The 72,089-nt window shown below is 43.9% G+C and overlaps 1 protein-coding gene across 1 annotated transcript; it reads left to right on the top strand.

Annotated features, from left to right (window-relative positions):
- The first annotated feature begins 32,491 nt into the window (after window positions 1-32,491).
- Msx (homeobox protein Msx) lies at window positions 32,492-61,221 on the top strand. Its single transcript, XM_011139950.2, has 3 exons — window positions 32,492-34,956; window positions 54,790-54,986; window positions 59,538-61,221. Exons 1-3 carry the CDS (start codon window positions 33,924-33,926, stop codon window positions 59,781-59,783), a joined length of 1,476 nt encoding a protein of 491 aa, XP_011138252.1. The 5' UTR covers window positions 32,492-33,923; the 3' UTR covers window positions 59,784-61,221.
- Window positions 61,222-72,089: the final 10,868 nt, after the last annotated feature.

Raw genomic sequence — 72,089 nt, 5'->3', positions numbered from 1 at the left:
CGGGGATCGCTCTCATTGCTGTGTAGCGGAGGAGCAACATTTACAAAAGATCCGGGGCGCGGCATTGTGCGTCCCGCATCAACTCCGAACGCCGTACGTTCGAAGTTGTTTAAATCCTTGTAGGCTTTGCGAGAGAAAGAGAGAGAGAGAGAGAGAGAGAGAGAGAGAGCGAGAGAGAAGATACGAGCCAAGTGTCGCGTTCCGCCGTTCTCGAGTGGGCTCGATTGTCGACTCCTCGTGAAAGGAATGAGAATTGAGTCCGACGAAGCCCGACCCGCAGCCCCAGCAGGTGTCGAAGCTTTCCTCTCTCAGGCTAGGCATCGTGTTAATCATGAAGAGGAGATCAAAACTCGATGGACGCCCCGGCCGATCAGATGCGCAGTTAGTCGATCGTGTCGCCCCCTGTCCACGAAAAAATCGCACCGTGGCGCACGAAATTCATAAGAAGCGCCGACTATGACTAACGACGCTCGTAATAAGTCCCGCTTCACACGCCACGCTTTTCCCAGTCGCAAGGCAGTCGGCGGGGGGGGATCACGGGTGGGGGTGGGGGTGGGGGCGGCCAAACGAGGTATCGAGAGATCTCGAAGAGCGGTCGTATTCATCCGCGCTCGCGAGCGACCGAGAGGTGGCCGCATTCCCGGCGGATCGGATTTCTCGATCGTGTATAAACTAATTTATCCCCATAAAAGTGGCCTTAATGAGCCAAATTAAGCCGGCGTAAAATATATGTATACGCTTGCGCGCGCTCGAGTCGATATTCAGGCCGGTGTCGTGCACACTGAGGAGTGATATACAGCATGGTAATGGTGCAAGAGGATCCGACACCTGGTCCTGGACTCCCCCCTCTCCTTCTCTCTCTCTCTCTCTCTCTCTTTCTGTCTGTCTCTTTGTCAGTCGGACTCAAAGAACGAGGCCTGGGCGCTGCGAGAGAGCGGGCCCCATAAACTGCCGGGGCATTCAGTTAAATGGTTCTAAAGTGCTTTCAAAATACGACGCTGCGCCGAAAAGCACGGCGGATGCGTGTGTTGCGGGCCACGAAACTCTCGGTTGATGCGATATGGGTGGTTTCGGGGATAAAAATGCAGATTAGGATTAATACGCCGGCGATTCCACGTTCGCCGTTGATTTAACGCCGCGCGCGCACACACACTTCGGCCCCCTCATTGTCGGCGCGTCGCTGTGGGCCGCGTCGATATTCCACCGTCGACGCTAATTTCGTGATTTAAGACGACAAAAACAGCCGAGCGCCGTATAAACTACAGCGCTGCGCGCGCTCCGTCCGTTTGGGAGCCGTCGGCAGCGAACGACGGAAAGTTAACACATGGACCTGTACACAGAGGATCCTCTCGCGTTGCTTCCCGACAGTCTCGAGGACTGTCCCGGCAGACTTGTGACCGGACAGTTTGGCCGAAGGGAAAAATTGAGAACCACTCGTGAGCGAGCCTGCTTCGGTACTTTTTCGGCTGCTATCGCCGACAGTTACTTCACTATCGGCTGTCGCGATAATGCGAGTGAGTATTGTCGGGAGAGAAATACGGGATTTCTATATTGATTAGTGGGAGATATGAGAGGAGATGGATTCTGAGCGAGGAATTTTTTTCCGATCGCAGCGCCGCCGACGACAGTCCGAACGACGCGTGCGTGGGTAGAAATATGTGTATCGCATTCACGGCGGTCCATTGATCTCCGGCTCCAAAAACGCGTCAGGTACAGCTGCTCTGAAAAGCGTACGTCGCCGATGATCGATTCGCCCCTTCCTCCCCCTCTCCCCTCCTCTCCTCCCGGGAACGTTTGATGCGTGTGATCTTCGCGGATCTCTCGAGCGTGAATTCGCTCCGACGCTGCCTGCGTTTTCAGCTCTGCATCGCCCATTATCGCGAAGCACGACTGCGATCGCGCGTTTCACTCGCCGACCAAGTGACTCCTAGTCTGCCCTAGTAGATCGCCCGGCGAGATCGTTATTCACTTCTTATCAGCTGCGTGTTTGCTTTTTATCAGCCTCACGTTCGGCGAGCGCGAATGTCTCGTGAAACTTTGGAGAGGAGGCGCCGAGGGCGCGCGATAGTTTTCGTCGTGGCTGTACCGTTTCTTCGCAAGAAGGTGCGACTATGTCTGAATACACTGTTGATTGGGCCATAAATGTGTCTGTTGGGGTACAAACATTTTTTTCCTCCTATTTCGCTTTATCATATTCTGCTGCGGAGAGCCACGAGCCGTGCGGAACCACACGCAGGATCGTGCCGGGTATTTTCTGAACTGGCCGATCGATGCCTCTCTCGGGCTAACTCACCGTAACTCGATTGAATTCCGCTTGGGAACGATTGACGCAAAGGGGGGCTTAATTTTGAACAGCTTCAACTCCTCGTCTAATTCAACAGGTTCCGAAAGCAAATAAGTGGAAGAGTGGGATAACGGAGTGCACTTGAGATCGGGGAAAGACGCGCTTAAGGGGGGAATCCTGTCTGTAGGGTCAAAAAAATTGATTCTTTTTATTACATTTTCTGAAAATATATATTGTTAAGAATCCATTCTAAAATCTGTATCGAAAAATTCAGAAAATTACGGAAATTACAACTTGTTGTCCGAAACGGCGCACAAGTCAAAATCAAAGTGCTCACTGGGTCTTTCAAAGTTTCGTCATACAATTGCTGTAGAAACAATCCTACGAAATCTAGGAATGTAAAAAAGAGTTTCATGAAGTCGAGAAGATTTCATTGTATGGACTTGGAATTGCCAATTAGGCTGAAACTTACGTGAATATTACAAATATGATTGAATACTACATGAAACTTTAAACGTGTTTTTTTCGAAATGACTTTGCTTTAACTGGCTCCCACGATTTGGGACAAACTAATGAACCGATCGACTTCAGCATGTAGTTACATATTCAAAACATGTCTCTCTATCGTGTGAACTTGGGAAATTAAAAAATATTAACTTTTTCTATTTATTTTTAACGTAAAACTGTCGATTTTTATGGCGATTTTTCAAATATAATTTTTAAATGCTTTAAAATTATTGAAAAAGTAGTTCGTTATTTATTTCCCTAGTTCAGACGATAGTGGCAAGTTCGTAGATTAATTATCTTACTTGCGTTTTTGTCCCAGTCCACCGTATCTCGAGATTTTATGAGAACCGTGAAACGGCGCGCGCCTAAATACATTATTTTTTGTGCATCTGCTACATTATTATTCATACAACACTATAAAAATTCGTTCTTATAAGTTAAATATATATTATTATCTCTACCAAGTTTGAAATCAATCGTCCGCTTGGTTTTCGAAAAGCAAATTCGTGAAAATAGCCTATTTTTTTAGCCTACAGACAGGATTCCCCTCTTTAAAAAAATCGAGTAGAAATCAGCCGTCGGTACAGTGCTTTAATTTCACTGCCGATCAAGCAATTTACAATTTCACAATGACCACTCGACAATTTCATAATCTCGCTGGCAGAGTCTCGCTGCGACGAAACGGAATCGAAGGAACGGAAGGTGGAATGGATTTTCGTTGGCGCTCAACAGGCGCGGGATAAAAGTGAGCGAGGCGAGCGGGCAGAAAGAGAATGCGGAATCCAACTGAATAATTGCATCTGGATGCAGTTCGACGAGCCGGCGCAGGCAAGTCATCTCGCTTGCGCTCGACGTCGGTCATCGAGAGAGACTCGCGGCACCGCGTGAATGCTCGTCGAATTCTCGGAACCTCCGACAATTCACGACCGATGGATGGGTGGTCTCTGCAATGCATGAGCTCCAATATGCACCTAACTTAGTGCGTAGCGTGGCACTAAGGACGTGCACGTTGGGTGCCGCCACATTCGCGCGAGAGAAAATGGCCAAAGTGTACTCGAGGGAACCGGAAGCAAGCAAATCGATGTACATTCCAGAAATATTAGGTGCTTGCAAAAGCTCGTTGGATTGCAAATAAATGGACGTTGTGAGTATTGTTTTTTACGGAGCTTCATAAATGGCGCTTACTCATAAGCTCAAAATTTATCTACGGCATCGCAAGTGACAACGTAACCTCTTCTTATTGTACGTAGGCAAAAATGAAACCCGATAAAGTGCGTCTCTACGCCACTGTGCGCTTTTCAGTTTTAACCAAAAGACATTTTCGTTAATCCCGTATCAGACTATGGATTGGGATTGAGATTGGATTGAAGTTTGACTAATTGGAAAAAAGAAAATAATCTCAAATATAATAAACTTAGCTCTGATTGGTTAAATTTCAATCCGATATTCAATCCCAATCCGTAGTCTGATATGGGCTTTAGACATCGTTCCATCTGACTTTCACTTATTCAGATCGGTACAATTCGGCTTGTTTGGTCGGTTTTTTAGGTTAGAAATGGGATTAGATCATTTCCCAAGAGGTGGCAGATATTTTTGAACAGCAGATATTGATTTTTATATTTAAAACAGCAGATATTGATTAATATAAATAGCATAAGTAAAAAATAGCAGATATTGATTAAAACAAATATGTATTGTCAAATAGATATATTTAAAAATTCGACGCGAATTTTTGCGAGCACCCGCGAGACAATCGCGTGAAACGTTCGCCGGAAGATCAAAAGCAACATAACCTCGACAGATTCGCGGTATCGCGGCGCTTCTGTTGCCGCAGAGGCCAGCCTTGTCTACTCGTGAGATTGAAACGTTTGGCCATAGAGTTATTAATGAACGGACTTTCGTCAGTTTCGTCGCGAGATTACGTCGCGAACTCTGTCGGTTACACCGGCGCGGACAATCGCGGGACGAAGCGTTGGACATTCCCCGTGATTCCGGGACGACCGCTCACGAGCGCTCGTCATGGAGCAACGTCAGACGTCCCTGCCCCGGCGAGCAATCCCGCCGGTCCCGATAATCGAAGACAGTCGGTGCATTATTTATTTTCCGAGCGCGAAGGCGCGTCGTCGATTCGACGGGCCCAATTAAGCGATACCCGCGAGCCAAGGTCATTAGCTCATTAGCCATTGATAGGTACATTCGGTGCCCAATCAAAGGGCATTCTTCGGCCGCGCGTATTCGTGCTGATGTCATGCGACTCGTGGAAAATCGACGTCCACCGGATGGACGTCTAGCGTGAATCGCGTGGAAGGAAGACAAACGCGCGCGGCCGAGGCGGTCAACGAGGGAGCGGGGAGATAATAAAAAAGCAAAAAAAAAAAGCACGAAGCGAAAAAGGAAGTAAGAGAACGAAAGGAGAAGCCGACGAGGTGCGAGAAGGACGACGAGAAAAAGAGATAGAGAGAGAGAGGAAGGACCGAAAAGGCGCAAGAGACGAAGAAAGACGAGAGGAGAGAGGGAAGGGGGAAAGTAAGAAAGAGAGAGAGAGAGAGAGGGGGGAGAAGGAGAGAGGCTCGTCTCGTCGTCCGCGAGACTAGTTAGCACCTTCTCTTAGGCTCGCGAGCTCTCGAATCAAGGCGCGCATTCTGCCTGAGCCGGGCTGGCCTGCCAGCCACAATGCGGCATTGTACTTAAATCAGATTCAATTTGGGCCCCATTGAAAATTACGCTTAATAAATTATTTGGGCAATTCATAAATCCGCCTGGCGCGCGGGCCTCGGCTGCCTCCATTCCGAGGAGCGAGTGGAGAAGCCTCTCGCTTGCTTTCGAAAGGGCGCAGTCGCTTGCGCGCCTCAACGGAAGAGACCGTCTACTAATGGACCCGCCGGAGATACCGGCGACTAAGACGAGCCAGGGACGTACGCGGCGAGCCGCCGCGAAGGCACTCGCACGGGCAAAATGTCGGGGAAGCGGAGACCCTGAGAGAGCCGGTGAGACGACCCTCCGTCCTCGGTCGCTTCGTCGAGCGTCGTCATGTAGGCACTCGCTCATGCGGAGAATTCGCATTTTGAGAACGTCTTCGTACGAATATCAGCACAGAATGGAGAACGAAGCGGACAACGGTGGAAGGATGAAACGTAGAGGGCGGAATGTGTGGGATACGAAATTGATCGAGTCCGAGGTGAAAATCAGCATGAGACTAGTCGCGTCGCCGAGGTAACTTTGAAAAGTCGGACGACGACGAAATGTTGCAGCGGCTGGATCCGACCCTGATGACGACTATGATTGGCTACGAGGACCGCCAGGTAAATACGCGCGCACGCACACATACACACATACTGGCGCGAGCGTTCATCCTTTACCTGCGCGTGTACGGCGTTTATAGTACAAATTAGTAGGCAGTTATAAATGACACAGTATCCTTATTATCGTCTTGGTCTTATTTCGTCAGCGTACACGAGCCACGTTTGACCGATTATTTGGAGAACGAGAAAAAAAGAAGCGGCAAAAAGAGGACAGCTTTGTTACGTGGTCCAATTATAAATGTTATCTATGTCGCCGAGTGATTCGCGCGGCATCCGCAAAAAAACGAGCGACCGAGAGGAGAGAGCGAGAGACGATATCTCGTTATAAATCGAAAATCTATTTCGGCGCGTTTAAGATACAAATCCGCGAGAGAGGCCGCTTTGGATTTGATCATCTGAGCGTCGGACGAGCTCGAGATCGGCGCTATCCGAGCGCCTCGAAAGAGCCACAAGAAGTATTTGCGATATTTGCGATAGCGCGAGGCGTGGAAGGCGAGAAAAGATATGGGGAGGGCAGGGGGCGCGTTTAAAAAGCCGCAAACAAGGGGCTGACACGTTCAAACAATCGTGGACGAGCCGGGGAACCTATAATTAGTGTAGGATCCTTTTCGGAATCCCCCTCGCCATTCGTTTTCTGGGAGCGGCACCGGACAGTCAGGACGTGCCGATCCTGTTCTCGTTCGGCAGATCGTCATCTGCAAATGTCAGACACGCCGCGTAAAGGACTCCCGACCGTCTCAGAAGTTACCGGCGCAAAATTGGACCCGACCGAAGGAGAGAGGCTCTTCGGTGCCTTTGCCTTTTTAATATCGATTCCAAACTCCAAATTATGAAAGAAACTTTAGGCTCTTAACCGCGGAGCGAATCCTCCGATTTCAGCCGTAATTTCCGTCCTCCAGTCATCGAAATCTCAGAGTCCTTATCGATACACTCGAAACAATCATGTCGAAACAATCATGTCATTTTGAGACGCTTAGAAACCTTGCCGACTTTTATAGTAGGAAATCGGTCAAACGGACGCCGACTCTCTCTTCCTCGAGCTACAACTGTTATATATGTTACGATAAATGTGATGAATTGCTAATTATGTATAGCTAGCAACACGCTTGGTAAATGTGCTCAATTTCGTCCAATTTATCATCTAAGTTAACCTAACCTAACCCAACTGAAAAGTAGAAATACAAGCGAGATGTAGTTTATTCATCTTACTCGTACTTCTGCTTTTGAGTTAGGTTAGGTTAAATAATAGGTTAGGTTACATACACACATAAAACTTTCCAAAGCAAATTAATATGAAGAAACAATAGATCGATCGTTGGAATTTTCTCTCAACGCTTCGCGGTTTTACTCTCAGATATTCATTATAGAAGCAAAGCGATCGGAGAGAGAAAGAGAGGAAATTTCATATCCTACAAGCCCCGAAAGAATCCAATAACAGTCCTGCGGTCTTCAGGTTAAAACACACGAGTGGTCAATCACAATCGAGTGCGTTTATCGATGGGCGTGTTTACGAGCGGTTATTTCTTCCCGATTGAGACGGAGCGTCTGGTCTAATTTTCGAAATCACGCGATTGTAAATTAATGAAAGAGTCTATGCGGAATCTCTCTCGGATGGAGTCATCGTTGGCGTTATTTCCTTAACAGCCCCTGATTAAATACTACTCCTTGCAATATCCTTGAGTGCTTCCGATCCCTCTGGGAAGTTATCGATTCGACGAACATGACAGTTGTGCATAGCGGAACGGACGACTGCAGGGACGAATAACTGAAATAAACGAACTGCAGGCATATCGACCGTCCAATTTGTTCCGCTCGGAGCTATTTAGAACTTAAATCACATTTTCCACGCGCGATTATATGTGCTTCCACTTGTGATATTTAAAAGCGAGAATATTTAATATCCAAAGAGATGAACATTTAATTTTGTTTAAGGCGGGAATCCTGTCTGCAGGCCAAAAAATAAGCTATTTTTACGAATTTCTTTTTCGGAAACCAAGCGGACGATTGATTTTAAACTTGGTAGAAATAATAATATATATTTAACTTATAAGAGTGAATTTTTATAGTGTTATATAAATATATAAATTTGTGTTATATAAATATTAATGTAGCAGATACACAAAAAATAACGTGTTTAGACGCGCGCCGTTTCACGGCTCTCATAAAATCTCGAGATACGGTGGACTGGGACAAAAACGCAAGTAAGATAATTAATCTACGAACTTGCCACTATCGTCTGAACTAGGGAAATAAATAACGAACTACTTTTTCAATAATTTTAAAGCATTTAAAAATTATATTTGAAAAATCGCCATAAAAATCGACAGTTTTACGTTAAAAATAAATAGAAAAAGTTAATATTTTTTAATTTCCCAAGTTCACACGATAGAGAGACATGTTTTGAATATGTAACTACATGCTGAAGTCGATCGGTTCATTAGTTTGTCTCAAATCGTGGGAGCCAGTTAAAGCAAAGTCATTTCGAAAAAAACACGTTTAAAGTTTCATGTAGTATTCAATCATATTTGTAATATTCACGTAAGTTTCAGCCTAATTGGCAATTCCAAGTCCATACAATGAAATCTTCTCGACTTCATGAAACTCTTTTTTGCATTCCTAGATTTCGTAGGATTGTTTCTACAGCAATTGTATGACGAAACTTTGAAAGACCCAGTGAGCACTTTGATTTTGACTTGTGCGCCGTTTCGGACAACAGGTTGTAATTTCCGTAATTTTCTGAATTTTTCGATACAGATTTTAGAATGGATTCTTAACAATATATATTTTCAGAAAATGTAATAAAAAAGATCAGTTTTTTATCCTACAGACAAGATTCCCTTCTTAATTCACGCATATAATGTAATAATTTAATATTTGGCCGAACCGAATATTGAATGAAACTAAGTCGGGCGTTTGATATTAAGAAAAAAAATATAACCATCTTTAGAAAATTGATTCCATTTTTCTAAGGCGGTCCTTCTCTGCACGATTTTTGTACAAACCGGTTCTTTTCAATCGGAGAATCCAATTTCTATCCGTTGACATACTTATTCGTCAATGGCTGAGTTCAGCAGAAATAGCCGCTTACTAATCATTTAGTGATGATCGTTCCTGATTTTTTTCTCCTGCATCCGTCAAAGATTTAAAAGAATACTTTAAACATAGATAACAATCACTAAGCGCTCTATAAGCAACATTTTCTGCTGAACGTGGCCAATGATGTTTCGCTCGATGAGGAATTCAATTCTAGGATGAACGTCTAGAAGAAAGAATTACATATATCGAGTTTTGGAGGGAAAAGCTCGATTTTTTCAAGATCGAATCGAGGTCGCCCATCACTAGCTTGTGAATGTAGCTGATAACCCGCCGACGGGGTCGGAATTATACAATAGCATAGAGGGTGTCCTTCCAATCTAATTAACGACGGTTATCGAGGATATATAGGGGATGCTCCGGTAATTTCTAAGCGTTACACTTTTAATCAGCGCTTCACGCAAGATTGGCCAAGCGTGGCGTCTCGTACAATAGACGGCGGGCCATGCGCACCATCGAGAAGGGTACGGAAGTATTGTGCCTTGATTTAAGGTCGCAACGCTGTTCACAGGCCGCCGTCTGCGACTCGGATAAAAGCGACGTCGATTTAGGCTGCATTGGCAGCGGCATTAATCTGTAAATTGACAGGCGAGTAAGTGTCCTTCCGCGATCGACAACGAGATACGTCGGCCATTTTGCCGGCGCGACCGTTTAACGTTCTCACTTTTTCTCGCGTTTGTGAATAATTCTCCACGCGACGCGAGCGGAGAACGAACTTTCGTCAAAATTTCACCGCGATCAACGAAAGACTCTTAACCGTGCTCGATCGGACACGTACACACGCAGCGATCTCAGACTCGACATGTTGATGACGAAGACGCGAAAAGCGTGCGGCGAATAAGTAATTCGGTCAGCGTGCGCTGCGCCGCGGCGCGCCGCGCGGCGCTCGGCAAAAATGCCGAGCGAGGCGGGCGTTGTGGGGGGAGCGTAATTTTAGAAGCGTGAGCGCAATAAATCTGTACGATATCGAAGCGCTATAATTAAGAAAGAGTCTCGAACTTTGACCGATCACCAACACATATCCGAGCGTTACGCATGAGCGAGCGAGATACGGCCGCAATCGCGACGATTTACCAACACTCCTCAGATTCGATACAATGAAGGCATTCAGAGATAGTTTATCGGCCAGCGGCGAGTGTACGTACAGTACACGCCTTTAAAGACCATACAAATTTATTATTATGCCGGACGAGAGACGGGGGGAGGTAATTGGGCAATCTCGTGCGTAAATACCTCCGAGCAAATTAATTCATCATTTTATCACGATCGCGTACTTGTACGTGGCTTTATCGCCGAGCGCGGCCGGGGTTATCCGCCAGCGGTTATCTTGTTCGTTGTTTAGATAAATAACTTTTTCGACGGTTAGCTTGCTCCGAAGAGGCAGCCCTCGCGCGGGTGCGCGCGTTTTATTGCGACATAACCGTTTCGCTCGGATAATAGACGCCGACGCTCGCCGCGGACGTTGAAAGCGCGCTAACGCGAGGCGCCCAACCCTAATTAGTTCCCGACGAGGAACCACCTTTTTCCCCGTTTACGCTTACCAATTACCGAGCTCTCGGCCACTCGGGATGAAACGAGACGCGTTCCGTCCACCGGCGGGAAATTTCGAGCCCCGCGAGTGCGTCGCCAGGGCGTGGCGCTCAAACGACCCGCCGAGAACGGCGGTCGGGGCGCAAATCTCCCTTTTTTCGTTTCCTTCCTTCGATTCCCGTCGCCGCCGCCGCCGCGTAGACGCGGCTCTCTTACTTCTCCCCCGTCGAATTTTCAAGCCGACACACGGCCTTCCTCCTCCTTCACGGCTCGACTTCTCGCTGCGTTTCCCTCCGTTCCCCCGCTCGGGCTAATTTGCGCGAGGCTCCGACCGCGCGACTTCGCCGCAGGGCGAGCCGTAATTAGTCATCGCGTCGTTACGGCGGATCCGTCACGGCCGATCTCCGGCAGACACTCCGGTTCTCTGATCGGAAATTCGAGCGGTTTGTTGTTCAACTCCGACGTCGGCTACGCCGATCTCTCGCGCGCGCTGGCCGCGCAATTATCTCGCTGCTTCTCGCGACTTCGATTAGCAATTAGCGAGCGAGCGCATCACGCCATACGGCGTTTGAATCTTTTGCGTGCTGTGCTTCCGAATGGACCACCTCAACCCCCTTCCTCCTCTGATTCGGATGGAACTTTTTAGGTGAACAGGGACTGTACTAAAGTTAATCATCAAGGTGTCAGGTGTGAGTCTCTTGAATAGTTTAAAAGATAATATTATAAAATTGAATATAGTTTAAAGATATTTTCACTTTTTTATTTACTTCCCGTCAGTGACTTTGATATTGACATTTATCACGAAGATCATAGTCTTTAGTACTCTCCAACAAATTTTAGCTATCGTTCATTGTTTATTAAAAAGTTATTAACAGAATAACATTCACGATATCGTTTCATGGTTAATTGTAAGTCAGGAGACTGAGAGAAATTAGTTTCTCGCGCGGTGCTGCCTGTTGCCATTGAGAAGAATCTTGGGTAGGGGTAAGTTAGGTTAGGTTAGGATAGTGTATGTCATTTTCATTAATAATTTATTGAGTTATTTTCGGTAATAGTTTATTAAACTTATTGAATTATATATCGTCCGTAATAGTTTATCGATAGTTTACGGATCGATCCGATCAGAGTTTATTGATTTTATCGAGTTTATTGATTTCGTTCCTTTTTTCTATTTTTTTGTAGGAAATACAGTTCCATATATTTTTCACGCATAGTGAGGTTTATACTTTGGATATAAGTTACTTTTCAATTTCACAAGACTCTCGTCTTGCGCGGAGGACTTTGCTAATCTTTTCACGCTCTGTTGTTTTAACATATGATAGCCTAAATATAAATTTAGTACAGCGAAAGATTTAAACTATACATATGCTATTCCCACGAAAGCATACAATCTATACAGAGTGTCAAAAAATTTATATTCTATATTCATAAAATTTTTTCTGTTAAAGTATAAAAGTTATAAGCAACAGAATTTTCAAAAATAAATCATGGTTTTCCTCGTATATTTCAAAAATAAATATTCAGCATATAATAGAACTTACTGCTCTGTTTTGATTTTAGAAATCAATACGTGATGTGTTTATGAACAAATATTTAGTAGAGAACAAAGTTTACTATTCTGTTTCAATTGCTTTGAGCATCAGTATTAGTTAGTGTTTTACGCAGTTCAAATGGTTAGATTATAAAATTTCAATATGCGTTTACACGAATTCTCAATATGATATATAATTTTAATGCATTGTGGAATTTTTTGTCTGAGAAGTCAAAGGTTAGGTTAAGGTTAGGTTAGGTTAGGTTAGGTTAAGAGGAAGTACCTTTCCTAAACAGGAGTTTTACCGAAATTTCATAGACAGGCTCTATTTTTCTATCATAATTATATTAAAAAATATTAAATAATACGTATGAGCGGAGGCGGGACGGAGCCTCTATCTCACATCCCTCTCCAAAAAGACTTAACCTAATCCAACTTATTGGGTCTTTATATATTGTTGAACATTGTTGAAAAAATCCCCTTAAAACCTATAACACATAACCATATGCAAAGATGTATTAGGTGTACAACTTAATTCTCGGCCATTTTTGCTCAACTTCAATGCTCAGTTTTAAAAAAAGGATATTTACCTAATCCCGAAAGTAATCTCCCTCACTTTTTACACATTTCTGCAGCCATCTTTCAGGCAACTTTCGAATTCCGCTTCGGAAAAACGATGGTGGTTTGGACTCAATGAAGTCATCGATGCTTTTTCTGACTTCTTCAGAAGTTCGGAAGTGCGAATCAGCTAGGTGATGCTGTAGCGATCGGAACAGGTGATAATCTGATGGGGCGAAGTCTGGAGAATACGCCGCGTGAGAAAGGATTTTCCAGCCTAAGTTGGAGATAATTTCCAGGGTCGCTTTTGTCGTGTGTGGCCATGCGTTATCATGCAGCAGTAGTACCTTTCTCGTTCCACTACCAGTAAATGGTCGTTTTTGCTCAAATGCGTCATTCACTTTGATTAGTTGTTGCTTGTAGCGTTCAGCATTGACCGTTTGACCGAGTTCAAGGCATTCGTAGTACACAACAACCTTTCCTGGCTGATCCGGTCGTTGTTTGTCTTCGAGATCGAAATTTCCTTTTCAAAACCTCTGAAACCACTTCTTGCAAGTGCTATAGGAAACAGTATTTTCGCCGAAAGCCGAACAAACCATTTCCTGCGCTTCAGCTGCATTTTTTTTTAAGTTGGAAAGCGAAAAGGAGGCAGTGCCTCAAATGCTGCTTTTCGAACGACATTGCATTCATTACTGTTTTGAGGTTATATCAGCAGGGCTGCCATCTGTTATACTGCATTTTAAAGCTGAGGCTTAGTACTTTCAGACCACTATAGGGCAGGAATCAATTTCAATTTGAATAGAAGCTGTCATTCATTAAATTTTGGGCCCGAGAATTAAGTTGTACGTCTAATAACAAATTAAGTTAGGTTAAGTTAGGCCTCTGCTCCTCCCCCGCTCATATGTACTGTTTAATACTTTTTAATGTATATTATGTTGGAAAAATAAGGCATATCTATGAAACTTCTTTTGTTAATAACTTTTTAACAAACAATCAGCGACGGCTGAACCTTTTCCATGTTACTCAAGAGGATCAACTGTAATATATGCCAACATCAAGGCCATCGGAAATGCCTCCCCTAAGCGGGAGATTTACCACGCCCACACCTGGAGACCTTGAGAGTTAACTTTAACATGACCCTTTGAATTTTCACCCAATAAGTTTCTTCCCAATCAGAAGGGTGGTCCACTTGGAAGGGCACTCCTGCGCTTTATACTTGCGCGGAGACAATAATCTGCATCTGTCACGAGTCTTGTCGATTAGAGAGCGAGCCATGGCGGCGGAGAGGCGCGCCGACTGCGTCGGATCTGCAAAAATACCGAGGCAACAAAGGAGTTAAACAAAGAGTATCGCACTGCCTCTTCGCCAGTATCACCCGAGTGCAGATAATTCGCGCGCGTCAACGAGCGATACGATCGCTCGTTAATTAATCGATGAAGGAGCGAGGGCGCGGATCGACGGCGCTCTTTTCGCGGCGTGGAGGATCCGCATTCGCGGGTTCTCGTGAGCGACAGGAGTCCTGCCGCAGGACCGCACGCGGCGGAGGCGTCGGACCGCCGCCGTGCGCGGTCGCGGGTCGTAAACGTAACCGTTCTTCACGAGCGCGAGGGCGGCGCGCAGCGCTGCCGAGCGATAACTCGCAGATAACTCGCGTCGTAATTAGTCACTGCCAATTAACAGCTGCTTAAACGGAAAACAACTGACTCCGCACTCGGCGATATATTTCATCGCGGCGGAGCTGCGCCGGAAACCGGGGCGCTTATGCGTCGCCTAATCTCTCGGAATATGAAAGAAGAAGAAAAACGAGACGGGATATAAATACCGATTGATTTCTCTCGTCCCAGGGATGAGATTTTGCTCTCTTTTCTGCGCGCCGGCGAGGCAAGCGAGCGATTTATTTTCGCGGAAGATAATCTCTTTCCACGAAAAGTCGATACGGCTGCCGAATGAGAACGCGAGTTCCGACTTGGTTATTATTTATTAATACGCACGCGGGAAAGAGTAGCCTTTGATGCGTATTACTTAAGAGACGAATAGGCCTACAATTATAAAATAAATCGGGGAGAAAGAAGAGAATGAAAATTAAATCGCAGTGTCGACTGGTGTGTACAAATGTTTAACAAAATTATACATTTTTAAGTCAATAGTGCACAAAAATATGTGAAATAATATAAAAGATAATAAAAATAATAATATGAATTATTATATCAAATAAAATGAAGAAACATAAAATAATAAATAAATTGTTGAATTATAAATTTCATAGAAGTAAAATAGACGCAGCAAATACGAAGACTGATACGTCAAAGAGAGGGGTTGAGGAAAGAGAGGAGGCGGAAAGAGAAGGTCTGGGGAGAAGCGTGGAGGAGGGCGAGGGGGTTGGCATGGAGGGGGAAGGCGCTCTTTTTCACTTTCCTTCATTTATTTCGCGGCTCGAGTCGAGGTTGCTGTAATTAGCAGATAATGCTCGCCGCGCCGCGCTGCGCCGCAACAAAATAAGTTTTTTGCAAATCATTAACGTATAATTTTAATTGAGAGCATCGACGAGGCCTGGAATTAATTATCCTGATTGGGAGCGAGAAAGGGGGATACACTGTCGTTTTCGCTGCGGCGCGCGCACTTTATCCACGCATATAAGTAGGCCTCGTTTTCCCGCCGACGTTCCTCTGTCGCTTATCTTGTTGCCAATTAATTGCCTTGCGGCATAGTTTAGATGGAGATAGCTAGAACCGTTTCTTCCCCTCCACACAACGGTATTCCGATGCCTGCTTGTTTCGCTGTCTCGAGCCGCAGCCATAATTTGTGAGCGCCTTGTTCTTCGGAAAGAGCAGCTGGCAGAATTCGAGTGCCTCTCGACTGCGGGGCGCACGGCAATATTCCCAATTAAACGCGAGATTTCATTGATCGGCAGATTTTAACGATGAAATTATACGACCGCGTTCGATGTTTCGTCGTCGTCACGGTCTGTCGAATGCCGAACTAAATATAACGGCTTGAAACATTCCTCTGATCGGTATCTTAATCTATCTAGTTTCCCAAATGTTTGGTTTATGTCACTTGAATAATAACTTTTCTTTTTATAAATGAGAGGAAAGTGACACCGTTCGCGACTGACAGATTTTACGACGAAATTATACGGTTATTACACGATGTTTATCGTCACGGTCTGTCGAGTACCGAACTAAGCTAATACTTTGGAACAATTCCTTCTCAATCGATATCTTAATTTACCTAATTTCCAAAATGTTCGATATATATATATATATATATATATATAATATGCGAAGAAATAATTTTTTTTATAAGTGAGGAAAACACCAAATGATAGATTATACGACTGTTAAACATTGCTTGCCGTCACAGTCTATCGTATAATAATTTACGAAACTTCTTTGATCAATATCTTAGTTTTCAAAAGATTTGACATACATATAATATGCTAAAAAATAATTTTTTTTTATAAATGAGATAGATTGTTACGGTCTATCGAATACTGACCTAAATATAATGACTTAAAAAGTGTCTTCGATATCTTAATTTCTAAAATGTTTAATATATATAAAATATTTTTTATAAATGAGAGAAAGAGAGACACGACATCAAACGACATAGTTTTAATGAATTTATTTGAATGTTACATATTGTTTGTTATCACAATTTGTTGAATATCGAATTGAACATGACAACTTAAGATATTTTTTCGATTTAATTTCCGAAATTTTTGACATATACATATAACATGCAAATTCTTTTTTCTAATAAATGAAAGTGAGAATCACCGTTAAAAATGACATATTTTACAACGAAATTATACGATTATTATACGATATTTGTCGCCGCGGTCTAATATCGAATTAAATATAACAACTTAAAAAATATCTTCGTTTGGCATATCAAAATTTATTTATTTTCCAAAATGTTAGATATATATAATCTCATCAATCCTTTTTTTATTTATTGAAGAGGGGGGAGAGAAAAAGAGGCCTACCGTGCAAAAATGAAGAAAGACACGAATTCCAGGCCGACGATGTGACTCATGTTGAAAATACGTTTCGCAAACGCTTATCTCGCCTGCGGTATTACCGCGTTTATAGTTACTTCCTTGTAGCCGCACGCCGGCGACATTATTGATCCTAATATATTCGCCGTCCCGAGAATCACAGTTTCCCAACACACGAGAGTTCGAATACCGAGCGCGCTGCCGAGCGATATCCACGTCGGCGATCTTTATTATCCGCCGAGATGACGTATTAGGCAGCGCTGTAATTTCAAATTAAAACATAACCTCGCACACACAAAACACTCGGTAAGAGCGCCGGTCTCGTCGGTCTCGCGACATTACAAATTACGATTCCGACGGCATTATGGCGTGCATAACGAACGAGAACATGCTTATTATGGACGTCGCTCTGGTTATACTCACCCCTGATTATCAGCCGGCGTTTTATTGCACGTTTCCACGCGAGTTACTGTGGTCGCGGGCAATTATGCGTTTCTTCTGTGCCAAGTACGTTTCTGCTTCCTCTCATCGCCCGTGATAACGAGCAATCGCGGCTTCGATCTGCAATTCGAACGCATCACGAGTTTCCTTGTCATCATCGGCCATAGATCGTATCACAGACTTCTATATTATATACTAGACTGATAACTTATCTCTTTAACACGTCCCCTAAAAGTATGTACTAAAATCTCGCGCATGCGCATTGCAAGGTCCCGAAAGGAATATAACTCTACTGTACAGGCATTTTTACTCCAGAAAATATTAATATTTATCCAATATTTAATATTTCCTCTTCCTACAATGTCACATTCAATGATATACTCAATGTTTACATAAATATTAAATATTGCATAAATATTAACATTTTCTAGAGTAAAAATGCCTGTACAGTGTAGTTATATTCCTTTCGGGACTTTGCAGTGCGCATGTGCGTACGATTCTATGTTTTACATAAGGGACGCCTTTATACCAAGTTTTCCAAAAGTAATGGATCCCCCTATCTCAGAATTTATGCATTATAGGGAAAAATGACCCGAACAAACGTTTTAGGGTTCATAAAGTTCTGTTTTTTGTGACCTCAAATTTTACCTTGACCTCGGCCTTGAAGGTTATTTGAACGTCAATTTGCGTTTTCTAAATGGGAACCTCTATTTTTTATTACACTGTTTCCTTGCACTAATTAATTTAGACAACTTTTGTCTAAAACATTTTTTTATTTACCTAATATTTTCTTAGATATTTGAGGAAAACTTGATAACTTTTTCAATATTTAACTTACGATATCTCGCTAACTATTTGTCGGAAGAAAAAGCGGTACTAGACTTTCTTGCTTTATTTAGTCTCAAGAATATATTGTTGCAATAGCGCCCTGACTTTTGTTAACTTATTGACTTTTGGAAATTTCAAAATCATCAAATTAACAAACTTTTGCTCGGGTCATTTTTTCCTATAATGCATAGATTCTGAGATAGGGGGTCCGTTACTTTTGGAAAATTTGGTAAATGAAAACCAATGAAAGTTCTGTCTAACTTATATAATATATAGAAATCTGTGCATCGGACGTTGAAGTTCGTGTCCAAAATTGTCGCTCTGCTTATCCGAGTATTTCGATTCTCTGTTCATTCAGCGGACATTCCAGGACATCTCGGCAACGAGGTAAACTTTCGGAGAAAACATAAAGAGAAGAAGAAAAATGGAAACAGGAGGAAGTCATAGTCTTCTCCAGCGCGTGTCCCGTCACCTCGTTTCCTTTGACAAGTTTTGACAGTGCGGTCGGTTATCCGATTGTTAGGATTAGGGTTCCAGGTTTAACAGAGAAATACTAGTTGTTGCAGAGATTTAATCGGCTCCGAGGCGGTCACTCGCGCTGTCAGTGCATCTTTTGTCCGGCTCGCATTCTTTCACTCTGCCGCGTCGCGCGCGTGCTGCGCGCGTTTACCTCTTGTCTCGCAGGAGTTCAAAGCTCAGGTAGAAGGAGAAGAGAACGCAGCAGCAGCGGGGGCTGTGCTGGACTCGCAGCGAGCCGGCTCAGTTCACAAATCTGTTGTTTTACACGCCCCTTTTCGTCTAATCTAATTTGTCCTGTAAAAAAAATCCCTTGCTCCTTTGTGTCGTCTTGATTCCGAGGGATTTGCGAGGACATAGGGTGCGTTCTATAGGCCGCATGCTGTGGGAAAAATATGAAAGACGGATTAGTCCAAGTTTCTGCGGCTGGACATAATGGCGCTTCTTAGCGCGAAATCGCCCAAGGTGTCACGGGCGAGAAGGAAGAGTGAGGAAGGGGAAGGGGGTTTAAATATCTTTTGAAAACACCCCTTTTCTCTTTCTCTCTCGGTCTCGAGCCGCCGGCTGAAACGCACGAACCGAACATCGCGACCGAACACGCGCGATACGTTTCGATCGCTCGGTCGGTACGCGCGTGTCACGACGACCGACACGGAGAGCCAAGTGCTAGGCACGAGTGAAACCGCACTTTTACAACAATTAGCCCCGCCAACGCGGGCCCGGGCGAGCGTTTCGGAGCTCGCGGCTAAATATTAAGGGTTCGTTCTTTCCAGCTGAACCAGCTTCCAGCTTCTGTACCAGTTCAACAAGTGTACTTTAAAGTGTTTTTTCTAGCAGAAGTGACGTCAGATGTTATTGTTCTTTCCACCAGTGCAACAGAACTCGGTGCAACAGTTCACTGTACCGCTCGCATTAGTGGTCTATTCTTGGATCTGTTCTTTGTAGCTGCACTGCTGAACTATAATGCGATAAGTTAAAATGAGACAACTATATTTTTTCTCACTCTAACTTATTGTACTAGTTCAGCAGTACAGCTATAAAGAACAGACAGAGAACCCCTTCTTAATTGCACTGCTGAACTGGTGCAATAAGTTAGTGTGAGATATATTTAATAAAGAACATAAGGAAGAGGAGCATATCGGCAAAATATGTTGGGGAGAGCGCGACGGATGCAACGCTATATTGTTATACCGAAAACGAGTGTCGATAATTGCAAGTAGAATCGACTGTCTATAGGAGAGAGAGAGAGAAAGAGAGGGGAGAAACAGTAATGGAGAAGATTGAAATAAGACTGAGGACCGGTTGTTCCAACTTCTTGCTAAGTTAACTGACAGTTAAATCATATGTTTATCTTTTATTATGAACTTAACAACATTATTAATAACTGCACAGTACGCGTATCTCGAAAACGTTTTTCTTGTATATGCTTTCTTGTATATTACACTCTCAAGTATTCGAGTTATACCGCCAATGTTTTGCTTCTGGTAACCTCATAGCTGTGTGTTATATTTATGCCCAGGTCGACTATCCCCGGACAGTATCGCAATATGCTCCTTCCTCATTCAATTCTCTATTCAATGGGTCTGTTCTTTATAGCTGCACTGCTGAACTAGTGCAATAAGTTAGAGTGAGAAAAAATATAATTGCCTCAGTTTAACTTATTGCACTAGTTCAGCTATAAAGAACAGACCCAATGTTTCCACCAGTGCAGCAGAACTTAGTGCAACAGTTCACTGTATTGCATTAGTGGTCTGTTTTTTTAACTGCACTGCTGAACTGGTGCAATAAGTTAGAATGAGATAACTATATGTTTTTTTCTCACTCTAACTTATTGCACCAGATCAGCTCAGTGCAGCTAAAATGAATAGACTATAGGTCTGAAGTTAGCACAAGTAGTTCAGCACATTGCGAGGGCAAAATTTGTACACCAATTCAGGTAGTGTACTTGAAAAAGCAAATAGACAAGTTGTTAGATACTTCTGCAGTTTTTACTTTATTAACATTAATCAATTATGCCACATGAAGGTATATTACCATCATATTCTTCATCCCAGATAGAATAAAATCTTCATCTGGAAAATCATCAACAGCTGCAATAACGTGTTGCGCTATGTTGCGCTTTCCGCACGGGGGCGTTCTTTTCCAACCTATGGACCTGGCATTTCTGCACCTATGAATTTTTGCTGTATTCGTCAGTTTTAGTTCCGAAGCAGTGTAGCTGTTCCAGTGCAGCTGAAAAGAACACCGACCCTAACAATAAGTCGCGGCGCTCTCGCGACCTCCGTGCACCCTCGAGAGCGGTAGCCGCAAGGCTCTACGGCCTCGAAGAGACGGCAGCTCCGTTCACGAGCGAACGGCACGTAAACCCGCAGAGAGGCCATCGTATCCTTATTATATCAGCCACTTATCCGCAGCGGCATTCACGTCATGCCTGCGTGTGTGTGCGCGCGCGCGCGGCCGTTTATACGCGAAGGCAGTCAAGATGGGGTTGTTCGCGGCGGGACGGAGGTGAGGGATGGTTACCACGATACCGCCATACAGCGGCGCGAGGGGGTTGTTTGGGGCGGGAGGGAGAGGGGCAGGGGGAGGGGGAGGGGGCGGCAGGCCCGTCGTACCACCCTCATATCTCTCACGCTTCGCGGGTATTTCTATGGGAGGGAGACGCCCGTCTAATTTCCTGTCCTGAATTTCGAACGAGCGAGAATTTGCACCCTTGAGTTCACATCAACGCGACGGCAGGAGGGGCGGGAGGGAGGGATGGGAGGGGGAGGCAGGCCTGGGGAGGACTCCGGGAGGGAGGGACGGGGCAGAGGGAGCGGTGGGTAGATTGAAGGAAGGAAGGGGAGGGAGGACACGCCGAAGAGCGGGAGAGCGGCGGCCATAGGTGGAGGGAAAACGCGCAAAATCGCCAGCCACCCTTCTATCATCCCGCTGCCGCCCCGCGCCGGCGGAGGGTATCGCGCCATTTTTCGATATCTCTCTCTTTCTCTCTCTCTCCCTCTCTCTCTCTCTCTCTCTCTCTCTCTCACTCCGCACCTCCGCCGCCGCATCCACCCCGGCATTTTCGCGCCGCGCGAGTAAGCGTTTTTTACGCTCATCTCTTCCGATTTTTTTGCCGTTCGCCAACGTCGAGCGCGCTTCCGTTCGCGGATACGCGCCGACGCCGGCGCGTCGCGACGCGCCGCTCGTTTGCCGATTCGAAAGTCCAGGGGATTCCCGGGGAAAGCGTTTCCCGATAGCGGATAATTGGACGTTTTGCTTAGCGCCCCCTTCTCCTCTCGAGACACCTCGCGCTCGCCGACGTCCCGACGTCCCGACGTTGCGACGGGCGAAGCCGAATCGAGCTGCGAGTCGCGTCGCGCGAGATCCGGGGGGGGGGGTGTAAAATGTTTCGTTTCTCTCCTCATGGAAATTTCTTACGCAGCCCAGAAGGAGGAAAGACGAAGGTGAGACTCGTCGAGTTCGTCGTCCGCGACGACAGATAGGCCGCGTTCCCCCCCGAGCAACCCCAGAGAATCCGTGTCGGAGAGAAGGAAAAAAAGCGTTCGCTCTCAGCGAGAAACGCGCGGAGCGTGACGACGTGCCCGGCACGGAGCAGCGGGCCCCTTATGCGCCGGGGTCCTATTATGTGATTGTTATGAATTTCCTATTAATAATAAATAAACAAACATAAAGGGAGGCCGTCGCGGTGCGTTAGCCACGACGACGCATCTGGTTGCTTCCTCCGGTCACGAGGGTAATTCAATACGAGCACCCCGCGCATCCGATGGTTAAGTATCGAGAGAGAGAGAGAGAGAGAGAGAGAGAGAGAGGGAGAGAGAGGGTGAGTCTCCTCTCTTTTCTCTTTTCCTCTCCCTTTCCCCGACCTTCGTCGTTCTCTCGCGACTGCGTCATCATTGGCGAACTTCTAGACGATGGAGCGCGCTATTGGGCGCTTCGGGAACAACGACCCGGTAACAAATCATCCCCTTATGGTCGGTGGCCGAGTCCGCGTGACGATCTTCTCCCTTTCTCCCTGCTGACACCCATCGCGGCTCCGTCCGGGATAAATTTGATCCGTGAAACGCTTTCAAGTACGCGGTCTTGTCGGCCGTTTCACGATCCTGTGTTTAGATATACACGTCGGCGTGAATGGAAATTCGGCACGAGGCAAATTGAAATTTATTGGCGACTTTTCCGACTCGCGCGCGTCTCTGCGACGACCGCCGACGACGGGTCCTCTCTCTCTCTCTCTCTCTCTCTCTCTCTTTCTTTCGGTCTTTCTCTTTCTCTCGCACGACATTCCGCCCGGAGATTGTTGAAAAAATAGAGAAATAGCAATGAGACCCTGCGACCACGACGTTCTGCGAAGAAGCCTTGTATTTGCGGGATAACATCGATTACACGACACTGCAGGTGCCCGAAGACGAGCGTTCTCCTGTGGGACTGAAACGAAGAACTGAAATTCGCAACCACGCCTACAGTTTAAGGAAATAGTGCTGCTCGTTTAAGCGTGAAAGGAGAGAATGAGAGACACAATGGAATTTTAAACTTGTCGCCCGTTCCAAATACCAGAAACCAGCAACCGGCTGTGCGTTATAGTTCTTCTTTCCAATAAATCTCTTTCTTTATTCTCACGGCTTAACATTGATGGTTTAACTGGCCATAAAACAGCGAAATTCGAGATTCATACGAAAGAATACTTGTATATTAATATTTGATATTAGTCTATATTTTTATGCATTTCTAATTTATATATTTCTAATAAAATTACTCTTGTAGTTTTTTAGAGGAAATTGTGACGTTTCGGTCAAATGGAATGTCCATAAATTGATTTAACGACAGCAAAATATTCCAATTTTATCGAAACTAAATTCACCATCTAAATTTATCGTATTTTGCCGTCTTACAACAAATTTTTCGTTAAGATTTAATGTTAGTGTACAAGTATCCTCTTTTGTATCCAAAATATATATGTGATATTTAATATTAAATAATTTACACTAATATTAAAATTTTCAAAGACAAAATTTTTGTTTCTTAATATTGCTTTTTTGAGTAGATTTTCAGATAATTATACCAATTAGTAGGATAATACAAGTACAAGGCGAACGTAAGGTCGAGGAAAGAATTTTCAGAGTTATTTTTAGAAATAATATTTATTTTCCCGTTCGGGGGAGATAAGTGCGTACAGATTTGCTTCGTACACATTTTGTCTATTATAGATATTCCGAAGCGCACAATAGAATGAGCACGTATAAGAAAAATGAAAGAAATCTGTCAACCTAGTCAAGAAGGCTTAGAAATGCACGGGGAATAGCAAAGCTCTTTGTGGGTGTAAACAATAAACTATTATCCCGAATAAGTTACGATAGAGTTCTCGCGTGGGGAGTTCGGGAAATCCTTAAATAATCAAACTGTGTCCCACTACGAGCGGGTTATCCGACAAACAGGATTAGGGCGAGATAAACGTTAGTCGCCAGGACGTTGCACATCACGACAGCTTGTGCCGCCTACCTGAGTCAAATCGCGAGCCTGACTTTACGACTTTAAACGACTCGGCGTGACGTCTCAAATTTGTTCCTATAACGTCCGACCTGTTTGTGCGGTTTCGCTCTATCTACTTTTTTATCTCGGTGCATCAAGTGTTACCTTCCCTCGAAAGTATCGATCAGCACTTGAGGCAGCACTCGTTCCGCGACGTGGCTTCTCGAATAAAAAGAAAGAAAAAAAAGAAACACGCCGCGAGAGAAGCTTATTTCTATATTTCTATATTTCCAATAAAATTGCTTTAGCTTTAGAAAAATTAGCTTTAGAAAAATTAGCTTTAGAAAAAAATCTGAAGTTTCGATCGAATAAAATGTCTACCAACTGTCGTAAATTTAATTAGAGACGGCAAAATATTCAAACTTCACTGAAAATAAATTTACTGTCAAAACAAATTTAACATTTTGTCGACTTAGAACAGGTTTTTCGTTTTAGATTAGATTTAGATTTTCGATTTTTCACAAAACTGCAGATATCGAAGTTCTGCCGATCATGACGCCCGCAATGACACACTCAACGTTGGTTTGAAATTTACTACGAACGCTATCGGGCGCGTTCAGATTTACTAATTTCTCTCGCGAGTACGCAAATATGTAAACACAATGTCTGCTCTGCATGAGAACGCCAGCCTGTTAAGGGGGAAAACCTATTTGTAGGCCAAAAAAATAGGCTATTTTCACGAATTTTTTTTTCGAAAACCAAGCGAACGATTGATTTCAAACTTGGTAGAAATAATAATATATATTTAACTTATAAGAATGAATTTTTATTGTGTTATATGATTAATGATGTAGCAGATATACAAAAAATAACGTAACGTGTTTAGGCGCGCGCCGTTTCACGGCTCCCATGAAATCTCGAGGTACGGTGGACTGGCACAAAAACGCAAATAAGATAATTAATCTACAAGCTAGTTGCTATCGTCTGAACTAGGGAAATAAAAACAAACTACTTTTTCAATAATTTCAAGGCATTTAAAAATTATATTTGGAAAATCGTCATAAAAATCGACAGTTTTACGTTACAAATAAATATAAAAATTAATATTTTTTAATTTCGCTAGTTCATACGATAGAGAGACATGTTCTGAATATATAACTACATGTTGAAGTCGATCGGTTCATTAGTTTGTCTCAAATCGTGGGAGTCAGTTAAAGCAGTCATTTTGAAAAAAACACGTTTAAAGTTTCATTCAATCATATTTCTAGCACTCACGTCAGTTTTAGTCTAATTAGCAATTCCAAGTCCATATAACAAATTCTCCTCGACTTCACGAAACTCTTTTTTACATTCCTAGGTTTCGTAGGATTTCTACAGCAATTGTATGACGAAACTTTGAAAGACCCAGTGAGCGCTCTGATTTTGACTTGTGCGCCGCTTCGAATAATAAGTTGCAAGTTTCGTAATTTTCTGAATTTTTCGATACGGATTTTAGAATGGATTCTTAACAATATGTATTGTAAGAAAATGTAATAAAAAGAATCCAATTTTTTTGACCCTACAGACAGGTTTCCCGCCTTAAGGCGAGCGCACATGTGACGCCCACCCCGCCGATTATTACGGCGTATTTTTACGCGAAGCCCGAGCTGCGCCGAGCTGTGCCTTCGCGCCCGCGCTTTGTAAATTTGTTTCCGCGCCACAGATTCGCTTCCACGTCGCGGAGCAAATATTTCCTTTCACGACGATTCTCGGCATTAACGGGAGTATTAAAAGCCGCGAGCGAGAATGCAACGAGAAAGAGAGAGAGAGAGAGAGAGAGCATTAGTGCCGCCTTATTAGGCCCGCGAAAAATGGCCGAGCGTCTTTCCCTCGGCAGGTGATGGCATAATACGGCCGCGGCGTCGCCATCTCCGTGGCAGCTAATTCCACATTAACTGCACTCTCTAAATCTCTGTCAACGCCGTCTCCACGGCGGCTTCGACAAAAGCCGAGATTCGACTCCCGATGTGGTACACACGCACACGCACACTCGGAGACACGCACCCCCACGGGCAAACGGTCGTCCTCGCACATGCACACATGCGCGACCCCCGGGCACGACCGGAGTCGATTTCAAAACGACTACTTACGGCTCTCTCAGGAGCAGCGAAACGACACGGAGCGCGACGTCGGTAGACGGCGAGGGGAGTCATTCGACCATGAAACGCCAAACTAAACGGCGCTTTGGGCGCCCAAATACTACGATCCTCGATCCCTGGCCGGACCTTTGGGTGTGCGCGTGATAGCCCTCACGAATACACGTGAAACGCGTCGCACCGCCCCTGGCAGAAGCTACAGTGAGTAGATTCGAGTACGAAATCTGATTAGGAGTGCGTAATGACGAGCGTCTGAGGACAGACGCGGAGAGAACGAGGGCCGCGGTGCGATGGTCACGGAGCGGTAATTAACCCTTAATGAGGTGCGCGACCAGAGTATATGGCACACATTGCTGACTCCACCGGCTATCCGGGGGATGCTCTCGTGGGAGACCTTCAAAGGACTCACGGAGGACAAGGCAGAGATGGAAGCTTGAAAGAGGACACGAGACCAAGGCCTTTCCCGGCGTGCTAAGCCGCGCTTTCGGCGACTCGGGGAAGCCCCGGCACTTCGTAATCTTCGGGTTCAAGCCGCGGGAAGGAAGCGGAATAATTCGTCGCTGCGTAGCGCGCGCATTCGTGTAACGTCGCGAGCCGTAATTTCGAGGCACGTACATGCGCAGATACCGCGTATTTATACTCCGGCGTACGTGGAGCGTCGCAAAAAGGGCATAATGGAGTCTGTAGTCAGATAGGTGTACATAACGAGGCCACGCGAGGGGTGGAGTAAGGCATGAGAGGAGGATAGGGTGGCGCGCGGAGGTTGTCGAGATATAAATGGCGGGGTGGAGAGATCAGAGAGGGTTGTTCCCCCTCATCCAGAACGCATCTGCCCCATTATGCTGCCCTGGGGCACTCCCGAGACCATTAATCCTCGCTAAACGACAGCCATTTTGTACCTAAACTGGATTGCCGACTCACTAACTGGTTTTGAGGACGCTTAATAGACTACTCGGTGCTCCTATTATGGCGATCGCGCGTCCGCGCTGTATTTCGGTGTCGTTTATTCCCCGTTAATGTGCAAATCGCGGGGAAACGCTCGGCACATCCCCTCCTCGCAGATTTGTGCGCGCACGCGCGCGCGCGCGCAACGTTCGTGCATTTTGCTCGTCACGGCTGTTGGTACTTTACAAAAGGCAGAAAGAGAGAGAGAGAGAGAGAGAGAGAGAGAGAGAGAGAGAGGGAAAGAGGACAAGAGGGGACCGGAAGGCGACAAAGGTTTATTGCTAGGTTAGGGCAATAGTTTATTGCAGCATGGCGTCTAATTAGCTTCTTTTGGACTTCTGTCGCATACGAGCACGTATCTTGCATAAATTCAAATAATCTCTTGCTCGGGATTCGGCCGCGAACCATTGTGCACATTGTGGCTACGCAAAGAGCCAGAGAAGGGGAATCAGGTAGGTGGTTCTTGAAAATTGCTTAACCCCTTAGCTGTTAATGAAATAACAGCTAAGGGAATCTTCAGTGGAAATATCAGTGGAAAGGAAAGTGGCTCGAATTGTTGATAATCGAAATATTCGCGTATTTAAAAAAACAACTTATAACAAAGCAATTGCAACAGGATGCAATATTTTGATCTTTCTAGGATCACTTCATTCAAATCCGAAGTCAAAATTGAACCAAACGGTTTTTTGAATTTTTGGTCCATCTTAGACCCGCCATTTTGAATTGCGCAATTTTGATCTCGAATTTGAATAAAGCGATCCTTAAAACATGAAAACATAGTGTCTTGTTCCAATTGTTTCGTTGCAAGAATTTTTTTTTAAACGCGCGGATATTTCCGTCATCGATAATTTGGGCCACTTTTCTTCCCGTAAATATTCCCGTCATTAACATCTCAAAAGTTAAGCCACTTTATACCTCTCACATTGTTGCACTCTTGATTGATGATATGGTGTCACCAACTCGATCGCGTTTCAAGTCCGCCATCGCTCGCCAATTTAACGATCACACCCGATTTTTCGTTCAATTGGGTTTGTGTCACAACTCAGTAGGTCAGTGGCCAATTTCTTTTTCTAAGTTTTCGATAAATTTATCCAAAACATATCTCCCAGAATCCACTCCCAGAATCGCTTTTCTTCACTTTTATAAAGTTTGAATTTAGCAAATAAATTTATTTTTTACTTTAAATAGTGAATATTTGTGGCAGTTATTGATTTCAGTATTCCGATATAACCTAAAAAATTATAAAAGTACATAATTGTTGCTGCTTTCATGAAAACGCAAACATAATAACGGATTTGTTGTTGGATATTAATGTTTGTGAATCTGATGATGATGTATTTGTGAATCTTATACAATAAAAAATAAACTGAACAATTTTCAAATGTTGGACGATACTGAATTTTTCGAACGATTTTGTTTGAAAAAGAAATTCGCTGTTTTTTACAAAATATAATAATTTATAATAAAATTGTAATATATTTCGTGTTGAAAGTTGGTGGTATAAAGAATAGCTATCTGTTAGATATGTAATCAGAGGTTTCAGTGAAAAAAAAATTTTTAGTTATCTGACGGCTACCTTTATCTGGAAGATAGCTATTGGGTGAAGAAACTGGCATTAACGGACTCCATGATTTGGTAGCGCCTCGCGATTGACACATGTGTAACGCACGTAATGAGATCCGTCCGCAGTGAGAAAAATTGCCGAAAATGATGGAGAAGGTACCTGCATATTAGCGTGGCAAGTTCTGCTGAAGCGAGTCACCTCGAAGGGATGTTCGACTTCCAGTCGGCCAGTTGCAACGAGATTTCGTTAATCGGCTTTTACTCCCCACGGCCCGGACAATTTCTTCTCGGGTTGATTCGAGCCGTGGGCGACGCGACGGGACTGTCCGGCTGTCACTTGTCCCTATCGTCGCCATAGTCGCGATCGGATTAGTGTAATCCCAAACTATCGTCCGTTGTTACATTGTTACGCTCGTGTAGACTTAACGTGTCGCACCGATGTATCTGTGTGTGAGATCGTCGCGACTGAAAAATTTATAGTTGAATTTCACATTTTCTAACCAGCACGAATCTGATGTCTTTGGAATCGGAGTGTTCTTATCAGAACAAACGTGCGACGTGCGTCTGTTCGAAAAGTGACTCAGTCGGTAAATAGCTCGCTTTAAAATCCTGGCCGTTTGTACACGGCAAGGCAGGGGGAAGCTATTGTTATTACCTGATACTTTATTATCTTAGCTTTTGGCGGAACATTTGTTCGCGACAGCACGTCGTGCTCGAACAAGAGCTCGACATAAAGTAGAAGACAACGAGATGGCGGCGCGCGTACATCGGCCAAGGCCTACCTCAGCGCTGTTTGCGACTGGCGAGCAGCAAAAACCCCATGCTTGACGACTCAATTCTCCCCCCGTCTGCCTCCTCCCGCCTTCTGCTGTATCTCTTTCCCTGCGAGAGAGGTGCGTGCGTGTGTTGCCGGCTTATTGCAGGCTCTTCCCCACCCTCGCAGCGCAACCGTGTTCGCTGTTCCCTTCTTCCAAAGACCGGAGATTCAATATGCTGGTTCCGCTACAATCCACCCCTTCTATTAGAGACATATTTCCTGCGAGTGTTCCTTCAAACAGACAGCAAATCGAGAAAAGATGCAATTTGCTGCGAAAGTGGAAACGTCCAAGCGGTTAGTTGTCCACCCACAGTTCTTCGAAACTCTAATTACGTCACTTTAGTCCGTTTCGACGAATATCGATTAAACCTTAACCTAAATTTAAATCTGTGTAGAGCTTAAACCCAGGTTGAGGTCGAATCGACCTCTGCGGATCGACTTGTCGTCTCGGCGGCGTTGGTCCTTGAGAACCAACAGCATCAAATTTACAAAATAATACCTGATCATTTATTAATAGATTTTATCAAAATAGTTTAAATAATGATTTGCCGTAATATTTGATTGATTGCCTTTTGGGCCGAATCATTTTAAATCTTGATAATCGCCGTCATTATTTTTTATATCTATCTAATAAACTATTTTGTCTTATAATATATTGTCTTATAATATATTGTCTTCAGATGATCATAATATTCGACGACGTCAATTTTTAAATGGCAAAAATAATCCACTCGATGCATCACTTTCCAATTCTGACAGCATTTTAAGTTTTATGAGCAATAAATACTTTATAAAATAATCGATAGATCGATATGCCTTATAGATTGTAACTTTACTGTGGCTTTTGTCTAACTGATAGTTCGTTAGTCGACCTGGCGAGCCGGCATTTTCCCTCTCTGCAACTCGTTATCTCTTGTTTATATACTCAAGTGCCGTCTGAACGAACAGTCGACCAAAATTGGCGTAGCGCTTAACGTGTTAAGCAAATAAGTACAATATACCTAGACTAAGCATTCTGTTCGCAAGGTGAAGCCGGAAATTGACAGTTTGAGAATGAGAAGTTGTTTCATTCAGTTGCTTTTGATTCAATTGCTTTCTTATTCTATTTTATAGTAACTATCGACAGGCAAAGGATCTTCCCCTATTGGCTAAAGTATATTTAGCTTTCTCGCTTTATCTTACAGCAAGAAGAGGTTATGTGACTGAAATATATTTAACTTTCCCTCTTTATCTCACAGCAAGAAGAGGTTATGTTCTCTGTCAATGGCAGTTCTACAATCGTTAAATGCTAGATATAAGATGCCACAGAATAAAGGTGCTAAAACTGTAAATGTTTTCTTTTAATAAATTTTTAACGTTGATATTTATATCATCTTATGTCATGTACAAATAATTATTTTACTATATATATCGATAGTAACTACAAAACTGTTATGTGATGCATACATATTGATGTTGCATACATATTGGTGCAAAATTGTATATAAATCATTTAATGCGTATGTAAAAGTAATTTTGTCTTTTAAAAATCGCCCTAGATAGCTAGAGTGAGAAAGCAACCGAGTCAAAACAACTTTTCACTCTGTCTCAAATACCTGTTCCTGTGATCAAATGTATCGTTCGCTGCCATGATAGAAACAACGTTGGATTACCCGAGCTTTCTTAAGGTTTTTTTATATTTTGCGATAAAATAGTCAAAAACGTATAATATTTGTCTAAAACAATTTAACTTTACTTAAAACTTAACTCTACTTGAAATGAAAATATTGTTTGAACAAGGTTTTTGATCAGTTTATTCTAAAAACATAATTGGAAAATAAATAAATTATTAGAATATTTTCTCAATATATGTAATAAAAAAGTATAGAAAAAGAAATATGGATTCTTCTAGTAAAAAACATCCGTGTAAGTAGTCACTGTTAATCATGAAAAAGGATCTTCGAGAACATCTGCTAATAGTCTTTCTGTATATTCAGCCAATAATAGGAAAAGATCTCCTGTCTCTTGACAATCGCTTCAAGATGAAGTGAGAAAGCGACTAAATCGAAGCAACTTCCGGCTTCACCCGCTGCTACAATACAAATATACGAATGCTCGGTTTAGGTACGCATGTCGTTGAATAAACAACTCGCTCATTGCCCAAATTGACAACGAATCCTTCAAATCGACCATTCCCTCTCTCTCCTACTCTCCTTCTCCCTCCACCTGCCGGCGCATACGTTCGCGACGAAGCGTAATTCAGCCGAAAAGCAAGCTGTCGCAAGATTCCAGTCACGTGTCCCGCCACGCACGGCAATCCCGCTGACAATTAAATATGATCAGCTTCGGAGTCGCGCGTATCACCGACGCTATCATAAATCCTAGATCAGTCAACGCTCGCTCGCTCGCGGAACGAGAAGGCTCGCGGCCAGACGTGAGAGGGATGCAGTCCTCCCGGCATGCGTCCGTGCACACAGCCACGTGCACCCGTATTGCCAATCAATTCGCGCATTGCGCGCCCGGGAATTAGACAATTAGGAGTCGTCACGTTCCGCTCGGGTCCCACCGGGTCCCACCACCAGCAAGCCGCGTCCGATCGACCATCCTCGTTCCCTACCACAGCGGGCTTCCTCTTCGGCTTCGGACCGAGTGCAGCCAGCTCCATCTGGCGGCCTCGTCGACCTCGAAGGGTGCTCCTCTCTTCAGCTTTCGATCCACCTCGGTGCCTGCCATTGGCTCATGTCCGACCACGAAGAACGCCTACTCTCGAAACGCCCGTGATGCGCGTCGGCTTGCGCGTATTGGTCGAACCCAGGCCAGCGTACCGGTTCCGCGAGCGTCGCGGGGGCGGCGCGCACCCGCTGGCGGCACCGCGACGCGTTGACAGCGGGAAGAGTGAGAGAGAAGGAGAAGGGGTGGTAGACGGAGAGAGAGAAAGAGAGGAAGAGAGAAAGAGAGAGAGAGAGAGGGTTCCTGGCAGGGCTCTCTGCCGCGAGTGCAGCCGAGCTGGTAATCAGTGCCGTTTCCGCGGCAGTGGCGGTCACCACGCGGCAGATTACGCAGATTACACCGATTACATTTGTACCCGGCACCGCGGACGTTCGTTTCTTTTCCGGGAAGAGCCGTGCTCCCACCTTATCCCCTCCGCCCGCGCGCGAGACCGTCTCTCGGGGTGAACCGTCGTGAGGACGTCGCGTCGTCGGTCTAACCCTGCGAGTATTTTGGGAGGAATAGCCAGAGTGTCGGCGGACACCGTGTGTCGAAGCTCGCTCTTAGTGTTCGATATCAAGCGAGCCGGACCGCCGCGCTTGGACGTGGATCGACGGACGTCGCGTGACGGAGTCCCTTTATCTGCTGACGGTGGCAATCAGCGCTTGACCTCTCTGAGCTATGCCCCTGAAAAGACTGGGAAGACGCTGACGCGATGATGTCGACGTTTCGCGTCGGACATCGAGATAGACAAAACACGTTGATCGGACCACACGAGGAAGAGCCTGAGTTGGCTGAATAGAACGCGACTGCGGAGGGGAGCTCTCTTGGGACATCGGACGGATTATCGGGAAGACTTTTTTCAGACAAGAGTCGCGCGAGGATCAAGTGGCGAGGATTATATTATGGCAGCGGTAGCTGTCACTATAGGACTCGTCCAAGCGACTACCTCGTCCTCGGTTGTAATATGTGGTCACTCAACGTGTAACTTCCGCGCAGTTCGTTGAAGGCACGCACGGCGACTCGGATGTCTCCGCATCGATTCGTCAGGCGCAGCGTGAGAAGAGACCACAAGGTATCCTGAAGAGAGAAGCTCGGCCAGCAAGACTCGCAGAGATGCGAAAGCTATAGAAACCGAGAGAGGTAAGAAGAGTCGGTTCGTCATGCTGATGTCTTAGAAACACTCTTCTGACTTTAATGGGGGAATCCGCTCGTGTCGGCTGGGTCGCACCGCGGCGATGCGGCGGATTCCGAGAATAACGGAGCACGGGACTTGTTGAGATGGTTCGGGCTGCGCCTAGGAAGAAGCCTTGCGGACGTTGCCGGGCTTGGTAGAGAGTCGCGATGTGATGGCTCGTCTCCACAGAGTGCTGCAGTGTGGCTGGATCACGTCGACGTGGCCAACACGCTGATCACCGTCCGACCGAAAGCGTCCTTCCATCGTAAAACCGAGCCCACGGCAGTGATCAGCTGACACCCTTAAAGACTGTGCAACGCTGCTCGCTGAGTTAGTCCCGTTGGAGGCAGCAGTGCCATGGACGTTGCGAACAATCGAGCATGGAAATGAGGCAACGAGCCAGCGATTTCCGTGCCGCTCGCATTTTCGTTTGAGGGCGAGGAGAGCCCGGTCTGATGAGAGTCTCGCTGAAGCCGCCGCTTGTATCCCGAGACTTGCCAGGCGGAGAAGGCTGAGAGAGACCAATACACGCGAGGAGCGGCATGAGCAACGGCGAAGGCGTGGTGACGAGTCCGGGTTCCGGCAGCGATCGCCTCTGCGAGGACGTCGACATGGCGACCCCGACGTCAGCGTCTTCGAACTTGAAGCCGCGAAGCGGCAAGATTAGCTTCAGCGTCGACGCGCTGCTAAGCGGCACAAAGAAGAGTGCCATCAGCGGCGGTACCTTTGCGACCAGGCGCGACAACGACGACAGGATGGACGCTGAGAAGAACCTCGAGATGGAGAGCAGGTACCGAGAGCTGCTGATGGAGCAGCAAAGGCTCCAAAGCAGGGAATTGCTCGCCAGGTTGAGTCCCCACGGGCTTGCCAGCTTCGCCAATCATCATCACCACCATCATCAGCCGACTAGGCTCGAACAGGATCAGCCGGTTGCGCGGCAAGAGCTGCTCACGGTCAAGGACTTCTCTCGGACGAGCCACGACAAGTCCTCCTCGCCGATTAGAATAGACCAAGAGATGCCGAGGGACCGCGACGACCACCGCTTAGCGAGCAACTCGCCGAGCGGGCTCGGTGACTCGATGCTGCAGCGAGAGCAGGAACGCATTCAGGAGGAGGACGAAAGGATCGACAGGATCACCAATCCGAGATCCGTGTCGCCGGCGAGCAGGCGGGAGATCCTCGACGACCGCAGCGACTCGGAAGCAAATCGCTCATTGGAGGGCGATCGAACGACGGATCACCTAGACCTGGAGGACCAAGAGATCAGGAGCGTCGGCCAGTCCGAAGACCTCAACGTCATGGACTCGGACTGTGAGCTGGAGCGGGACTTGGAGACCGGCCAGGAAAAAGAGGAGAAGTCCAGTCCGGTAGTGCCTCAACCGATTCATCCTGGAGTGCAAAGGCCTTCGCAGGGGCCGCCCTATCTCGCCGGAGCACCCGCCGGCGCTCCCGGCTGGAACCCCGCAGGATTTCCGCATTCTCTCGCGGGCTTCGCGTGGCTACCCCCACCGCCGCACCCGCACAATCCTCATGGACACCTTTACACGCCGCACGGCGGACCTACCAGCCCGAACGGTGAGATCAAACGCTGTCCGTTTCGTCGAAGACGCGCAGAATATCGCGTTACAGGCTAAACAAATCGGACGCGCGAGGCTGCCACGAATATTTCCATGTTACAATACTAGCTGATGATTTACGAGCGGCCGCACGGCAGTGGATCTCGACGCTAAAATTACACGCGCACGCGCTATCGTTCCTCCCAAATGATATAAATGATCCGTCGAAGCGAATTTATCGTCACTCTCAATCCCGCGGAGGTGCTTTATCATTCTCCTCGATGTCTCAATAATCGGCCGAGGGGCCACATTTTCTCCGAAAAGTCCGCTAAGGAATCCTGACTGCTAGACAAAGACAGAGACAGAGACAGATAGAGAGAAAGAGAGATATATATATATAGAGAAAGAGAGAGAGAGAGAGAGAGAGAGAGAGAGAAATAGAGAGAGAGAGAGAGAGGGAGAGAAGGAAGGAGAGTTGCGTTCGTTTTTTTTCGCAGGGAATGCGCGGGTTACAATGTCGGGGTGATTAAATGGAAAACGCAAGTTCCCAACGCGAGTCGCCTGACATTCACGACACGCAGACTCATAACGTTCCGTATTAGTGTCGCGAGTCACGCGAATCGAGACGGATATTATCGGGCTTACGTGCCGAAGAATTGGCTCGCGCGCCGGCTCGAATCGCGATTAGACTTCCAAACTTGAGAAAAAGAAAGAGAGGGAGAGAGAGGGGGAGAGGGACCACGTCATGCATGATCGACGAGATATCTTCCCGGCCGAGAGAGATCCGACGGACGGTAGCGCGACGGGGCTAATGACGGGGATATAAAGTGAAACATCGAAAGCTGCAAATCCGACGTGAGAGATAAGACTTCGATATACGGCGAAGGTGAATACGCGCTGTGGGACTCGCTGTCGGCCGCGAAAATATGGACGCTCTCGCGACTGTTATCGGTTCGGCTTGAAGTTTGATTATACAGCGACGGTTATCGGGAGCGTTCGCGCCGTCTGTATGTGTGTGTGTGTGTGTGTCTCGAGACGTAATTTTGCACTCGGTAGGCGCGCGATCTCTGATCCCCATAACCTCGCAGCTTCGAGATGAGATCTGCACACACACACACACACACACACACACACACACACACAATCTCAGTACTCTCAGCGAGACAAACGCTGAAGCGTGAAGCAGGGGCTGTAATCTCCCGACCGTTCCTTTCACTCGCGCAGGCTAATAAATTTGGGATAAATTTCCCTCGGCGAGAATGTTGCATGCAAATCCACAATGTGTGTCGCAATGTTCCTCTCCGACGCGCACGCACGTTGCGCTATCGATGAATCGCAAATAATGATTGATTCCACCGTTAGGCGAGAAGCCGCAAGAGCGTCCTCCGTTGCCGCGAACATGATCGTTCAAACACAAAGCGCGATATCGCGCCAAGTGTGCTTTCCCAAACACTCTACGTTAGATCCGCGAAGACCCGTGTCAAATGTTGCCGAAAGCCGCAGCAGCTAAACACCGTTCGTCCATCGGGGCAATCGCGGCCGCGCGCAGCCGGTGAAGTTGCAATCGCGCTGCCACTCGCCGATGTCGACTTCCCGACAGGGTTGTAATAACCCGGCCATTAAGGTTCCGCTGGGGCTTTCTTCAGCTCGTTCCACAAACGTCCCGCGATCGAAGAGGCGCGGAAGGTTCAATCGCATGCGGGCTTCCTCGGGCTCGTGATCGTCGTATCTAGGTTATTAGGACGCGCGACCCAGAGCGAAGCCTCCGGAGTGACCTGCGGGGGTGGCCGGTGCGAGAGAAAAACGCGGAAGAAAGGCGATCGCCTAGCGAGGGGGGAGGAAAGCCGCGGAAGCGAACGGCAATTCCGCGGGACAGACAGAAAAGCGCGGATCGGCCGCAGATACAGATCTCTCGAGCTCCATGACCGTTGGAGGATATATGGATTGTAATTGGCTGATAAATCGACAGGCGACGCGGCTCGTAGCGACGTCTGGATAATTAGACGCTCAGCGGTCGATAAATAATTTACGACAACTTAAGCGGGAGAATTTGTTGCGATTTATTAATTACCGGTGCCGCAGCGCACCTGGCCTTATCTCGCGCGATTAGTTCTCGAGCCTGCGCGAGCCATGAGCGTCGTTGTCGGTGACAAAGTGCGCGCGTTGTTTCATTGGGAATTCGCAAACGTAATAGGAAATGTAGGTTTTGTTAATAAAACGTTCACGCACGTGTACTGATGAAAGAAGTTTGTTGAAAAGTCACTCCATAGATGGTACATTGGACTTAAAATTGCCTAACGGCTAGGAACTCTCGTAAACTGAAAGGAAAAAGGGAGTCCGGATCTGCACGAATTAGGAGTGTGTTTGGAACTCAATTGCTTCGCGGTTTACTGTAAATTGTTGGTTCGTGGTGGCGGGGGGGGAGATAAGATAAATATTCTGCAGTGACAACTAGAAGTTCTCTATTTACAGTGAGGTTCAGTTGCAGTAACGGACAGTTCTGTTTTGCAAACTGAACAACCGTCCATATCAACAACCGCTTTTGATCGAAGGAATGAAAATGTTTGGTCTCGAAAATATAATTACCGCAGCAGAGTGTTGGGCTAACGCGGAACTATATCGTACAGGTAAAAAGAAACGAAATCTCAGTTAGCGACAGAAGGTTTGTTCGCGTTGCTTGTACTTTTGACACTTTTGTACCCAATACCCGTTGCACACTGGATGCAATGAAAGATATCCAATGAAAGCTCTTTTTGCTGAAGAGAGGCCAGTGTCCAACGAGCGTGAAGTATAAATGTCAAAAATGCTAGCAACGCAAACGGACTGAAGATTTGCTTCAAGAGGTTGAACGACGCTGTCAAAAGGTCCATTTGCATTGCTTGCGCTTTTGACACTTTTACACCTTACGCCCGTTGCACACTGGCCTCTCTTCAGAAAAAAGAGCTTTCATTGGATATCGTTCATCGCGTTCGGTATGCAACGGGAATTAGATAAAGAAGTGTTAAAAGTACAAGCGAACGTACGAGCAAACCTGATGATGCGATTTTCAACCTGGCCGTGCAAGCGTTTTCCCTCTCAACTTATTCGTGTGAAGAACGAAGCTTGCGCTCTTGACAACATTAATGGTCTGTTCTTCTTTTGCTGCACTGCTGAACTAATACAATAAGTTAAAATGAAATAACTATATCTTTTCTCACTCTAATTTATTGCACTAGTTCAACAGTGCAGCTAAAAAGAATAGACCCTAAGTCTGTTTGCGTTGCTTGCACTTTTGACACTTTTACACCTCCTGATGGAATTTTTCTTGCGTTGCAACCGGACTTTCAGTTGATTCCTGAAGAACGACAGGTTTCGGCGGTGGTAACTAAAATTCGGTTACCAACCGAATAGTTTTCTGCGTGTGATTCATAAAGATTTGTGAGGATGTGTCATCGTGGACTGAAGGCAAATAGCGCGAGAAATTTGATGCGTTTCTCATGACAATGGGGAGAACTCTGGACTTCCGCTGTTTGGCTGGGGTAGATGCGCAAGGATTCGGGAGGCAATGATAGGAAAAGGCATGGGTCCCTAGGAGATGAGGAGAGAGTTGCGTCACGTAACGGCGCACGAGTCGTGGAAACACGCGCTGCTTTCTAATTGAATCGCGTCGTTAGCCGGCGCGGAGGACCACTCCGAATGTCGTTCTTTGTCCAAGAAGACGTGGATCGCCGCGATTACAGCAACTTCCCCGCGCGGTCATTACCGCGCTCGTCTGCGCGGCCTTCCCGGCTTCGGCGAGTCGCCCAAGTGCGAAGTGACTACCGTCACTTGCGCCGCGAAACCCATCCCTAATGGACAATCAGAGTAATACCTCATTAGGACGTAACTGACACCTCGCGTATCGAGCAGCCCTCTCCTTCAGGCTACTTCGAGTTTCGAGTGCCTTGCTAAAGGAGGCAGGAAAGAGAGGCGCGAGAGTGCTCTTCGTGCTCGCCGGCTTTTATGCTCGCCAGAGTCCCGTAATGGTTTTAAAGATTTTCCTTCTGAGAAACGCGCGCGCATGAGGCGCTCGTTACGCTCGGCTATCACGCTTGCAGGAATTTCGCGAGCCCGCGTCGCGTGCTGTTTGCTGTTACGTGTATTTAATCGGAACACGAAGTGCCACCATGCAAGTCCCAGGCGAACCCAAGCGGATGCGTCAGAAGAGAGAAAAACGTCGTCGATAATTAATAAATCAACATTTCCACAAGCAACGGCTCGCGAGGCGGGAAACTTGCGGGCAAACAGCTGCGGGAGACTCCTCATTTTCCACGACAACGTGGCCGCTGTTTGCGGCGAAATCGCGCGAATTCGCAGGAAAAACACTGGCAGCTCGACGGCGCTTCTTATCCTCCGACGCGGCGTGATTGAAAGTAACACTCGCACGCAGAAAACTATTCGGTTGGTATAACTGAATTTCAGTTACCACGGCTGAAACCTTCCGTTCCTCAGGAGTCAACTCAAAATTCGGTTGCAGCACGAGAGAAATTCCGTCAGGAAGCTTCTGTTGTCTCAGAAATATATTTGGTCACTTTGAATTGAACATTAAGCTTAGTTCACAAGAATATTCTCCTTAACTTTGATTGGTCAGTTTCTTAATGCTTAAGGTTTAAAGTGCTTATTTAACATGTTGGGAATTCCCCACTTTACTTGAGGCTAGAAATTAACTTAAATTGATACTTTAAGCCTTGAGTCTTCAGAAATTGATCAATCACAGACAATGTTAAGAAGAATATTCGACTACAATTGGTCAGTTTCTTAGAACTTCAATTAGCTATTGTAGGCGAGACCTTAACGTCGTCAAGGGCACAAATTTCATTTTTCACACGGATAAAGAACAGAAGAGTTGTTCTGAAATTAATTTCGGAAACTTTGCTTTTAGTTACAAGATTTAGTTACAAGAACAGCTGATCACACTTCGTCGACGTCACAGCCATGTACTATTTCTGTTTACAAACTTGGCTTTAGCTATTAATTTTGCAAATAGATCAATGGATAGACAAATGGATAGATTTGTTATTACTTATTATCTTGATAATTGATCAGCTGATCAATTACGGGACATGTCTAAGTTAGCTAAAGGCCTAGCAACTAAAACCAAAGGTTTCAAAACCGATCTCGGAACAAGCCTGGAGCGTAAGTGAAGGGGAAAATCGCATTATTGGCAGCGCCATTCAACTTCTTCAAACGGATCTTGTCGATCACGATAACTGAGAGATTTCGTTTCTTTTTACATGTAGGTATAGTTCCATGCCTTCCTTCAAATTAGCCGAATATTTTGCTGCGGTATTTTCGAGACGGAAAATATTCGTCAATTCTTTCAATTGAAAGCAGTTGTTGATGCGAGTAGTTCTTCGGTTTGCGGAATAGAATTTTCTGTTGCTGCAAAACGGACTTCATGTAACAGAAAATTTCTAGTTGTCACTACAGAATATTTTTCTGCTTGCGAAGCAGACGATTTCAAGGAAACATTAGGGGAACACGCGACCGCGCGTGGTCAACGCGTATTCCTTCGAGGACCTTGCAGACTCTGGACGCGAGTGGCTGTGATGGGGCGAGGCGAGGTCGATGAAAGGACGTTGCGTCGGGAAAGCGGCTCGATCGCGAGGCTGAGGAAAGAGCGCTGCTGCGGCGCTCTCGTGGGCGGCCGCCTTATTTCCCAGATGCGGCCGGCGGAGAACGGAAAGTCCACGCTCTCGGCCTCGCCGGCAGTTCGACGTGATAGAGCCATACATAACTCACGGCATCCATAATGCATTCAAGAAGCGACGGCTAAAAAGCGCTCTTGTTAAGGCGGCCTGTTAACTTCAGCTTCCAGGCTTCTAACATCCAGCTTCCCGCTTCCCGCGACGTTCTTCGCCGCTGCTTTTTGCCGACGATAACGACAAACCGTTCGCCCCGGGCCCTCCCTCCCTCCGCAACGCCCTTGCCCCTTGCTTGCGCCCCTCCCCGCTCACGATTTGTTCTTTCGCCATAACTTCTTTCCGCGACACCGCTCGAGCTGCACGCCGAAGAAGCTCGGGACGCAGCGTCATCGCGCCGCTCCGCCGCGCCGTGAGATGATTGTTCTTCAAGAAGAAGCTCGACGTGACGTTTCCACGGGCGCGATGAAATATCGACATTTCCCAGCGAATATCGCCAGAGCCGAAAAACACCAGGGTGACTTTCGCCTTTCGCCCTCTCCCCGGCTGCTCAAATTATTATTCGCCTCCTTGCACTCGGAAGGATTCTTACCCGAGACCCAGCAGGATCTCTGAGATTCGCGAAAAGCATCTTTGTTTTGCGAGGAAAGAGACAACCGCGTCGAAATCCTCGGAGACGCCGCGGGAACGCCTGGAGAGCCCCGAAAACGCGGTGAAGAGCTTATTAGCCCGCTTCAGTCCTCCTCCTCCTCCTCTCCCTCGCCTCCTGGCTTGCAATCGTGAGCGGTTATCGCGAGGTAGCGCGAGCGATACCGCGCGGGCTCGCATGGCCGATAATCCCGCGGCCTGTCGCTGGGCGGCGACGTTTCGAAAATTATGAATACGGACGTCATTTATAACGCTCGAACGCGCCGCTCGCATTTATCTGGATCGCGCGCGCAGGAGTGAATTAACGACGCCCGCCCCGCGTGGACGGGCGCGCGTCCGATGATGTTCTACAAAATATTTCGGACGATTCATCATTTCGCGGCCGTAATTACCCGCCAACGGCGGCCGTTCCAGCGGCCCGACGCGCGCGTCGCGTCTCCGAAATTCAGCATCCGTCCGCGAGCGGCGACAGCAGCTGGCCGCTCGTCTCTTCCGCGGCAGGTCCCGCATTTCGCACGGGCGCCCGCGCGAACTTGCGCCCCGTGTCTCACCGGCGCGATGTATTTTAAGCCAGTCGTCTCGGCCGCGTAATTTCTCGCGGTTTTCTTGCTATCGGAGCAACGCTCCCTCGAACAAATTGTCGTCGGGATCGAGCGTCGCGTGGCCTCCTGTTTCACTCAGGGTGAGTTTTAGCAATCCCGGTGAAGCTGATCGACGCACTGTGGGATGTTTAGTTGGAGAGAAGCTGGCCAAAAGTCAATTTTCTTGAAATCATTTTTGCTCCGCATGAGTGACTGTCTTATATCCGTATTCATAGTCAGGCCTTATATGATATTTGAGGCTTCCTTATATCCATCTTTAGATGCTGCACGGATTATTTTATTGGCTACAGACCATCTGAAGATAAACTTAAGAAAGCCTTAAGTATAAGGCCTGACGATGAATACCGATGTTAGACAGTTGAATATCTATGGAATAATGGGCCGCTATGCTTTTGTTCGTCCGCGATAACCTGAAGCGGTTTAGTTAGTCGGAATTTGGGCGTTATTCGTATTGCATCAATTCTCAGCACTTTATAACATACGATCTTCGATCGTAGAATTTTAAGGTTAAAAGTGGCAGCGCGAAATTTTTCGTTATGGATTGTTTCGAGAAAGGTATGAAGAAACGTTTTAGACTATATTTATTACAATTGAATTGTTATTCAATTATCGTAGATATATGATTTTGAAAGTAGCATTCAATAATGTATCTTTTTGCGTTCTCGATGTCAAACTCGAAGGATTTATACTTCAGGGTCCTGGTTACGTTTCTTGGATGAAATGAAAGAGTAATCTCTCCGGATAAAATATCAGAAAGAATTAGCAGCGGAAAACCGCGGATGTAATTTTAGTAATTACTTTTGTTTCCCTAAACGTAAATTAGGTTTTGTCTAAAGCTTATTTAGACATGAAGTTTCCTTTTGTTTCTTTTTGTTTTTTTGTTTCCTTTTGTAATATGGACATAATCAACAGACTTCTACTTCTACTAAGTTTTGACCCGTTACTAACAAATATGAGACCTGTACCAAGAAAGAAATCTAAACCATTTTTAAAGGAAATATTGGATATGCTTCCTCTCACTGATTCCACACCAAGAAGAAGAGATATTTCAATAGATGAAAATGATGTTGATTCTGATGAGGATGGAATATACTCATTAAATGAAGAAGTTTGTCTAGTTGAATACTTATTGGTGTGCAATATTATGCTTTCTTAATTATTAAAATATTTTTACATATATATTTGCACTTTATTTCATGAAAAACTTATACAAAATCTTTATAATGATCATATATAATATAATTAGTAGCGCGTTTTAAACCGAAATTCCTCAAAAAATAATTTTGGCCAACTTATTGGTACAAACATTCCACTGTGCGATGGTTAAAAGTAGCAGGATAGCCAACTTCAAGTGTTATAAACACTGTCCATACTGAAGCGCGATGTGCTCTGTTTTGTATCATTCCGTCTTACATTAATCAAGATAAATGATAGCAAAGGCTTATATTTTTTCAACCCTCTTTTGGATCGATAAATGTACCGACATGTGATTTTTAAGTCATTAAAAGTATTTATCGATAAAAGACAATTGGAAAAATATGAGCTTTTGCTGTCATTTACTGTTGATCAACACGGATACATTAAGACGGCCCTTTTTATGGCATTTGAAATTTTAGTTGGCTACCCTGCTATTTTTAACCGTCAGTTAACTTAACCGGAGTTGGTAAAACTCACCTTTAGGGCGAATTCACATTTTGGCAGAAAAGCAGAAAGCAGAACAACAAAAGCTAAGAGAGTGACAGACGCTAATAGTCTATCTCTTTCACAAGAGAAAAACAGACTATTGGCGCGACTTCTGACTGGCTGCTGCTTTTCTGCTTTCTGCCTTTCTGCCAAGGTGTGAATTCGCCCTTAGGCCCAATTCTACAAATTCGAGTTTAAACCAAGCTTAGCTGAAAGGCTGTTACATTTAACGTCATAGTTAAACTTGCATTGCGTTCCACATCGTATTTATAACAGTATTGTTTATGTAAACCTGTAGTCTGTACGAAGAAAGTCCCAGAGATTTCCCTTTCTCAAACATAAATTGTGATTGGTTAAGAATAAATGGTCAGAAGTAGGATAGAGGTAGGATGTAAAAAGACGAAAGCAAGTCGCTCGATTTTTGCTAACAGTACAGATTTTTTGGATAAAATCGAAATCGCGCATGAAAATCGACCTTATCGAATTCTTCCAAGATGGTCGTTTTCTTGCAATTTTCGGGTGTTGATAACTAAATCTTCAAAATCTTCATCTTTAGATGAAAATAATATTATTTTAAAGCCATATCTTTCAACAAATTTATTCCTCATTTTTTGTACAGATTATTTTCTTATTATCTTTCGATGCTCGATAAATGTGCGATGTTGTACCAACATAACTCTAAAAAGCTGGACGATAAATATCTTGATTTTTAAATTGGTGACACTGCAGTATTAAACTTGGTAGTTTAAGTTCATTAAACACACAAAATTCGGCGTTTAACTTTAAATCACAGGAAATAGACGGTAGCTGAAATTTATGGCAATTGTGGAACGCAACATTTCCTTTAAACTGGATTTGACGAGTTAAAACTTAACTTAAACTTAAAGTAAACTGTGAAACTAATCCTTAGAGACTGTCTAGTCAGAGCTCTAGACATCGCCGATTTTTTTCCTAATTTTGTCACTAAAGTGATCGAAAATAGCGCACTCGCTACAAATAATCTCCACAAAAAACTTTTATTACAATGTGTGATATAAAACGTAATAAACGTGATCATTTATTGCATACGAAATTGTAAAAATAAAAATAACGTGGGATTTTATATGATGATTGTATATAAATCCTAAAAAACGAGCATTATTAAACGGTATTCCGCTATTTTCGATTATTTTAGAAACTGGACTAATCAAACAGCAGGACTGAGATGTCAAGACTGTAACTAAGAGGTCGCTAGTTCTTCTGTACTGCAGGGGGAGGGGGAATAATGACAGGATCCTGAGAGAAAGTGAGATATTTTACTAAACTGGGTGCAATATCTCACTAGATTTCGGCGGTTGTGGTACTGCAACTTGTCTCTTCCCTTCATTTCATCCTTCTGCTCTAAATTTCTCCGAGTATGCTTTTCATTCGAATAGTAAAGCGACCACACCGAATCACTCGAAAAGTTGAATAAATTCCGCTGTAAAATGTCGAGTGAATATACTTTTTACTCGAGATTGGATTCGATTGTCACTCCATTGTCACAATGGAACAAATCTGCTCTGATCGATCGAAATATTCATTCATACGAATCACAGAAATCCACCTTCTTACATTTCCGAGAGGCGATATCTTCTTCATTCTCGCTTGCGGCGAACTCGCGCCCGTTTTCAGCGAGATTCCACCGCCAGAAATTTAGAGAGTTCGCTTTTGATCGAGCTGATCTGAAGCCGGACATCGGAGCGGCTGAAGCGTTAAATAAACCTTATTCGACGTCTCTCAACGAGCCGGACTAATCTTCGCCGCCGTATTCGGCAGTCCGAAAAATTTACAGCCCCGAGCGCGAAAGAGAGCGCGCGCGCGCGCCCGGTCGCTCGTTACGGTGCTCGACGTAGCCATTCGCGTGCGTGTTTCAGTGACCGGGTAATTAACAGAAATTAATTAGCAGTCAAGAAGAACATATCGATCGGCTACGTGCGCAGCATGGCTAACTCCAGGCCGAGCGACATGAAATCGCTATGTCGGCCGCGTGAATGGAAGCGACATCGACGTAACCGACAGATTGTCCGACCCCGTGCGCCTCGCGCTGCTCGCTTTTTCTCCTGCTGAAATCTTGCAGGATCATTAAGGATACTCTGTATCCTTTGACGCGTATGAAGCAACCCACCGCGTGCGTCCGAGGACCCTCAGTGTCGCCGCGGACCTCGCGCAAATCGCGTTAGAGACCTAGAACGGGTTTCTTTCAGCACCCAAAAAAAAAGTATTCTATTTATAAAGTGATTTTTCCCATAGTCTCATATTCCAAGCGAAAGCTCTTACAATAAGAGGATTCCTCTTTCGATAAAGCGATTAAAGTGAACCATTCATCTAAAATTTATTAGATATTATTCTAACTATTTTCCTCTTATTTCAGGAGGATTTCCTCTTGTATCAATTAATTTTCCTTTTATATCAAGAGAAACTTTGCTTGTCGGCGTTTTACCTCTCCCATCTACTCACACAGAGACTCTCTCTGTGCGTATGACGGTCGTCGCCGTTGTCTTTTGTTTTATGGACAACGTCGAGAAACGTAGAGCAAAGAAGAAAAGAAGAGAAATCGTTATTCGGTGTATGTTGTTTCATCATGAACGAAGAATTTTTAAAGAAAATCGACTTTACCCATTAACGCCCGACTTTTTTACAAGTATTTTAAGAATAAAATTTGAGTTTTTTTGAACTGAAATTATAAGTAGACTATAAGATAACCAAAAAAAATATTAGAATTTTATATATACGTAAAGCTACCTTTTCAAACAGAAACTACTCCCAGAAGCGAAAAATACTCCTGATCGGTTAAATTCTTTTTTAGTTTTAATAATTTTATATCATACCTAGTGGTTGGAAAAATTCCTCGAAACATAAAACTTATATTCAGAACTTGATCTTTATTTACCCGGAATGGAATATAATAAATGAGTACATGAAGTTTTCGCTTTTCGTTTGTTGGTTTCGTTAATTTGGTTTTTTTTTATCGTTCGTTATTTGTTTTTTGGTAAATATGACTTGGATCCTAAAAACATATACGAAATGAGCAACCTATATAGAGAAAAATGAAGGGTAATCTATACTAATACATAACTCTGATAGTCAGCTTGACATTTTTGAGCTGAAACTTTACTATATTTGTGAGTGAAGTTTATCATTCAGAGCATCAAGCTTACTGTTTCGGAAGAATATCTTATAGATCACCATTTAGATAGTCAATCGTCCCTTCATTTTCCGCCGCATAAAAAACTGTAGGTTACTAGATTTCACGAAAATAGGTTGATTTCTTGATTTTCGTGTCCACCATATTGGATTTGCCATTTTGAATTTCTGTATTCTTTTAATTTCATATTTTGCATCTGAGAAAGCTTCCAAATGTATAAAATTATAACAGATACTAATCTATTCATTTATAGCGCACTTCTAGATGTCAGTAACAATGCTAACTATGCCTACTTGAAATTTGACAAAACATGTTATCATTAAAACTGAGCTAAAAACAGACTAAAAGCGAATCTACATATAATCTATATACCATTTTTTAGAAAAAGAATTCGCCTTTACAGTGGTGCAAAGAAAACGAAAATATTTCCTTTTTTGACTAAATTATAAATACTTAAATGCGTTTCTATAGTTATCAGTTAAGCGTTAAAGGGTTAAAAACATACTGGCCTATATTTCAGTGTAAATACATACATACAACATCCATTTATCGTATCACGTTGCACACTACATTAAATGCCATTTAGAATACTTAAAATTACAAATTTATGTTTTTTCCTACTTTTTCAGCAGAAAGTAGAAAAGAATTTAACTAGAATTTTTCCCGGACAGTTTCATAATAATTTATTCTCCTTTTCCTCTATAAAGGAACGTATAACTAGTAAGAATAATGTACAGTAAGAATAAATAATAATCCTCTTAAAAAAAGATTAAATAATTTATGTATAAGAGGAAATTTATATTAAAATCAATAAGATTTGCATCATACATATAATATATAATTCCTTTAACTTTAAGAATAATGTGTTTATAATATTTTCCTCTTAATTTTAGAGGATCTTTTTGAGGCCATATATAAAAGTAAAATCCTTTAAAATTAGATGATTCCGCTTGTTTTGAAATTACTTTTTTCGGGTGGACTATTTCGCTCTGTTTGCAGAAAATTGTGCTATTTGCCGAGCACTTTGCTGTGATCTGTCACGTTACATACACGAACACCGTATTCGCAGGTTGACGCAAGCGTATGTAATCATTATCGTAGATATTCGATGTTATTAGCTCCCTCTCTCACTCTCTCTCTCTCTCTCTCTCTCTCTCTCTTTCTCTCTCTCTCTGAACGAAAAATTAATAGCTTCATAACGCGAGTGTCAATCTCATTAATAATTCATCGCTCGGCGACGAGGAATCGACGACTCTCTCGGCTCGTCGTCGCTCTAACGTAATAATGTAATGCCAGCCGCGGCCAATCGAGTGTAATTAGCGGGGCACACTTAGTAAAATATTGCCTCGCGTTGTCGCGACCTACATACACACGACGTCCTTAAACGCGAAAGAAAGCGACGCTCGGCGGGGTCGGCCTCGCGCCGCGCGTGGATCACCGTCGCTTCTGTGAAGGCTGCGCATAAGTATTTAATTGGCGGAAATTAATTAGTCTGCCTAAGAGAACACACATATTGATCGCTTAGATGTGCGTGAATCCGCCTCCCTCACTCCCCCTGCCCCTTCCCCTATCTACCCCTACCTACCCGCTACTCGCCGCTCGTTGCGACGCAGGAGCAACGCACGAAAACGAGAAATGCGGATGGCAGCGAGAATGGCAGACGTAACACGGTGTCTCGCGACCGATCCTGCAATGCCGGCGGTCCGTGCCTTTTTTGTAGCGCGACCGATCGTTAATTAGTGCACGGAATCCGCGCGTGCTCCCCTCCCCCTCCGCCTCCCGTCGTCGTCGCGGAATTGTTTTCGTTCTCCGTTCTCTCTCTCTCTCTCTCTCTCTCTCTCCCCTTATCTCCCCCTCTTTATCCCTCCCCCTCCCTCCCCCTCCCTCTCTCTCTCTCTCTCTCTCTCTCTCGCTCGCTCGAGTTGAATGTCGAAAATGCTTTTTCACAATGGCAACGCGCCGACGGACAAAATCGCGAGATGTAACCGCGCGTCTGACCGACCATCGTCGGCACCGAGAGATGTCAATTACTCCTCTGGCTTCTCTGTCCGCTCAATTCGAGCGAGAATGGTCGCAGGAAAACGTTACATTCAAAAGAGAGAGGAAGAGCCCAGCGATAGCCCGCTGCCATTGCAAAGCGCAGAAGGAAATTCGGGATTTCCCCTGAATTGAAAAATATCGGGCGAGTGCGAACGTTTCGGCGCGTTTTGCGGCAGAAAAATGGACTCATCTTGTTAGAAACGATCTATTCTGTCAGTCTGCCGACAGCAATCACCGTTGTTGCATTCCCGGTTATCTTCGCGAGCGATTGTATCACACCTTTACATATAGGGTGTCCTCGAAGTAATCATCGACACCTAAAAAAAATAATTTCAGTATAAGCGGAATCATTTAAATTTTAGAGAATTTTATTCTTATATATGGCCTCAAGGGAATTCCTCTTTTTAAGTTTAAGAGGAAAATATTATAAATTATAATATTATGTGTTTATAATATTATTATAAACACATTATTCTTAAAGTTATAGGGATTATATGTATAATGCAAATCTTATTGATTTTAATATAAATTTCCTCTTATATACAGATTATTTAATCTTTTTTTAAGAGAAGTGTTATTTAATTTTACTATACTTTATTCTTACTGGTTATACTAGTTAATTTAAAACAAGTTATTATAATGTATAGCGAAAAGTAATATATATATAGATGCACTTCTGGCTCCAGTTCTACAATAAGTAAGTATGAATGAAATGAAATCATCATAACAAACAAATTTCCAATCAGTTTTGTTATGGACTTTATAATTACAAAGATGTTCATCATAACCAATTGTATGAAACATAGTTAAAAGAAAGAATATATTATTCAACTTCTTGCAACAGATTATAAACTGTATTTGACCAAATATGGAGAAATTATCTTCGTTATATGTCACAGTAACACACACATACTTTTTTTAAAAAGCGTTCCAAATATTTTGACGAGCATATGATTATTTTCTTCGTTCATGTCTGGAGGTAGAACACGACTGAACAAAAGAAGCCGACATTCAAATCAACATATTCCTCTTCATATAAGAGGAAAATTAATTGATATAAGAGGGAATCCTCTTGAAATAAGAGGAAAATAGTTAGAATAATGTCTAATAAGTTTTAGAAGAACGGTTCACTTTAATTGCTTCATCGAAAGAGGAATCCTTTTTCTGTAAAGGGCTTCGCTTAGAATATGAGACTATGGAAAAAATCACTTTACAAACAGAATACTTTTTTTGGGTCTTTACTTTGGCGGGACAGAGAAGAATCTAAATAATTGTACGCGCGCTTTCACGCGAGATGCCCACGTGTTTATAATTTTCCAATCGCTTCTCATATTTGTCTCGCGAAGATTTAACATCCTTCGATTTTTTGACAAATTTACCTTGAAGCTGATGTATTCTGTTGCAGATATACCGTAATATCATTATGTCACGGAGATGTTTTCTTCTTTCTCACAACTCTTATTTTGCAAAACAGACGGTTGCTTTAGGCGCCCTCCTGTATCTTCGCGATCGCTGCAATCGTAAAACTGGATCAGTCGCGGCGTCTTCGAGATACCCGCCAGAACTTTCGCACTCACCTGAGTCACAAATCCCGGTCAGTCGAGATTAACCCGGCGACTTCCGCGGCTCGGCTGCCGTTATCTCCGATTTAGTTGAAAAAGAAAATCACGACACGCAGACGTCGATAGTTTCTTGCCTAACGCGACCTCCTCCCCTCTCCCACCCTTCCCCTGCCTCTTCCGCCGCGCGTCGTACATTTCCGCGGTGTGAAAAATCCGGCGACAAGGAATCGACAAGGAATACGAGAGAACGCTGCCTCATCGACGAGACGCCGCGCGCGCGCGCGACGAGGTGGCGATACTTTACGCGGTATCAACTAATTGCGCGTACATGAACCGCTCGTAAACAAGTGACGACGCCGATGATAATCATGCGCGCCGGATGCGAGCGCGCAGAACGGGACGATGGCCCGATAATTAGACGCCGTTCTCTTGCCGGCCGCTCTCGAGCGCCATTTATTTTTTATGATTTAATTTGCGCCGTCGCCGTCGCCGTCGTCGTGGACGCGCCGCCGTCGCGGACCACGCCATAATCGCTTCATCATGCGAAACCTATGGTGGAGGACGCGTTTCGCCAGGCAGTCGCGCGCTCGTAAATTAACGGCTAACGTCTCGCGCATTCGACGTTAATTATCGCCCGCTCGCGCCCGCGCGGGCGTTTTAATAGTACGAGTACAAATACCCGCGGAAAGTCATTATTGCAGTCTGTTTTTCCGGCGACGGCCCGATAGCGGAGCAACCGCCGCGGAGCGATCTTGCTTTAATCTGTCGCTCCTGCAGTTTTTGCGGCAGTGGCTCGGCGAGGCCGAGTGCCGTGATATTAATCCTTAAAAGCTATCACCAAAGAAAATCTCATCAATGCTATTATGGGTGAAATTTCAATTTCCGGTATATATTTTTGTTCATTTTAGCAGTCAAAAGAGTCCAACACACAGATGCGATTAATTATATATTTTATTATTATTGGATATCAGGTGTAAAAAGTAGAGGAGTAATTGCTCGCAGCAGATTTATCATTTAATTAAGTGAAAACAATATTCGCATGAAATTTCATCCACGATAGTCTTTAACCACTTCGTTGGCATTGACGCACTTTTGCGCACATCGTTTATTTTTTTATTGACTGATCCGATTTTCGTAAAAATTCGTACTCTAAGGTTTCCGAGGTTACTGAATAAAAATTTGAAGTCAAGATGGCAATTCAAAATGACGGATCCAAAATAGCGGACTAAAAAAATTAAAAATCTGTCTGATTATTATGAAACTCGATATCTGGAAGTTTTTCAGGTGACTGAATAAGAATTTAAAGTCAAAATATGGCAATTCAAAATGACGGATCCAAAATGGCACACTAAAAAATAAAAATCTATTTGATTATTATGAAACTCGGTATCTGGGAGTTTTTCAGGTGACTGAATAAAAATTTGAGGTCAAAATATGGCAATTCAAAATGGTGGATCCAAAATATTTCTTCATTAAATTTCTAAAAAAAATCTATTCGCTATATTACATATATTGTCTTGAATTTTCAAATTTTAAATTCAAATTCGTTTTCAGCAACCTAGAAAACTTCTAAATATCGATATTTTCGCAATAATCAAAACAATTTCTTTTTTTTGACTATATTGGTTCTACCATTTTGAATCTTGAAATTCATATTCAGCAACTTGGAAAACTTCTACATATCGAATTTCATGAAAAATTAGATACATTTTTTGGTCGCCATTTTGGATTCGCCATTTTGAATTTTCATATTTTGACCTCAAATTCGTAATCAGCCATCCGAAAAACATTTTAATACCGACGCTAATAAAAATCAAGCATGATTTATATGTTGCCATTTTGGGTCAGTTGATGCTATTTCTCAATGCCAACGAAGTGGTTAAGGATTAAGTGATCTTCTGATGAAGCCTTTGCGTCCGTCGCGCCACAGAGTGATCGGCCGCTCGTTTCTGCCGAGAGAGAATCGCTCATGTATAACGCCCGCCGTTCTCAAATGGGGCGCTTTTGTACTGTTTAACGTTATCTTCACGTTAGCCTCATACCGTGAGGGAAACTTGCCTCATATCACTTTGTGCAGTCGTGGACACGGAACTTCGGGATGTATCCATCTGGTGTCACGGGAAATTTGCTCTCTAATGTCCTACCATAGAGTATAAGAACTCTGTTGGAGATTCTGGTAGACTATTGTATTGAATGCTTGCAAAAGTTCGCGTCCGATGTTTAGATATCTGTTTACAATTAACAGTAAAAAGCCATACGTATTCATTTTAATTTAAAAATATCGGCCGTCATTGCCAGCTCTTTCAAGCAATTGTCTAATCCTATTTCTAAACAATGAGATTTTCGGACCCACTTTCGGGCTTCTTCGGCATTAGCAAATTGTGTACCGTGTTGCATCGATCTGAATAAATGAAAATTAGATGAGGCCTGTTGCAAAATCGGTTTAGGAAATTTTGATTTTAGTTGTAAAGTTGATAGACCTTGATTGACCTTAAACTAACTTAGATGCATTTCGTAATTGGTCAGCTGATCACGCGATTAGTTTCGTGAAACTATTTCTGTTAGCGAGTGGGACATAACTTGGACGTTCACAGCCATGTACTATTTCTGTTTACCAACTTACAGTTTTAGCTATTAATTTTACAATATTAGATAAAAAATGGGTAGTTTTTTTATTAGAGAAAAAGGTGGTATATTAGATATGGCCCTCTGTTCACATTTTGTATAATAACTTGGTCAATAATCAATATTTTAAAGTGAGAACGATTACATTTGTCACAGTGTTGTTTAATCGATTATAAACTCAAATTTACATGTTTATTACTTAAAATGTTATTTATAAAAATGTGGCAACATAGCATAATGAGTCAGCGAAAAAATAAGATGGTAATGTGGCCTCTCACTAAAGGTGATAAAAAAAATTGATTTTGAAATAACACAAAGTGTTTAATTATGAAATTATACATTTATTCAAATTAAACTCTTACGGGAAATAATAATGAATAAAATTGCGAATTTTTAAAATGGATATTGATTTATTAGGAAATATAATCCGCCAAAAAGACAGCAGTGTGGTGCAAACATGAATGTAACATGAGTGTGGGCTATAGATTAGAATCGACTTATCGAATAATTACTTTGGTATAAAAATCTCGAAAAAGAAACAGTATTTTTATGAACACTCTTACAGGACCACATTAGCAAAATGTCACGTTATTTCATTTATCTTTGCATAATTTGAGAGATATGCAGCCGAATAAAATGTCAAGTAACAAACAAAGTGCTCAATTGTACATATATTTGTGTGATAATTCAAGTTTAAAAATAATGAGAAAACATGTCTAATTAAATGCTAAAATGTACCGTGAAAAACATTTCCTTACGCTCGAAAGTAAATATTCATTATAAAAAGTATTAGCTATTGTGTAGTGATATATTAACGTCACTGCATTAACGGCGAATTACTAAACAAATGATTCCATAAATAATTACTGGAATTCGCTACCTAATAATGAAGATATTGAAAGGGGCCATGATATTTATAAGGATCATAACGCCACCTTGTCCTCTATTTGTTATCTTGATTACCGAACCTTTCGATCGTAAAGTCAATCGTATGAAATCAGCTGATCAATTATGGAACGTATATGAGTTAGTTTAAAGCTTACCAACTTTATAACTAAAACCAAAGTTTCCGAAACCGATTTCGCAACAGGCCTAAAGCCGTAATCACACTGGCGATTGCCGTTTGGATTGCGATTGCGATTGACGATTGACGATTAAAATAGAGCATTGTCTAAATCTCAATCACCAATCTCAATCGGTGCTAGTTTTGCCCTGATTGGTTGAAAAGTAATCGCCAATCAAAATCGCAATCCAATCGGCAATCGCTAGTGTGATTACTGCTTAATGTCTGGTCATTAGTAAGCGTTTAATTTCTGATTAAAACAAAAGAGCATACAGTAGTAGACTTTATATTTCATTTTTATCTCCAAGAAAAATGAGGTTATGTTGTTACTTGAGGTACCGTACATAAATTTTAAGGTCATGATTAAGCATCTTAAATTAATAAAGCTTCGTGAAAAGAAAAAACAAAACCGTCAACTCGCGGTAACTTCTGCTTATTTGCAATCCGACAAACTTTTGCAAACAAAATATTACTCGAGATACTTCTCTATATCTTCTATTATTCTATGTTGCTCTGGGATACAAATTCCCCTATGGCGCAAGACAGTTGCGTTCCGAAACTCGGCGAAAAAATTGCACAGGCAATCTAGTCGTGTCCGCCTCGCCTACGATCGCACATAGACCCCGACGTAGCACCCGCTTCATTCCCCCCCCCGAGCTAAAAGTCTCCATCTCGTTGGAGATGGGATTTGCCGAACGGTTGCTCTTGAAATGTGAAAAGCTGCCTCCGGAGCGGCTCCGCTCGGCGTCGAGGACGGGGCGAGTCTGGACTCAGCTGAGCACGTGTCCTCTCTTGGGTTTCAGGGGACCTAAGGTTGCCGGGACCCGGACCAGGCCCGGTGAGATGCACCCTCCGAAAGCACAAGCCGAACCGAAAGCCACGCACGCCGTTCACGACCTCGCAGCTGTTGTCGTTGGAGAAAAAGTTCCGCGAGAAACAGTACCTGACGATAGCCGAGAGAGCCGAGTTCTCGAATTCCCTTCAGCTCACGGAGACGCAGGTGAGACGCCCGGCTCGCGAGCAATTAACCCTCTTTGGCCGTCGCTGCGCGATGGGAGGGAAGGGACGGGAGGGGGCGGTACGGTGAAGGGAGCCGCGAGGAGTCGCAGCGGCGTAAACAGCGAGAGATTAATAATCGTGAATTTTATGCGAACATTCAAGAGAGCTAAGAAGAGCATAGCGAGCGAGTTTACGGTCGACCCGTTAAGTCTGGCGCGTTTGTAACGCAAACGAAAAGGCAGGGAGACATGTTTGCTCGTTATCTGATAAGCGCGAGGCGCACCGAGCGAGAAAGGAAGACATTAGCGTTCGGAAATTGACGTTCAATCGACGGAGCACTCTTGGATCAGCGAGTGCTTAATCAATGAAGATCGCCACGGTTCGTTTACTAAATTAATTTTGTTAGACGACGGCAAACATGTTAATGACAGTTGCCTTGAGGCCGAGAGGTGCCACTTGCGCGCTGGCGCTTAAAGGCGCTCTTTACGCTTTTTCGTTTTATACGCGGGAACAGAGCGAAGAGACAGGGAGGGAGGGGGAGGGAGAGAAAGAGAGTGAGAATTTTAATTGCACGTGCCGGTTACTCCCTCATTATAAACATTATTATCTGTGATTCTTTCCGCGTGAACTATCGCCGTTCTCCGCGCGACATGTGTAACAGCCAGGCCGTTATCGCGCCGGTTAGCGTGCCAAGATACACTTTGCGCATTCGTTACAATGCATCAGCCTGAAATGAAGCTACGTCGCATTCATTTGCTTAGATAAGCTACGATTACCCCGACCGATCTCTCCTACGTGTCGTTTAACCCGCTGAACCGCTCCTTCGCTCCCGCCCGGCGCTCCTCCTCTCATTATTCACCGACGGACAAAGAGGTATGTCCACAATTCAACTCGCGAACCGTGAACGCGACGTCCGTCTCTCCTTCGCGTTCTCCATGGTCTTATGGAATAACTTATCACTTCGTTAAAACCCTCGAGAGCTGTCACCAAACCGGAAGAAACTCACGTCAATGCTATCACGGGCGAGAAATTTCACCCCGGTGTATATTTTTTTTATTTTAGAAACTAAAAGAGTCAAACAGAGATGCAACTGAATGTCTTATTATTTTTTAATATCGGATGAAAAGGAGAGAAGTTATTGTTGTGCAGCGGATAACTTAACGTTTGATAAGATTGAAAAATGCTTACGCGCGCATGTCTCTTGGTTTTCGCGTCGGTCGCGATGATGACGTTGTAAGAGGATTTCGGAATAACTCGGGCGATATAACGAATATAACGGGTGACAGTTTCGCTTAACAATCCGCTTGGTCGCGTTTAACTTTAGTCCGCGCGGGAAAAGCAATACCGTTTGTGTAGCCGTTTATTTCCGCTACCTGGGAGGGGCAGGGGCCAAATTGCGATAGAAAACTCGGAGCTGTGGAAAAATTTCTGTAGGTTTCTCATTAGTCAATTGCACGAACTGAGATCTTTCCGTGTGCGAACATTTTCTACATAGAGCGAGGCACTCCATGAATACAATCTTTTTTCTTTTTATAATTATTGTTTCTCCGATCAAAGATAATTATATATAATTATATGAAATTATATATAATTATATACAGGATGCTTCAGAAATAGTTGGCCAAACTTTAAGAGCATATTTCACTCATTGTAAGAATGAAAAAAAGTCATATAAACATGGGTTCGGAAACGCTTCCTTTCCAAGTTATAAACAATTCTTTATTTCAGCCGCGCTGCTCGAGAAGTTCCTGAATAATAATCACATCAATAGGTGGATTGATAGAGGAGGACCCATCGCTTGGTCTGCACGTTCTTCCGATTTAAACCCTTTGGATTTTTATTTATGGGGACATCTTAAGATTTTCATTTATTCCTGTTGCTACTGTGGAAGTACTCCGAAATCGTATTATCGTTTCGTGTGACAAAGTACGAAATACTCCGGGAATTTTTGAACGTCTTCGACAATCCATGCGACATCGATGCGAGGCATGCATCAATGCGGGAGGAAATCATTTCCAGCAATTTATGTAATGAAATGTTCTTGCAGTTCAAATGTTAAAGCCTGTAAGTAAATAAGAAATGTTTATAACTTGGAAAGGAAGCATTTCCGAATGTTTACGTGACTTTTTTTCATCCTTACAATGAGTGGAATATGCTCTTAAAATTTGGCCAACAATTTCTAAAGCACTCTGTATATAAATTATATATCATATATGTGGTCCATGTATGAATTTATTCTCTATATGATCATCTTTATAATTACATCAAATTATGCACGTTCACATTGAAAAACGCTGTTAAACGAAGAAAAGAAGAATTATATGTCTACATCACGGACTGCCGAAAACACGAGCAGTTTCATTGTATTTGTACAACATCATTTCTTCAGTGCAAGTAGACAATTACGTATGTTTATACAAGTTATATAAGGTCAATCAACGAGAAGATAAAAAAGAAGCTTCAATAGAATATACAACATGTATAGACTTTTATTTAAATTTTTTTATATTTTCGAATTTTTAACCGAATATTTATCATTTATATTTCCAAAAAAAATATTCATCATGCAAAAGTTGTAGGGTTTTAGATGATACATTACATAGTAAAATATGACCTTGAATAGTCTTGTCAAAGTTATATAAAGATGACTGAAATTTTAAATCTTTTTGTGATCTCGTAAACGTCACTCCAGGTTATACTACTTTTGTTGTGTAATGCGTCGCTTCAAATCATACACACCTTTTGCACGGAACATTTTCTTCGGAAATACTTATTTTTCGACATATTAAGAGTTCTCAACATTTTCTATACACCCGTATAAACAGAAAATACAAAAAAAGTTTACATACATTATGTATTCTACTCGAGCTTTTCTTTCACTTTCTAGTTGGTTGATCTTACCTTTTGACACACCCTGTACATGGCCATATAGAGATATATTTGTATATAATCATATATAATGATTTTTCGCTTATTGCCAGAAAGATGAAAAAGGTTGTAGCAAGCACGGTGGAAAATCGAAATAATTAAAATAATATCCCATCGAAATAATTAAAATAATAATAAGAACAAACAAAATATCCATTCATCGTTCAACCCTCAAAATTCATCGAAATACCCAACAGAGGACCGCGGCGATTGGCGTCGCGCGTAGAGAGCATCATGATAATCACCGCATATCGAGGTGGTCATGCGCGCGCATTTTCGAAACAACTGCTCGTTAACCCTCTTGCGGTTCTATTTATTGGCAGAAATTGGTATCAAAATGGTTCAATTTTTTCTGCGGAGGAAAATATTTACTTTTATGTTTCATAATAGTTTTTCAATGTGCTGATTTCAAATTTGAGGTTATTGTTGCAAAATTCAAAATGACGGATTAAAAATGGCAGACCTGAAAGTAATAAATCTTACCCCGAGTCAAACTCGGGTCTAACTTAGACCGAGTCTGCAATGGTGATTTAAGCTTTAAACCATAAAAAATTAACCAACGGCAATCGATTATTTTCCTTACATTCAACTGTAATTGGTTAATTTCTTATAGCTTAAAGCTTAAATTACCTATTATAGACCGAGACTAAGCCGATTAAAAACTCTATCGGGCCGGAGCGATTTCGTAACACGAGCACCCGGCAGCAGCTCCTCCTCGCGGCCGAAGCGCCAAGCGTCGCAAATTAGCCAGCGATTCAGAGTGACAGCTGCGCAAGCGGCGGAATTCGCGAACGACTGTGCAAATAACAATTAAACGCGATTTAGCGTTTAGTCCGGCCGCGCGCTAAGCAGACCCGTTATCTCGCCGGCTCTCTCGACACGTCGATAATCCTCATCGCGTACGTCAACGCACCGCACTAACGCGAGCCTAATGACACGCTAAAATCATGCACGCACGCACGATTGTTTTTATTTGCCGCGCCTTCTCGGCGCGCAGGCGCGCGCTACGTGAATCGACGATGTCGCGCTCATGTTTGCCGATGGTAAATCCACGTTCGGCGTTTAAGGTCATTCTACAATACGTGTCGTAAGTTGTAAGCCGTAAGAATTGGTAAATCACAGTCGATTATTACAAAAATAATCGGCTATAATTGGTCAGTTCTTACAGCTTACAGCTTACAACACATATTGTAGAGTGACCTTTAACACGACGTCGACGGCCGACGGTGACGGAATACGGTTGCGCAATATTCGTTAAACGGCCGCTGTTACGGGATATAATTGGCGCGTCGGCGGGATTTCATGAATCTTAAAACGGGATCTACAATAGAAGTCGTAAAATCCTAAAAGTCGCAAGGTCGTAAAAAAATTGGCCAGTCACAATTGATCATTCTTCGATTGCAAGGAGAATAATTGACTGCGATTGGTCAATTTTCTTACTTTGCAACTTTAGGACTTTACGACTTTTGTTGTAGACCCTGCTTGACTCTTCGAGTCGAGCTGGGTTCACCGAACGACGTGCTGTGAGGGAAGCGTGCAATCGCGCTGCGGGGATGGAGGGAGAGGGGAAGTAGCGATGATCGCTACTGTCGACCTGACCCGTCACATCGGCCTTGTGTTCCAGGTGAAGATCTGGTTTCAAAACCGACGGGCCAAGGCGAAGCGGCTGCAGGAGGCGGAGATAGAGAAGCTGCGACTGTCCGCGAGACCGTTGCTGCACCCGAGTTTTGGCTCAGGACTCATGTTCTCCGGAGTGGGTCCGCCCGGCACCCCGGGGGTGCCGCCCTTCATCGCGGCCGCCATGGCCAGGCACACTCACGCCGCGGCGGCGGCGGCCATGTTCATGGGGCCGCCTGGACACCGGCCTTAATAATGACACGAGACATCATCGACGTCGTCGCGTGACGAGCCGGCTAGCCGTTTGCCGAGCCAGACTCTGTTGATGCGGGGTTCGTGAGCCCGCAGGAGCAATCCGAGAGAATCCGAGAGAGGAGATCGAGGTGGTCTCGGTGGCTCGAGAGGGACTTGAAGAGCTAGCGAGCGAAACTTCAGGAGGCGTTAAGGAGGAGCCAAGGATACGACCGGAGGACTCGAGGATTCGGGAACTTACGAGAAGAAAGCCCAAGTTTCGAAGGTCGAGGCAGCTTCGAGGTCCAAGGTCCTGCTGAAGAGGACGCGATCCATAAGCCACACCGCGCACAGTTGAGGCGATAGTTATCCCCGCGAGTGACCTTCTTATTTCTATTTCGAAGAGAGGATTGTCCGCTCTTATTAGTCCAACCTCCGACCGGTTGTCGGGTCTTCCACGGGATCGCCGAGGAATTGGAATCCGCCGTTTAGCGTTGAAAGAGTCGAAATTGGCTGGAAACGGCTGGGAAACGGCTCGGCTCGCGCGTTAACCCGGACGCCTTATCGCCCGCGATGTACGGATAATCGAAATTCCAACACGGTTGGAGGGCAGGAGGATCCTGAGGAGGAGCTATCGGAGATCTGTAACTCTAGGAGCATCGTCATAACTTTCCCGAAAGGACACGGAAGGACACGTGTCGGCGCCTGCGGCGGGCGCTCCCGACGCTTTGATCTCAAGAGAACACATAGAAATGTACATAGTGTAAATAAGGTACGCGTTCGTACGGTAATTATGGGTGTACGTATGTATATACACACATGTACAGGACGTTGCAGTTCGACCGACGGCGGTCAGGAGGAATCGCGAGGGGGCGGCGAGTGTGCTCGAGGGTGTCGATCTGAAGGAGTCGGGGAGACCCGGCACGAAAGAGGGAGTCTCCGCTCCCGGATTTATTTTCAATACGGACCGGCCGGAGGAGAACGCGGACGTCGGAAGAATGTAGGAAAATAGTCGTTTCCCCTGGGAACAATTGTCCGGCTGCTAAATCGAGAGATGATCGCGTTTGTGTTCCCCGAAAATATCATTTTGATTCTTTCGAGGCGGAAGGTAAATCGCGCAGTGAGATTCGGCCGAGTAATGTCGAGCGTTCCTTCAGTGGTCGTCGTGCGCGAAAAGGACGAGCTCTGCTCTGGTCTTCCTCTCGAAGCGTATTCCGTAACTCACTCGGCCCGGGCGTCCCTTCAGACTTGCCGAATTCTCCGCGCGCGGCGCAAACGAGGCGGGAGTGCGTGTAAATTACGTGTCAGCTTGTAACGAGCGAGAAAGAGAGAGAGAGAGAGAGAGAGAGAGAGAAGGAGAAAAACGGAATCGTTCGTAGGCAGTCGAAGCTAATACGAATACGGCGAGGTTCTCAACGTACCTACGCGCCCTGTATAAATGTAAGATGATAATTTATCCATGGAAGTATATATATATATATATATATAATATATATATATTTAATATATATATATATATATATATATTATAGCGAAATAAAAATGATTTCAGTATTTACCAGTCCCGTCGATCTTTTCAACCCCCCGACGCGCTCGTACCAATCATGCGGCGGTGGATCGTTCCAAAAAGAAAAAAAAGAAAAATAGGGGAGGGGAAGCAATAACTTTCCCCGAGACACCGGCTAAAGAGGATTAACCCTTTGTTGCACGTTTTTTTCTAATGAATATAATTTTGTGAAACTTGTTACTCGGGAATTTTTAGGGTCGCTGAATACAAATCCGATATGAAAAATACGAAATTCGAACTGGCGGATCCAATATGGCGGGTGGAATTTTCAAAATCAATCGAATTCGCTTGAAATTTGTTATTTAAGGGTTATTTTCGTGGTTGCTAATTACAAATTCGTCATCGAAAATTCGAAATGCCAGAGCTATGACGGATGTGTACGGCAGGGTTTGGTTGACATTAACATTTTCAAATTGAATTGTTTCATTTCTATAATTATGTTTGCCATATAAGATCTGTCATTTTGAATTTTTATTTTTCATACCGGATTCGTATTCGTAGCGACTTTAAAAACCCCCGAATAACAAGTTTCAAGCAAAGCAAGTATATGCTTATGCACAGAGAGAACGATTTAGTTGAATCTAACAAATGCTTATTTGGAATAGTCGAAATAAATTTTTTGATTGATCGAACAAAATTTTGTTTGACGCAACAAAAACATTTCGTTGGAACTAAGCTGCGACAAAATATTTTTGTTGCGTCAAACAAAACTTCGTTCGATCAATCAAAAAATTTATTCGGACTATTCCAAATAAGCATTTGTTAAATTCAATTAAATCGTTCTCTCTGTGTATTAATAACAAATTACTTATTTGAAATGGCGCTAAAAGTTGATGTATTAGTTGGAGGAACATTTTAGTAGCCCAGTAGCAAATATGCTAAAGAAATATGTGAAAAATTTAAATCATTGGAAAAACAAGCTTGGATGATAGGTGGCACTCTGGGAGGACCACTATGCAGCAAAGGGTTAACGTTAACGCAGTGAGCGGTCGCTCTCGACGGCGGCCCTCCGTAAATTTGCAAATAATACCGTGACCCAATTGATCGCGGGCGTAACCCTCTCCCCAAATAAGGCATCATATAGAATCAGGACGAAGAGAGAGGAGGAGGGGGGACCCACAGGGGGGTTGCCCGGCGCAATCGAATGTATCGCACAGTCATCGGCGAGCGGCTTCATATATGGCAAGTAGTCGATCCGGTGGTATAAGGCGGCCGAAAGTGTTCGCCAGATAATTAGAAATATGTTAATCCGCCGTGGCTGCTAATTGGTTTTTGACTAAATTTTTAATTAAGTCTTAAGCCGGGGCGGCGCGCTGATTTATCGAGCAGAGAGAGAGAGAGAGAGAGAGAGCGAGAGAGAGAGAAAGAGAGAGAGAGAGAGAGAGAGAGAGAGAGAGAGAGAGAGAGAGAGAGAGGAGATGGAGGGGGGCAAGCCGTGGCTAATTATAAAATATATATTCGGAGCGAACACCGACACGTATCTACGGCGCTCTCTCGTTTGTCGTTATCATATTTGTACGTGCACCTGTCTCGCTTTGCGGTGTGTGGCCATAGGCGCCTGCAGCTCGTTTCTTCGCTGCGAGAAAGACAGAGGGATCAAGAGAGAGATGGTCTCGCGACGTAATCTTCGCCGTAATCGCCGCGTCATTCTCGCATCTCGGGCGAACGAGTGACGTTTCCACCGTGATGCGATTGTTAGTGATCAACGTTCGATTTATCCCGACGAAGCCGTCCCGCGGTGTCGTTATTTTCGTGGCGGGGAAAAATTCGCAGGTAAAAATTCGCGAGGTACCAAAGTGCGCGGTCGCGATGGTGAGACGAATTAGCGGGGGGAAATACGTTAGTGAAATCGGAGATGAGAGAGAGAGAGAGAGAGAGAGAGAGAGAGAGAGAGAGAGAGACAGAGAGAAAGAGAAAGCAGCCTTCGTCGCGGTATATCCTTTCAATCTGAACCAACGAACGATGAGAGTATTCGGCTTCGCAAATTTGCGGCTTCCCAAGTGAGCCTGAAATTTCCGAAAACGGACCGGCCGAGGAGAGTCCTCGCGGACACTGCCAAAGGACGCGAGGCCGCCAATAGCGAAGCGCGAGGAAAGATCCTTGCAGAGCGACGATTCGCGTGGCCGTTAAAGGCCTCGCAAACAGGCGCCAGATATTCGCGTATACATCGGAAGCCGTTCGGAACGAACCCCCCCCCCTCCCCCGCCGCGTTCCCTAAAGCCTCTCCCGGCCGCCGCCGTTACGGCACGACCTCAGTCGGCGCTCCCATATAGATGAAATTTATGTGCCAGGCCGGCCGATCCTACGCATGCGGCCACATTGAGCGCTGACAATTAATTAAAGAATAATTTCTTGTCTTCGCGATACCCGGAGGAGCGCGTCGCCAGTTGGCGTCCAATTATGCCCCGGGACCGGAGCGGAATACCAAGCAGGCCCCGTCGACGACACCGGAGGACGGCTCGCCGGGCTGTTCTGCTGTAAAGGCACCTCGTCTCGCGAGTAGTAACGCCGTTAACAACGCGATCCATAAAGCGCGCACGAGCGCGCGGCAGGAACAACGCCCCGTGTCTTAATTAGCGGGGCACAATGGCGTTCCTGAGCAGCTCGCCGCCTACGAGGTGACCCCGCAGAAGAATCCCACAAGAGTCGACCGCCGGAAAACTCCCCGAGCCGAGCTCGAATGCTGATGTTTGCTATTTGCAATCCTCGCCGTCGACTCTGTGCAACTTTGCTCCACTTCTCGCCAAATAATAACAATATTAATAATAAGGGCTTCCGAAAACCATCCACGCTATATTGCCCTGAATTTTGAAAAAAATATTCGATATGATTTCAGACGAGTGCCCTTGAGTAGATTTTCACCGCGAAAGAAGTTTAATAGAGGAGAAAGCGGTATTATGGCCATTCTCAATGTCTCCGTTATTAGGTAGCGAATTCCAGTTATTACTTATGGAATCATTTGTTTAGTAGTTAGCGCAGTGGCGTTAATATATCAATACGCAATAGCTAGCACTTTTAATAACGCATTTTTACTTTCGAGCATTTCGAAATGTTTTACACGATACATTTTAGCATTCAATTATATTCATTATTATTCTCCTTCTAAGATCAATTTGAATAAATGTATAATTTCGTTACTAAACACTTTGTGTTATTTTAAACAAAATTAATTTTTTGTATCAGTTTTAGTGGGAGGCGACATTACACCACCCCACTTTCTCGTTGACCCATTATGCTATGTTGCCACATTTTTATAAGTAACCTCCCAAGTAATGAACATTACGTAAATTTGAGTCTATAATCGATTAAACAACACTGTGATAAATGTAATCACTCAGTTATCATTTTCAAATATTGATTATTGACAAAGTTATTGTACAAAACGTGAATAGAGAGCCACAATACTACCTTCTCCTCTACTAAAAATATTTAAATAACATTATATATTGCTGTTATAACGTCAGCTTACTTCCTCAGATAAGTCTACGTGCAGTGATTGTATATTTGTTTACAGGATCTGAATAGAAAGTTTACGACTGTAAGTCATCGATGATTTTTGTGCATTATAAGCGATATAAATATATGAATCTTATATTTATCGCTGTGATACAAGTTAGGTTAGGTTAGATTATTTTAATACACCATAGACTCATTAATTTAACTCATTAAGGCAGGAATTTAATAGACATTTATTTATTATTAAAAAAAAAGAATATCTTAGATAAATTTTTATTTAATTTTATCTGGCAAAGTAGTACAATAATAACAGTGATATATAATATTATTTAAATATTTTTTTCATTAAACCTATTTTCCAATAAAAATCCTTTTGGGGACTTTTTTTGACATCGTTTGGATGTATTTTAGTTAAAATTGGTAGCAATGGGGCGTAAGTGGTTTTTAGAAGTTTATCCAGTAATAATAATTTATACATCTAATAATATAAATAATATAATTAATTTACTTATAGTAATAAATAATATATTGTAATAATAATAATAGTAAAATGATTGATATTTAAATTAAATAATATAATAATAATAATAATAATAATATAATCAGTATCTATACGTTAGACACAAAGGCACGAGGAATTTCACAAAGTGAAGACCGTGAAGAATGAACGAGGGGAGGGGAAAAGATGAAGTGCGACGGAGGGCGCTCGCCCTTTGATCGCGCGTGTACGTTTTCGCGGTTTCGTGGCCCTCACTCTCACTCGATAATAAAAGAGAACGCTGCGCGCTGCGTCTTTTCTTTTTTCATAACTTCGCAGGCGTTACAGAGTCAGAGGCGCCCGTAGAGGAGACTCGAAACGAGCCGGCGCGCGGAGACGCATACGTGGCGAACAAGGTGGAAGGCCGGAAGGCTCCGCCCGAGCGAGAGAGAAAGAGAGAGAGGAGGAGGCGGCAGGGGGGAAATATTCACGGTTAACGCGTGCATCGAAAGCAGGGCTCCACTCATTCAGTTTATCCAAATTAATTGGTCGTAAATTAAGCGGCCGGTCTGACGAGCGGCGGACGATGAAGAAAGCGGGAGGATGGTGCCGGCTGAGGATCGGAGAGGGACCTAGAGAGGAAGAGAGATGAATGAGCGGCAGAAAAAAGACCAGATACACCGAGGGGGGATGCGAATGGACGCTGAGCGAATGGAGCGGAGGAGAGACAGAGAGGAAGCAGGAGGTATTAGCAGACGAGAGAAAAGGCAAATTAAGAAAAAACTGAAAGGGTAGAAGTAAAAAGGAGGGACGCGGCGGGGGAGGGGGGGCTAACTGTCCGGGGGACAGTAGCGCATCGACACGCCATTATGTGGCGACTGGGACTAATTTATACAAGGGAAAGACGAGGACGCGCCATGGAAAGTCAATCCGCGTGCGGCGGAAAGAAAGAGAGAAAAGGAGGCCCCAGTGGCATTATTTAAGGACAGGAGCCTCGTCCTAATTGGAGAGCTGCCACTGTTTCAACCGATGTACGTACCGGCCGCTCGTAATCGTAACTGCGGTCAGAGAGAACTAGAAACGGAGACGACCTAGCGAAACGCAAAGCAAATTATATTCTCGTCCGCGACTTCTGATCGCAAATTCGCGCGCAAATAAGTGGGAAACGTTGCAAGTGCCGGAAGTGTTACGGCCGCGCGACGATGAGCAGAAACCTCCAACAGGCGTGGCTTCTTGTTAGTACGAATGGTCGCGACGTGTCTCGGAGGGAGATACAAGTGAAATTTTCTCGGCAAATGTATTAGTTGACTAAAAAAGTTTGTGCAATTTTTGCTTGAGCTCGATGCAATCAGTTGCCGAATCTTACAGCGCAGATTTGCGTCGATTAATTGGTGAGCTTCTTCGTGGCATGTGGTTTGTGACTATTCACCCTTTTAAAATGTTGGAACGAGTATCATTCGAGCATGTTGGCTTTATAAACTGAAGCTCAGGTCGAGTAACACTTGGAGAAGACGTGCTGAAGAAACCGGGCTGCACGGAAGCGGTTTAAAAAATTTTCTCCTGGCGATGAATCACTCGACGGTGAACCACCGGTAAGAAGACTCTCCGTTATTGATAATAAAGAGTTATCAATTATTTTACTTATACAGAGTGTAACAAAAAGGTCGGGACACTCGGTTATTTCGGAAACGTGACGTTTTGCAAAAAAATGTTTCATACAAGAATTATAGGGCTTCAAAGGATCTATTTACTGACGCTATGAATTTGACCTTGGGATGACTTTGAAAAGCCCAGTCAAGATCAACATAAAAATCTTAAATGGAAACCCCAATCTTTTATTACACCGTCTTTTTCTATTAATTAATTAATTTGAACAACTTTTGTCTAAAATATTTTTTTATCTGCCTAATATTTTTTGAGATATTTAAGGAAAACTTGAGAACTTTTCCAATATTTAACTTACGATATCTCGCTAACTATTTGTCAGAAGAAAGTATAATACGAGACTTTTTTGCTCTATTTAATCTCAAGAATATATCCAATGGCGCCCTGATTTTTGTTAATTTGATGATTTTGAAATTTCCAAAAATCAGTAAGTGCGGTGAAAATAATGATTATTCAATGTTGTATTGAGGAAATTCGAGACATGAAACTGTGTGTGTCTTAGATACCGCGTGTCTGTGGGGGGCTTATAAAACGTGGACTTCTCTGAAAGAGACGAACCGCGCTCGACGATCGTTTTATCGTCATTCCTTTCCCCTGAAGTCGTCACGCGTCTTCCGCTACCTTGTACACAGGTTTCGAATTTAGTGTTATTTTTTAGCGAATTTACCGCTCGCACTCGGAATGCGTATACGCAGCTCGTGCACTTTTACGGGTGTCGCGCGCGTGCACGGGAGGATGTGTCTCGATAAAATCGTAGAGGAGTGAAATAAACGCGTCGCCGCGCACGGGCCGCCATAAATCGGGCGCATCGGTAAGCGGCAGCGCGGGTCATGTGACGTTGCCGGTAATTGCCGGCGAGATGAATCGAGACGAAATCCCGTTTCCGACTTCGTAGAAAATTTACGAAGCCGATCACGGCGTCGGAGAGCGTTTACGGCGAGAAAGTTATCCGCTGCGGCCGCAAGAAAGTAGCGGCTGCGATGCAAACGCGCGTCTCTCTTTCTCTCTCTCTCTCTCTCTCTCTCTCTCTTTCTCTTGACGGACTCTTCCAAAGTACGGAATCAAGCTCCTAATTAGGAACAAGCTTGATGGCCGTTCTTACACGTATCGAGCAATAGAGTGAACACGCGAGCGGCGCTGCGGGGTCGTAACTAAAATTCGTAAGTAATTTCGTCCGCCTTTTTCACCGAACCGCGTCCCAACTCTGCTTTGATGGACGGATCTTTTTCGTGGATTAAGTACCTTCTAAATTACGCGCTCTTGTTTACACACAAATCGACATAATAGCCTTTACACACAGCATAATTAGAGAGACTCTTAGTATTTTCCTACTGAAAGAAAATCCGGTCAATTTTATTAAAATTATAACCATTTTTCTGCCGCCAAATATATCTTATCGTATTGATAAGAAATTTGTAGTAGCCATATGCATGCCAGATTATTTTCATTAATACTATGGTAATATTTGAAAAATTGTTCCATATTGACAATAATTGACACACGCAGAATAATTAAATTCCTAAACTGAGAAGAAAAAACGGTTAATGTTATTAAAATTATAATCATTTTCGTCGCCAAATATTTCTTGTCCTGATAAAAAATTTGTAGCAGCAATATGCGTGTCCAATTATTTTCATTAACATTACAGTAACATTTGAAAAATTGTTTCATATTGACAATAATTAACACATGCAGAATAATTATTATATTTATTTATCATAAATACTATAGTAACATTTATTAAAATATAGTTGACGATAAATTCTTTCATTATGCGATTGTAGTTACGAATACCAAATTTCAAGTCAATTTTTCTCAGTGTACACATTTTCCGGACTGTTTCGAATCGTAATTCACCCAAAAAAAGTATTCTATTTGTAAAGTGATTTTTCATATATAGTCTCATATTCTAAGCGAAGTCTTTTCCTGTAAAAGACTTCGCTTAGAATATGAGATCTTCTTTCGATAAAGTGATTAAAGTGAATTTATTTATCTAAATTTTATTATTTATCTAAAATTTATTAGATATTATTCTAACTCCTCTTATTTCAAGAGGATATTCTCTTGTATCAATTAATTTCCTCTTATATCAAGAAGAACGCTTATTGGAATTTTTCCTCTTCCATCTACTCACATAGAGATATTCTCTCTGTGCATATAACAATCGTCGCCACATTTATTTTATACGTCTAGGGCAAAGGAAAAATGAAGAGAGATCGTTATTCAGTTTGCGTTGTTTCTCCCAGTTGTTTCGTCATGAAAGTTGTTTCGTCATGAAGTTCAAGAATTTTTGGAGAAAATCAACTTAAAGACATACTAGCCCATATTTCAGCGTAAGTATACCATCTCTCATATATCCATCTCTCATATATCCATTTATCACATCGCGTTGCACATCACATTCTAAATGCCATTTAGAATACTTAAAATTACAAATTTATGTTTCTTCTTACTTTTCCAGCAGAAAGTAAAAAAAAATTTAACTAGAATTTTTTCCGGACAGTTTCATAATAATTTTCTCTTCTTTTTCTATAAAAGAACATATAACTAGTAAGAATAAAATACAGTAAGAATAAATAATAATCCTTTTAAAAATTTTATTAAATAATCTTTTATTTGATAATAAAATTTGTTATTAAATAATCTGTATATAAGAGGAAATTGATATTAAAAAAAAGATTTGCATTATACATATAACACACATATAATTCCTCTAACATTAAGAATAATGTGTTTATAATATTTTCCTCTTAATTGTAGAGGAATCCTCTTGAGGCCATATATAAAAGTAAAATTCTCTAAAATTTAGATGATTCTGCTTGTTCTGAAATTATTTTTTTTTTTGAGATGTTTGACGTCTCACCAACTCAGTGTGAGAAGCGCGTGAAGAGAGCAGGAGAATGCAAAACACTCCTCCGCCCCCCTCCTCCTTTCGATGTCGCGATAATTCATAACTCGCTTCACTCGTAAGTTTACGACCGGCCCGTCGTTGGCCGGCCGGCGTGAGAGTGTGAGAGCCGCGATAATGAGATAATAAGAGCTTTGCTTGATCGTCGACACTTTTCCGGCCGCGAGAGCGCGAGACGATTGTCGCACGGCGGACAGCACTAGAGTTTAAGTAGCTGTTCCAGCGCCGTTCCAGCGGTATTCCAGAAGCAATTAGCGCGGCGCGGCGCGGCGCGGCTGCGGCGGGACGGAAATCACTTTAATATCTTTCTGCCTGGACAGTCGGCACGACCGGTTTGTAAATAGGATGAAATGACATCGCATTATGAATTGTCGAGCGTAAACGTTCGTTTTTTCTGCCGATTTCGCCCGAGTGAGCGAGCGAGCGAGCGGGCCTCGCCGATTCCCACCTCGGCGCGCGCGACGAAAAACGAAGAGATCGTCATTATTTCCAGAGACTCGTCTCCAGCGCGGAGAATGTTGCTACTATTAATTGTCGAACGGGACTCGCTCCCTATGAATATAGATGAGGGGGGAGCCTCTTTTTCGATTTCTCGCGGCCGTCGGAGCCGACACGCGGTCGTCTCCCCTCGTCCTTCGGATTTATATATCAGCCGAAGTGCAATTAATTATTACGCTTGTAGCGACGCCATAAACATATTTATATACGGTATATTTATCTAATAGATCTATATACCGCGTATTCATGCATATTTTATTAGGAAGAACGTCGCGGTGATTTACGAGCGCTCCATCGCCGGTCTCGAATTTGTTGGCGGATTTGTATTCGCGCTTCTTTTCTTCTCCTCCGCAGCGAGGATTAAATAAGACATTTACGTGTTCGTTGAAACTTCATATTTTATTCCGCGTGGATTGACCTTTCGCTCCACGCTGTTTCGTTAAAATGCTTCAACGTCGAGCGTCCTGATTTACTCGTTCCTCTCTTCAATTATCACCGCTCGGTTAAAATAGTCCGAGCCCCACGACGACGGGCGGGAGAGGCGACGGGAAAAGGGGGGAAAAACGGCGAAGCGAGAGACGATACACGTCGATCGGAAATTTCGTAAATATTTCAGCGGCGGATCACGTCCTCGACGCGGCGAGCAAAAACGCCGACAGAATCCTGGGGCAATTAGTCGATATTTTAATGCGCAAAAAGCTTGCCCCTCGTTAGATCCTCGCAGCGACGGACTGAGCGCCCGCCACTTGCCAAAGGGCCATTGAGAAAAACGGACTCGGACACTGGACCGATGCGGCACCTTGTTAGCGCAAGGATTCCCGGGTTGACAGCTCCGAGCAAAAATAACACGGACGTTAACCCGTTTCCACGAGCGCGTAGGTATCGCGAGGGTTCGACCGGCCGCTTCGATCTAGACGGTTGCACTCAACGCGAATTTGTCAGCGAGCCGAGCTCTCTCGCGAGCTCGACTGTTACTTAGCCGCTTGATACGGCTGATTTACATTCCTAATGCGTTTTACAGCGAAAACGTGGCGAACAAGACAGACGAAGAGACATCTCAGCGCCGACCAACACGATCTCTCGATTTCACGAGGTAATTCGCGTGTCGCCCGTCGTGCATAATTTAACACCACTTCGATACGCTGTGCGATTTATTTAGTCTATTTGATCTGTTTAAAAGCTAAAAAGAATCATCTTGATGCTGTCATGGCGGAAATTTTGCCCCGATATATAATATTAGGTGTGAGATTTAGTTTTGGGATTTTTTTCTCAAAAACTGATTTATTTAAAGAATATGATGAAAACGAATGCCTTAATCAAAATATATTCCTTGGCTCTCTACAAGTTCTTTCCATCTTTCTGACAAGAGATGGATTCCGCGACGGTAACGAGATTCTTCTTTGGAGTTGATCCAATTTTCAACAAATTTTCGCACTTGTTCGAAGTTATGAAAGTGTATATCCTCCAGAGCAGGGGTTCCCAACCCCCAGGGGTTGCTCGCACTCCCTGGGGATGCGAAAAAACATTTTTGGGGATGCAAGGAAAAGTGATTGTAATTAATAATGATTAAGATGAATTCTGGAATAATCCGGCACTTTTACCATTAAATTAAAAAAGATATTAAAATTATATATTTTTTACATACTTCTTACCTTAAAACTTCTTACCTTAAAACCTTAACAACTAATTTTTACTATAAAACATATGAATACTTTTTTTGTATGGGGTATGAAGGTTTATTAACAAATTTCTAGTG

Source organism: Harpegnathos saltator, unplaced genomic scaffold (assembly GCF_003227715.2).
Source record: "Harpegnathos saltator strain DR-91 unplaced genomic scaffold, Hsal_v8.6 scaffold182, whole genome shotgun sequence".
NCBI classification, from domain to species: Eukaryota; Metazoa; Arthropoda; class Insecta; order Hymenoptera; family Formicidae; genus Harpegnathos; species Harpegnathos saltator.
Note: the sequence above shows the minus strand (reverse complement) of the source record. Positions and strands in the feature narration are given on the sequence as shown.

What these genes read in the sequence shown, in the direction of transcription:
- Msx (XM_011139950.2), top strand. Translation starts at nt 33,924, where the DNA reads ATGAGCAACGGCGAAGGCGTGGTGACGAGTCCGGGTTCCGGCAGCGAT. An exon ending in CGGACCTACCAGCCCGAACG is followed by an intron (nt 34,957 to 54,789) that starts GTGAGATCAAAC and finishes CTTGGGTTTCAG; the next exon opens with GGGACCTAAGGTTGCCGGGA. An exon ending in TTCAGCTCACGGAGACGCAG is followed by an intron (nt 54,987 to 59,537) that starts GTGAGACGCCCG and finishes CTTGTGTTCCAG; the next exon opens with GTGAAGATCTGGTTTCAAAA.